The 72,089-nt window shown below is 38.3% G+C and overlaps 1 protein-coding gene across 1 annotated transcript; it reads left to right on the forward strand.

Moving 5' to 3' along the window:
- The first annotated feature begins 7,766 nt into the window (after positions 1-7,766).
- Positions 7,767-18,839, forward strand: LOC128855261 (protein fork head). Its single transcript, XM_054090001.1, is given in 2 exon segments — positions 7,767-13,665; positions 13,726-18,839. A coding segment is annotated over 1 exon segment (2,178 nt). The 5' UTR covers positions 7,767-9,226; the 3' UTR covers positions 11,405-13,665; positions 13,726-18,839.
- Positions 18,840-72,089: the final 53,250 nt, after the last annotated feature.

The raw sequence follows: 72,089 nt of genomic DNA on the forward strand, positions 1-72,089 counted from the left end.
CCTTTAGAACAACCTCAACTTTCCCGATAATATTTCGCATTTATCTTGACGCCAGGCTCAATAAAATGGTTGGAGAGCGCTCATCTACGTTTACAGTGGCCCAAACCATTACCTGTGGCAGGTGCTGCCTCCTGGTGCCAATCGATGACTCAAATTCTCGTATGAACGATTGGTCAAATAAACTCTATTTACTTTAAAGTGCTCGAGCTCACGAACAATCGCTCATTGTGAAGGCAGGAATGCCAAATAAAATGCAATCTCCCTATTAAGTTTGAAACCCATTACTGATTTTCTTTGGTTACACTTCGAGTGCCGGACCCTGTACACAGATAATCTATCTAACGAAGTTTGCTTCTAGCCTAACTTAAAATAGTGGACTAACTGCTTAAGTGGACTTAGGGTTTGAAACTATTACCCTAAACTTTTGAAATAACGACTAAGTTCGACTTTGGCTATTACTCGAAACATGAGAAAGGAATTAAAACCAACTAGCTTCAAGTTTGGTACTATTCCCGATGTGAAAAATTATCAATTTGTTTATTTACTTAGTTATTTATTAATTAATTATTTTATTTATTTATTGAAGCAAAAGTTAGTCAACAAATACAAGTTGTCTTACAGACTAATAAAGATGTTTTAACAAATAATAAAATAGGAATTAAGATTACTTTTAAGATTAAGATTAAGAATACAAAACAAAACATAATAAATCAAATTATTTATTGACTGGAAGCTGTTGTTCCCTGTAGATTTGTAAATGGTATTGAACTCATTAGAGCTCTCTTGACCATTGCATTCCTTACAGACAGAGTTCATATTAAAGCCAATATGAAAAAATGTCAATAACGAAGCGCTCTAGATGGGGTATTAAGGGGGGCAGCTTTTCCAGGCATCGAGTTTTTCAATCAGTTTTTGCGAAAAACTGAGAGTATTTATTATCTTTAAATAAATCATGCATATATTAATACTCATGAACATAAAAGAATTTTTTTTAAACAAAAAAAAGAACAAAAAAAAAATAGCGGCGCTTCAGCGGCTCAACCGTGGCTCCTTTAATTTGCGCCGTGGAATGCACAGCCTCTTGTAATCAACCGAAATTACGCAGACAAAAATTTTTCATTAAAATAAGTTACTCCGCTTTGCACTTACCTATTTTTAACGAAAAGAAAGAAAAATGACAATTTGAAGTGAAAAAGAAAAAAATTACACTTTTCCTAACCTAATCAAATTGATCAAAACAATATTTTTAGTGATAATTAATATAAAATTTGAGGTAGGTACATTCAAAGACCAATCCGTTGAAAAATATCCCTGCAAAATTTTAAGTTGATATCTTGAATACTTTTTGAGTGATACTCGACGACGCGGAAAAAAACGTATTTCGCGAAAAACGCGATTAAAGTTTTTGTTCTTACTCATCTTTCATTCGACGCTGATCGCTTCATTGACTTTATAGGAACTTTTAAGGCTTTCTATTAAGTTTAAAACATTGAAAAGATATTCCTCAGATTGCAAATCAATTTTTAAAGCCAAAAAATGGAAAATTTGGAAGCGCTGGAGGAGCGGCCCCCTTAAGATAGATTTTCTCCCGAAGAGAGGGGCAATCCACAACTCCTTGAATAATATCGGAGGAGACGAAAGATAAAGACAAAATAGATCACCAAGAACGAAGAGGGTTGAAATAGATAAGCAGGCATCTAGAATTGTTTGAGGGTAAGGGATCTAAAAAACGAAGTCGACGAAGAGTAAATCCAATGAAAGGTTCTTGGATATTTGCAATTCAAGTTATGGTCCCCAGATGAAGGATGCACATTTACCAAACGAAACAATTACCAAACTCGAATTAAGCTGAAATTTCACGTCTGAATACAATCCTATTTTTAGTCTAGAAACTTTTTTGAAAAAATATTGGAACAAATTGAGGTAGTCTGTTATTCTAAGATCATAAAAACTGAACTTTGACTTGAGCTGTTAGGTTTTATAGGCAAAATATATTACTTTTTTTTTCTACAATGAAACAATCATCTCTCTCATCATGCCCGTCCTAACGTATGGCGCAGAAGTGTGGACGATGACAATATCCGATGAAGCTTGGAGTGCTTGAGAGAATGATTCTATGGAAGATTTTTGCACTTTTGCACGTTGGTCACGGCGAGTATTGCAGGCGATGGAACGATAAGCTGTATGAGCTTTACGACAACATAGACTTAGCACAGCGAATAAAGATCCAGCGGCTTCGCTGGCTGGGTCATGTCGTCCGGATGGATATAAATCCTCCGACTCTGAAAGTATTCGATGCGGTACCAGATGGTGGTAGCAGACGAAGAGAAAAGCTTCGTCTTAGAAAGATCAGGTGGAGAAGGACTAGGCTTCACTTGGCTTCACTTGGTGTGTCCAACTGGCGCCGGTTAGCACGAGAAAGAAACGACTGGCACGCTTTGTTAAACTCGGCCAAAGTCGCGTAAGCGGTTATCGCGCTAATTAAGAAGAAGAAGAAAATACAATTTTGAGTGGTGGTGCATTTCAAAGCAAGGAATACAAAGGCATGCGTAATAACAACTCAACTTAGTCCTTACTCGAACTTTGCTGTCATTCCTTGTGGGTACAGTTATTATGTTTTTCATTCAAAGTGTTTTTCTGAATCGATTTTTTGCTTCCTTTTAATTATCATACGTAGTATGTATGTACAAGGTGGCACAAAATTAAACACCCTACCGGAAGGTGTGTAATTTTTGCAAATGGCATTGTGCGCCAATCATATTTGACATTTGTGAACTAGACAGCTGCGGTATACAAACAGACAAGCGTAAAGCGTGTAAAGGTCAAAATAAAGATTTCCTTTATCACCATTATTTTCTTTTATTTAGTTAAAAAAGTTTTCCAAAAGCGAAATTGGATAATATATTTTGCGCCACTTTGTAGTACACATAAAATTCTTTAGATTGAAGACCGTTTCTGCTGTTATTCATTTATGCTAAGAAGCATAAAAAAAAAACATTAAAAGCTACCCAAGCCTACTACAAGGAAACGTAAGGGTCTATATGATGACTTTTCAGCCAGCCAGGTCAAACTAACCTAACCTACCCAATCGATTTTTACACTAAATATGACAGTCATTGTTCAGATATTCATCGAATAACAGCAGGAGTTCCGCAAGGAAGCGCTCTAGGACCACTACTATATATTTTTCTAACTGCAGACATACCACCACCTGACGAAAACAATTCATGAAATGCTACGTTTGCAGACGATACAATACTATTGACATTAGACAAAACTTAACTATCGCTACTAAAAAAACTGCAGTTAAGGAACGTTTTAATAACTGATGCCCAAGAATAAATGAGAACAAATCCGCACAGGTCATATTTAATACCAGAAAAAACTTTAGTGCAGTTGCACCTAAAATAAATGGCAAACCACTTACAATAGAACCAACCGCTAAATACCTGGGAAACCACCTGGACTAGAAACTAAATTGGAATTACCACGTCAAGCAAAAAGTGAAACAAATAAACGAAACACTTCGACAACTTCTTTGGTTAGTCTGCACAAAATCTAAACTTAATATACAGAACAAGCCTTTGTTATATATATATACATACATACATATATATAATTGGCGCGTACACCCTTTTTGGGTGTTTGGCCGAGCTCCTCCTCCTTTGTGCTGTACGTCTTGATGTTGTTCCACAAATGAAGGGACCTACAGTTTCAAGCCAACTCCGAACGGCAAATGTTTTTTATGAGGAGCTTTTTCATGGCAGAAATACACTCGGAGGTTTGCCATTGCCTGCCGAGGGGCGACCGCTGTTAGAAAAATGTTTTTCTTAATTTATATGTTTCACCGAGATTCGAACCAACGTTCTCTCTGTGAATCCCGAATGGTCATCACGCACCAACCCATTCGGCTACAGCGGCCGCTGTTATACAAAACAATAATTTAACCAATGTGGTTAAAGGAACTACAGGTGTGGGCTACAAATGCTCATATAGCAAAAATCCAACGACAACAATCTAGGATTTGAATTTGAATTTTGGCCATGTCTGACAGATACACGAGAAATGATGAGACTTTAAATATAGCAACAGTAGACGAAGAAATCAAAAAAGATAACCACAAGGCACTTTGACGAAATACACAAACACAGTAATGCAGAAATCAACAAACTTTAAAAAAATTAAAATGCATCTAAAAAGAACTCGGCCAAGCGACCTTTTAAATGCTATACAAGAATAAATATGTAAAAATAGTTAAAGGTTAGTGAAATAGTTAGGTGTGTGCGTGCTAATCATAGGGTAGGGCCTGAGTTCGTAATTCACTGTGCGCATGAAACACCGAATTATAGAAAATGGTAATAGGTATTGGCAAGCAATGATAAAACTCCGACTGTATATCTGCCATGAAAAGCTCCTGATAAAAGACTACATATCTGCCCATCGGAATAAAATAAGCAAATCACTTTCTTTAGTCAAAAATTTGTGAGAAAATTCGAAAAATAAAGTAGGAGTATTAACGTCTACAAAATACTAAAAAAATTTAAGTGACGACAGAACTTTTGTCCTGACGCAAACAGGCCGCCTCCATCATCTAAAAAGAAATAATATTGGCTCAGCGAGACTGACAATAATGTCAGTACAAAGCATAGTTTCTGGCATACGAGGACAAGACGAACTATACCGTGTAATCGCGTCTCGGCACCCACGCCAGTTATGAAATCCAACGAAGATTCTCTCTTGCCAACAAGTGTGGCTTTGGACTAAGTAGGCAATTGAGTACTAAAGTCCTCTCTCGATGATCAAAACTAACACTCTACAAGGCTCTCATCATGCCCACCATATTGAGAGCTTGGATGATGACAACATTGGATGAAGCTTGGTGCATGGCGTCGGGGCAAATGATGGAAAAATGAGCTGGAACGAGTAAAAGATCCTCCGGATTCGTCGGTTAGTTCCTAAACTCCGGATGGATAAAATCGCTCCAACTCTGAAAGTATTCCATGCAGCACTTGCTGGTTGGAAAGATCAGGTGTGAAAGGATTTGATTTCACTTGATGGGCCCAGCCCGCGCCAGTTTGCACGAGGAAGAAACGACTGACGCGCTTTCTTAAATTGAGCCAAAATCCCTTAAGCAGTTACGACGCCAATCAAAAAGAAGAAGAAGCACGTAATACAACTTTGGCAAATGCGGTATAACAAAACAACGGATCACTTAGTCGCAATTCAATTTCAAGAAGCACTGCAGTAAAATTGTTTGGTTAAGTACCGTAATGAATAAATAACTAAATAAATAATTGGCGCGTACACTTCTGTTAGGGGTTTGGCCGAGCTGCTTCTATTAATTGTGGTGTGTGTTTTGAAGTTGTTCTACAAATTAAGCGACCAAGGGTTTTACGCCGACTCCGAACGGCAAATACTTTTTATGCAGAATTTTTTCATGCCAGAAATACACTCGAAAGTTTGCCATTGACTGCCGAGGAGTGGCTATCGTTGGAAAAAAACTGTCTATCAATTGGTCTTTCGCGCTCGGTGTTTCGAACTTGTGAATGGTAATCTCGCAGCAACGCATTCGGCTACGACGGCCACCAAGTCACTTTTTATAAATAAATAAATTCATAAAAAAAGTACAAGCCTAATGTGGCTGCTCCTTTAATTACTATACGAAATTCCACACTTTGACGGGCTTGTTAAAGGCTTATCGTACCTCGTCTGCCAGTACCTTAAATCATTTGTTATACAAACTTGCACGTATACCTACACACATTCATAAATCCAAATGCAACTTTATTCGTATTGGAATAAATAGTAAACGAGACAAAACGGGATTATTATATTGAAGAATTACGAATATAAATTCCATTTGATTGCAAATCGATATACTAAAGTAAAAAACTAAACATATTTTTGTGTAGACAAAAAATCTAAATATTCTAACAGCGCACCAATTTGAAATCAGTCACTTGCCTTGCACTTTCACTGCCTGCACAATATTGTTAAGTTTCGATAATGTGGAGTTAAAGCGCGATACACCAGTCTCTGTATGCACTGTACACCTTTAATTTTGAAACGTTGCTTTCAATTTTTACTATCCTCAACTTGACCAAATTTCCTGATCAAGCGTCAGAGGAGCATCAAATTACACAAGACAACCCACAATACAACATAGAACACAAACAAGCAAAAACAAGTAATGTCCAGCCAGCAGCAGCAGCAATCAGCAATCAGTAATCGAAGACAATTAGCTTATAAGTCATTCTGCAACGGCAATTGGCGATACGATTTGCAATTGAGAAGCGAACGCGTTCGAACTATTTTGGCGAGTTTTTATGTACCAAACGACAGACATTAGTCGTAAGACGAGATGCGACGAACCGCGCCGCGTGTGTGTTGCTGCGTTATACGCGCCTCGACGTTTGTTCTTATGGCATCGACTGTGACATTGGGATAGCCACCTTAACCTCAAAAAGTGCTACATTCCAGTTCGAAAATTTGAACACAAGGCGATTGTATTAAAAATTCAATAATAAAAAACCAAGCAACGCAAGAAGAGAAAAAACATACAGCTACAACAGCTGCTGTAATAACTGCGTTAAATTCAATGGCAGCAGCAAAAATGTCTCATACAATTTTCAAAATCAAATGCGTCAATTTTATTTGTTGTTATTGCTCCTGCTGCTGCTGCTGTGAGTGCTGTTGTTGCTTGCTGCTGCGCTGTGATAGCATTATTGTTTGATAGCTGCTGAAAGTTGCTTGTCAAAAATTATTAGCCTGGCGCTGAAGCATTCCGCCCCTCCAATTTGTTCTTACCTTTTGAGACGTGCATAGCTGCTTGTTGTTGCGACGCGGTTCTCTCTGCACTGTACAAATAATGGCGCGGCTGCAGTGTTACGCCAGCTTTGCTGTTGTTATCAACACGCCGACAGACCCAGTGCTAATGGAACGTTGGCTTCTGCAGCGAAATTGTGGTGACGATCGAAATCAAAGTAGCCATTCGAAAATCGAAAGGTGAAAAGCGACTAGAATTCAGGGTGTGTAATGGAAAGGTGCGTACGGCGCTTGGGAGAGCAAAAATATTGATTACTGAAAAACGAAGACCGCGGTAGCTGCGGCGGCACCCTCAAAAAAGTCCAATAAAATGGAGAAACCGGCAGCGGCGATGTATCGAAATATGTCTACAAACATTTGACTGTAGCAGCGCATTGCACGCAGAGAAACCAACACAGCGTAGGCCAGGAAAGTGTACGCGTTGGAGAAGTGTTCATGTAAGTTAATATTGAAGGGGTGGATTGGCGCCCAGTATCCCCTTCATACGCCCTGCGCGAAAGGCATCATAATGGAAAACGTCAAATTGCCAGAGAGAGCGTAATTGGACTTGAAGTGCGTGTGTGTGAGCGGCAATGTTGCGTAAGTGTGAGTGCTGCATGCAGTTAGTATAGTGCGCTACTCCTGTGGGCGTGCCAGCCAGCATAGCTCCACCCACGTCGTCTTGGCAACCGAAAAGGCACAGATACTAATTTCATTTCAGGCTGTCGTGCTACAACAACAATGTATGCAAGAATCCACCAGCTGGTTGGACACTGTATGATGTATAACAACAACTACCAGCCAATACGCGTGCGCTGTGTGCAGATAAAATTACGATGAACAGAACGTTCAGCGCCACCTACACACGGGAAAAATATAGCGTGCGTTAGTGTTAGTAAACGCGCGCACGAACCTGTGTGTTTGCGTCTGCAAAGCGCCGTGTGTACGTAAGAGAGCCACTTCAAGTGGCGAACTATGGTTGATTCGCTTGCACGTACGCACTTCTCCTCTGACTTTTCTATGTTAGCAGGCTGGTGTAGGAAAGGGTGGCGCGCAAAGGCAGCCAGCTTGCAAGCGCTACCGACGGAAGCATTCAACGGCAAGCGCCTGCATGAAAATAACACACACATGCTCACACGCCAAACGAATACAGAGCGCCTTTGCTACCACTAAAGCACAGATGGTTCACCAATTTGTACCAATACTTACGGAGAGTATGGCCAATTGGTATACTCTCCGTAGTTACGGTGGTGGTGCTGCTCCAACTTGTATTGGTGAGGACGGTATGGTATGGCTCTGGTGCTGTTTTAGCTGTTGCCTCTGCTGCAGCCACTGTGCGTCGCCGCTTTATATTTTTGTTAGTAAGCCAAATAGTAAGCAGGCATTCCCCTCTGCAAACAGTCACATTCAAGAGCTCAAGCCAAAGAGTACTCGAGCGCGCACAGCTGCCGAAAAAGTAGAAACGGACAACCGATAACCGAAACGCACAGTGAAACGCCTGAGCCAAGTTATAACCGTTTGCTTTGGCTTAGTTATTTTCCCTACCGATTTTTGCAGTCGTTATTTGCTAGATGCATTGTTCAATTGTAGTGTACGGCTATCGGGACTGACGGTTTGACCCGTCCCTACGCACAAACCGAAAACAATTCGAGCAACCGACCATCGAAGTCTTAGCATTAACATTAGTGTCCGTCACGAATCGTATTTGTGACCGCGTGCATCGCAACACAATAGCAAGAATTATATTTTACGTTCGAATTGACATACCGCAAAATTGCAAAAACAAATAAGTTCTTCATAGAAATAATAATAGAAACGAAACAAAAAACAAAGCGAAAAAAAACCGAAAAGTGGTAGCAGTGGTAAAGCAAACACCAAAGCCAACAAGAAGTGTAAAGTGTATTGAAGTGATGTCGAAGAAGATGAGTGAATGAAGGAGTGCGCGCAATTGATTTCCAAGTCTTGAATTAAACTTACAAATTGACAAAATTGCTACCTGGCTGAATTAAAGTTGAAAATACCAGCTACTATCCAGGTGCATGCGCTCTGCCGACATACCAACTGCTCACTTCCCAACGAGTGTAACTTTTTACGCGCAAGCAGGCACACCAAGTTAGCGCGAATAAAAATGTGAATTTCTGTATTTATGTAAAAATAATTACCTGTAATAAAAAACAAAAAAATTCAAGCAGAAAACTGATTTTTTAGTAAAGACTCCAACCGAAAGTTCATCCTTTCACGCACTTGCAGTAAGGTGCCGACTTCAGTCCGCCGCGAAGTCAGTGTTCGCGACGTCTAATTCCGTCGGAAATTTGAAATTGTATTATTTCATCCGCGCGACCAGTGAACAGCCGCCAACATAACGGCGCAATTGTTAAACAGTTTCCTGAAGGGATCGCCCCACCAGACGACGATCGACATCATGCAAAAACTCTACGCGGAGGCGCCGAGCAACGGGCCTCCGGTAAGCATGAGCAGTAGCGTCGGTGCTGGTAGTGGTGGTGGCTCAAGTAGCGTCGGTGGTGGCACAAATGCGGGCGGTGGCGGAGGCGGCGGTGGGAGTGGCGGCGGAAATCCCTCGAACCCTCACCCAAACAACCCGACCAGCAATGGTGGCACAATGAGTCCGCTCGCACGCAGCGCTTATACCGCAATGAATTCCATGGCAATGCCCGTCGGTGGTATGTCTTCAGTTTCGCCACAAACCGCCGCATTTGGTGCATTGGAGTCTGCAGCAGCGGTGGCAAGCATGAGCGGTAGCATGGGCGCCGCAGCTGCTATGAATTCAATGGCAGGTAATTGCATGACGCCGAGTTCGATGAGTTATGCCTCCATGGGCTCACCGTTGGCCAACATGGGCAACTGCATGGGTGGTGGCATGTCGACGATGGCTGCAATGGGTGGTTACTCCTCCATGGCAGCTGCGGCCAGTGCACGTGAGCTGGACACAGGGTCGCCGAACTCGCTGAACCGAGCACGCATCGATAAACCGACTACCTATCGCCGGAGCTACACACACGCCAAACCGCCCTACTCTTACATCTCGTTGATCACAATGGCGATTCAAAATAACCCGTCACGTATGCTCACACTGTCTGAAATCTACCAGTTTATTATGGATCTATTTCCATTTTATCGCCAGAATCAACAACGTTGGCAAAACTCTATACGTCACTCTTTATCGTTCAACGATTGTTTCGTGAAGATACCACGTACACCAGACAAGCCGGGCAAAGGTTCCTTCTGGACGTTACACCCAGATTCGGGCAACATGTTTGAAAACGGTTGTTATTTGCGGCGCCAGAAGCGTTTCAAGGACGAAAAGAAGGAGGCGCTGCGTCAGCTGCACAAGAGTCCGTCGCACAGCAGCCTCGAGGCGACAAGTCCTGGCAAAAAGGACCACGAAGATTCGCACCACTTACATCACCATCATAGCCGCCTGGATAATCACCAGCAGCATCATCACAGTAAAGACGTGACGGGCGCAGCAGTGGGAGGGCCAGGCAGTGTGCTCAGTAGCGCCGTTAGCCGAGATCAACTGGCGATGATGCAAGCAAACGCAGAGCTTTGTTTGGGCCAACAGGCTGCACAACATGTGCCCAGCCATCACCATCAACAACATCATCAACTGCAGCACGAAGAGCTGTCGGTAATGGTGAATAGGTGCCATCCATCACTGATCAGCGACTACCACCCTTCCATGCATCATCTGAAGCAGGAGCCATCCGGTTATACGCCATCCAGTCATCCCTTCTCCATTAACCGGCTCTTACCCGAGTCCAAGGCAGACATCAAAATGTACGACATGAGCCAGTATCCCGGCTACAATGCGCTCAGCCCATTGACGAACTCACACGCGGCCTTAGGACAAGATTCATACTACCAGAGTCTCGGTTATCATGCGCCAGCCGGCACGACCAGTTTGTGACATCACCAGTACCCATTGGCTTAAGGGCGAGCTGACCAGATGCTGCGAAACGTGAATGTTAACGCCGCCAGTGGTAGCAGCAGCAGCATCTTTGGTAGTGCCGCCGCAGCTGCAGCGGCGGCTGCTGGTCTAAATACGCTGCACAACACCAACATTGGCGGCAATATTGGAAGCAGTAGCGGCAGTGGCAGCGGCACCGGCAACGGCAATGGGAATACACATGAAACACACTTGGATCAACATCACCATCATCATCATCACACCGCCGCCCACCAACTCCATCACCAACAGTTGACGCATCCACATGCGGCACATCAGCTGATGCAGCAACAGCAACGCAAGGCGTATATTAAGTCAATGCAACAACACTACCAACAACAGCAACAACAGCACAGCGCCAGCAGCACTGGCAGCTCGAGTGCGCACAAGCTAAGCGCACATCAGCAACAATTGCTGCAGAGCCAATTGACGCCACCAGAGCTGCAGGATGATGCGTCGAACATTACAACCGATTTGAATGAGGAACAGCAGTTGCAGCTACAGCAGGCGGCACAACAACAACATCAGCAACTTTACAATAATTACCAACAATATGCGGCGGCTGCCTCCTACCGAAACTGGAACCACGGGCTGGCGCTGAACGGTGCCGCGGCGCTACAAAACCTGCTCTAGTGCTGGGAACACTGAGAGCCGTATGCGAGTATTGACAAAAAGTGGCTTTGTTGTCTGGCTGTACGCTTCTAAAACGCGCGGAGAAGAGCGGTTGATATATTACAAACGCGCGATAAACGAAGCAATTAGCGGATAGTTGCTGGCGCGCGTGCAAAACCAGCAAACACAGGCGTGCCGGTGGAGTTTGCAAGTGCGCCCAAGAAAGGCGGGCATTAGGTGAAGACGCCTCACATGTCTTCTTTGGCGAATTCAAGCTCGCAAAGGGTGATCCGCAGTGTTGAAGGTCAGCGTGCGAGCGTTTGATGATTTCCGATGGCTGCCAGCGCCTGCGCAGAGAAGCTGGCCGCATCTTTGAGATCTCCGCGCAAAATAGCAACGAAGCAGACATAGATGTATAAATTTAAGGTTTGTTGTTGCAGTTATACACATTTTTTTTTTAAATTAAAGTAGGCCGAACGCGTTACTAATGTACATATGAATGAATGTAGTGTAGTTATATATTTTGTTTTAATTTGTACATCCTCTTAAACACTTTCAGTTCTACATTTTTGCTTTGCGACTGGCGTTCAAAGCTCTGCTTTTGTGACTTGTAAAAATACTATAGATCGATTTAAGTTTATATCTCCGATTAGATTTGCATTGTTTGGGCTCATATCCTTGTGATCTGACTCATTTGAGCATATTTGCTTGCCTGCAGATACATATATATGCACGTATGCTGCACTTATATGCGGAGCAGGAGTTTTTCTTTATGTAAACAGCAATCAAAAGTGATGTAGTTGTAAGAGAAAATGTTTTCCAATTAACAAAAAAAAAAAACAAAAAAAAAAAATATACAAAAATCGAACTCAAACGCAAACACGAATATGAAAAATGATAAACATTCTTATTCACAGTCCGATATTTGTTACATTGAAAATCGAAAAGATTCGCTGTAACTATCATATATTCACATACGTACGTCTGCTTTGGTTGTACGTATGTATGTGCGCACACCATACGAGCATTTTCAAAAATTCATTGATGGAGCCCTGGCAGGTTCTCGGTTTGACACAAATTTCGTGCCATTTATAAAAAAAAAACTAATCTATGTATGTATATGTAAAGGAGGAAAGCGCGAGCGCGAAAGTAGAAAAAAAAGCATAAAACAAAAACAAGTTTTAATTGAAATAAACAACAGTTTTTTTTTAAAAAAATATTATATAATTTGTAAGCAGTGTATATTTCACTTAACTTTCTTTTTTATTCATACAATACAATAGTTTCTAAGCAAAATGTTTCTAATTAATATTTACTTACTTATACTAGTGTAGAAATGTTATACTCCTAACACTATGCTATGTCCGCTGTAAAACACAGTGCAAGTGCAATTGATGTAATTTTACAAAAACACAAATATTTTATGTTAAGTTAACAGCCAAAGGGCTGTCAATGGGAAATTTGCGTGATCGCTTGTCGATCGACGCTAGAGACCAAATTCGAATGGAAATGATCAAAAACCAAAAAATGAATCTTCAGCAAAATTTCTACAATTAAAATAATTTTACTATTATTATAATAAGTTAATATTATGCATACTAGGGGTGTCCCTATTTGCATGCATATTTTGTTTTTCATTTTAATTTTTCTAGTTTGAATCATTTTTTTTTTAATTTTATCTGCAATAAGTTAATAAAATGAACACTAGGGGTGTCCTTATTTGTAAGCATACTTTGTTTCTAATTTTCATGAATGTAGGGCGAGCTAACATTTTGCCAGTTTTGCAGCTATTCATGTAAATACAGCCTTAACAATTTCATTTGAAGCACTAAATACATATTTATCTTGCCACAAAACGAGCTTTACTGGGTTTTGCGGTTAGAAATTATGTTGGATGAAGAAAGCATAAAATGGCCCTTATTATGAGCAACATTCGATCTTCGACTATAGTCGAAAGTGCTGATCGAACGAATTTTCATTTGGTATTATGGTGCTCATTCGTTGAAGAATAGGACTATTGTGAATTTCGATCGCTCGATGCATTTACAATAGATAATTTTTCTCAGCTGATACAGCAAATCAAAATAAAAGAAAAACCGATTGTGTTGAAATTCTTTGCTAACAACAATTTTAAAAGTTAAAAACAAGTATTTTTTGTGAAAATGGAGTACAACGGAGTTGTGGTTCGACGATTCAACGCTCGATGAAAGATTAGTGGAACTAGCTAGATGTAGAAAACAGCTGAGGGGCGCATCCAACCCCCTTGAAATGGCTTCCACTGAGTAAGGTTAGTATTTTCAAAATGTGTTGACGTACACAATATTACAGAAATTTCCTTACAGTTTTTTAAAGAACTTTAGATTATCTAAAGAGCCGTTTATGAACCTACTGTCCAGTACAAAAAACCATTTGCAGCAGTGCACCCGAGCCAAGAGCTCTTCACTATTCTCCAAAAAAAGCAACACAAATTATTAATGTGTGTGCAGCTTTGCACAACATTTGCTTGTTTTATAATGTTCAACTTCCGGATGAAGAGTTATCCGATGAGACCCTCAACGATGATGCTGAAGATATTGAAGTGGAGTCAAATAACGGAGAAGCAGAAAACATAAGAAATGAAATTCTTAGAATATTATAGAAAAATCTAAAAAGTTTTAAATAGAAACCTTTACGCCACAGTTTCTGTTTTATTTTTGTTATAAATTTTCTTTATTCAATTATTCGTCATTCGAAAAAAATATGTATTTCAGTTCCTCTACGTATTTCAGCCCATACCTGCCAAGGGAAAATAATAAAAAAATAAAAATGTATTTCTATAAACATCACAAAAAAAAACTTTATTAACCTTAATCCATTTTGCTGCCGTTCTAACTGGTGGTCCCAAGCAATTCAGGTCCGTTGTAAATTCCTCGCAAAATATTAACATATATTAACATATTCCTGCATAATATTAACAAAATTAGTATATATTTATTATTTGGTTACTATAAAACAATAAATAATCGCAAACAACTTACATTTTAACAAGTTTTCCCACAATACGCTACACAATCGAAAGCAAAATTGCATTCGACTCTAAATTCGGTATACAACGAAAATTTCGACAGCGTTGCACCGCTCATAATACCAAATTGACATTCGATTTTCGATCTTCGACAACCAACGAATATCGAAGATCGAATGCAACTCATAATAGGGGCCAATAAAACAAAGCGATAGCAATTGAGAAGCTTTGTTAGTAACTGCATTTTTTGTTTGCGAACGAGAAAGTTTAAAACGCCCATTGCATCATCAAAGCTGCCGACGGAGCAATGGTATTTCCGGAGACTAAAAAACTCCTCCGGCTGCCGTAGTCGAATGGGTTGGTGTGTGACTAACATTTGGGAGTGCGTGGTTCGAATCTTTGTGCATGAACATCAAACAGTTTTTTCTTATTAGCAGTCGCCCAGGTAATGGCAGACCTCCGAGTGTATTTCCGCCATGAAAAAGCACCATAAAAGCCATTTGCCTGTAGGTCCTCTATTTGTGGAACAAAAACAAGACGCAGGCCACAAGTAAGAGGAGGAGCTCGGTCAAACACCTAACAGAAGTGTACGCGCCAATTATTTACTTTATTTTATTTTGCATTACTTCGGAGTGGCGTTTAATCTTCCTCATTGCAAGGTCTATGCCTGTGTCCAGGTCCCGCTTTTTCATGCGGAGAATTTTTTCCGCATAACCACTGATGATCTCCCACGTTTCCCTTTGCTTAGCTTCTTGTCGCTTGCATTTTCTGTGGTTTTGTGATCGACTGCAATCTCCAACGTTCGACGCTCTTGTTCGCAACACATGCATTCAAAATAGGTCGGTGCATTGGTTCCGAGGTTCCTGGTGTACCATGCAGTAACGGCTTTTATTAGCCTTATTTTTTTAGAATTTGTCTAAATTTGCTAAAAACCACAAAAGCCAAATGCTGGGATAAAAATGTTATTTCTCCGTATTAAAATATCCGCTAAATAAAGAATGTGGGCGTCAGCTATTTATAAAGGGGTATATTCAGAAACGCATTATAAATGCACAGTAATTGCAGCGCTGGCAGCACTGCCAATGTGACAAGTGATGCAATTGATAGATTTGTTAACGATTTGCAAAAAGATTTGTTGCATTTATGAACGCGTTTTACACTAAAATGGAAGTATTATTGAGTTTAGTTGTTGACGATATATTTGAAGTAAAAAGTGATAGTTTTTTGCTAAATTTAAAAAAAAGACGTGTAAAGCTAAAAAGAAGATCACATATAGTAAGATGTTCATTAAAACGAAAAATTCCCAAAAATAAATCTTGTTTGCTAGTCGCTAATGCTTTTTAATTTATTGCGGTTGTAATTCATTACTTTTCCAATTTAAAAAAAAAAAAAAAAAATCTTTTTTGAAACAATTAGAAAATTTTCGCCACGCGATTTGCCCGTCTATTTTCAAATCTTTATTCACTTTTTTTATTTCTTCCGCCACCTTATTCCACAAAACACTCTTTTTCCTCCTCCCTGAAGCAAATTCACTTTCCATGCTCAGTCAGACTCTGAGAAGCAACTTTACTTCCGATGTACTTAGATAATCGCTAAAATCAAGAAAAATGTAATAAAATATTGTTTTAATAACGTATATTTAATATATCTTTGCATTAAAAGCTAAAAAAAATTAGTTTTATACTCAGTTTTCATCAGACATCATATTAGCGTAATCAGCGGCAGTATTAAAATTTTTCCTGCAAATAATGCGTGACGTTTGATACAAAAATGGCGGTTTGGAACGCGATGCATTTGCAGTACTGCCATATTTGCATTTCTGAACGCATTGCTAACACTGCAAAAGTACGTTGCGCATTATAATGCGTTTCTGAATATACCCAAGTATACGGAATCGCCACAACCCGTAATCCAAGAGACCGCCAAAATTATATAATACGAGCATTGCGATTTTCGGTTAGCAGAATTACGAGTTATAGGTACAAGAATCAAAAAGATTTCAGTTGTTGAGGTTTTTAGTTTTTCTATAAATTTTGTTCACCATTTCGCACAGCTTTTATAATTTCTTGTTTTGTTTTTGTGTAAATGCGCAGATAAAAGAAAAACAATTGTACGAGTAACTGTGAAAAAATGGCCAAAAAGCCGTTTGTGCTTTTTATTTCTATTTCATTCATTACGACTCATTTTACTCATAGAACTCAATCAGCTGAGATTTCGAGCTATAAAGCGTTTTTACACAACCAAAAGCAAAAATAAGGGTTTAGAGAAATTTGCGATTTTTTTACTATTATATTTCATCAATTATGAGTTATGTAGCAATAGGAGAAATTAATATAGAGTCCGCCATATAACTTTACGGAACTAAAAATGCTATAAAAAAGAAACTACTCAATATTTTTCCAAACTGTTTTTCTTATTTTGAAGAACAATCCTTCCGGCTAATGATGGAACACAACTTCATTCATATAGCTGCCTCGGCTAGCCATGCACCATTCCATACGATCGGACCAATTTTTCAACACATTTTCGATTGTATGCGGCTGTATTTCAGCTATGACATCGCGTATGTTGGTCTTCAGTGCATCAATTGTTGCTGGTTTGTTGGCATAACACTGGTCTTTGACGGCACCCCAAAGATAATAATCCAACGGCGTCACGCGTTGGTTTGTCAATAAGCAACCCAGTTTCTCTTACTTTTTTCGCAAAGTAACGCACATACGCTTCATTCGGGGCTTTTCTTCTTCCCATTGCCGTACGTAATTTTCGTACACATTGTGCAACATTACCATGATTTTCAAAGTAATGTCGCAATATTTCCCAGCGTTTTTTGAGCGTATACACAACCATTTTCGTTCAGCGGAAGAATAAAACTAATTTTCTGTCAAATCAGATTACAGCTAAGTGTTACCATTCTTCAAATAATACCTAGCTCAAATCCGTAACGATAGATGGCGGGCCCTGTATAAGTCATAAAGCATTTTTTGGCAGACGCAACGATAAGAAAAAGTTAACTAACTCGAAGGAGAAGGAACAATTTTCGAGAGCACCAAATTACATAAAAATAAAATAAATAATTGGAGCGCACACTTCTGTTAAATGTTTGGCTAAGCTGCATGGCGCGGAGTTCTGACTGCAGCAATCGTCTCCAGGTAACCAGCCCCGTTTTCTCTTTTGGATCTCTAATAGTATTGGCTTTCGCTGGGTCCATAAGTCAGTATTCGCGATAGTATTTGGAGAATTTTTCGGAGGCATCTGTTTACAAAGCTTGAGCATGGCCGAGCGGCTTACATTTTTTAGCCACTTCCCACTTCCCAACGGCAAATGGTCTTTACAAGTAGCAGTGGGCTTGTTCGAGCTTCAATCACACCCGCAGTGTTTGCAAGATTTGTGAAATTATCACGTTTGATGTAAAATTTTAGCAACATTATCAAAAGCATCACGTTCGAAGTGTCGAAAATTCGGCAAATGTTGCGCGTGAATATAAATAAATCGGCATAAAAAATTGTTTGTTTGCCGAACATCAGAAAAGTATCAGTTGAGCAATTGCAACAGTGTTGCAAATTGTCATCAGTGCAGCAGTAGTGCCGCTTTTATTACGTGCCTCGAACAAGCCCATTAGCATGACAGTATAGCAACACAAAGGCTACGTCTGCCGAGGCACGTTGGCTATAAGAAACAAACTTTCTCTAACTGCTCATGCTTATCGCCTTCATCGCTCCTAGAAATAACCGAATGGTAGTCATGGAATAAACCATTCGCCTTAGTCGGCGCTTACCGCAAATAATAAGGACACTCCTAATACATATGTACTTAAATATGTCGATGCAAACATTTCTAATGAAGTTTATTAAACATGTTTTTTCACCTCCAGCATTAACTTTGAAAATCATAGAACTGAAGCTGCAGTGTAACGTCGTTTCCATTAGACGCCTCCATTAAACGAACACTTCCCTTGGGCGAACATTTTCCCTAAGCAATGTCTTAGGTATTGGAACAAATTAGTCGCTTTTGAGCGGATGCCTGTTTTGAGCGTACAAAAGTTGCTTGACGCTGAGGGTCCGCATAAGCGAGATTTCAGTGTATTTTAAATTACATATTTTGTAAATCATTTTTTTTTTCATTACAAAGACCGGATCATAGTTTTTTGAATATTTGGTAATTACTTTCATTTAAGACAATTGTAAATAAAAATATACCCCAAAAACACATTAAAAAATTCCATAAATGCCTAACCTAATGTAAATTAATGCAAACATCGTAAAAGATGTCATTTACTAAAAATACAAAATACCGAAAGGACGAATTGATAGGAAAAGTGAAATATGAAATGTACGTAAAATGCAACAAAGTTGAAAGTATGCGAGAAAAAAGTAAAATTCAAATTACAAAACACAAAATCAGAAAATTACAAAAAAAAAAAACGAAAAAAACACCATGGGAAAACAATCGGAAGTACATGGATGTATGTATATACAGTACACACATAAAAAAAATAAAAACAAAAACTAAAATTATGCTTATAAATTAAACATTTTTCACAAAGGCTTAGCTAAATGCAAAAACCAGAATTAACGTTGATCCGTTAGGTTACCTAAATAATATTACATACAATTAATGACATAAAACATAAGCACACACACACACATCCCTTAAAATGTAAGCAAGAAATGGTTAAATCAAAACTGTGAATAAGAAACAAATCTATATATATATATACATAAAAAATTAATCAGAAAGCAAATTCGCGTTGTTGATACTGTGTGCAGTAGTTTTGAGCTGAAAAGTCGTTAGGTGGTACGCCTAGAAGCGATGTGATTGTCGTATTTTTCTTTTGTATGTATAAAAAACAAAATGTACCACATGCAAGACATGTGATTAGTTAAGTAAGGGAAGAATATTATAAATATACCTACATATAAATAGTATATGTCCGATATGCCTAATAATAATTGACATTCAAATAATAGCAGATGAGAGAAACAAACAGAAAAAGGAAAAAAAAAATCTACGATATAAGTAATGATAGTGATTAACTCTAAAACTAGTTAAAATTTAATAAAAATTCTTATTTTAATGTTTGAAATATAAAAAAAATAGTTATTTTATTTATTTCCATTTATTGTCCCTTAGTAGGCCCATTTCTAACTTTCGGCTAAATAGCGAAAAACTGCGGATCTAAATACGGATTTGAATGCGGAATTTTACTTACTTACTGCCGTCCTGATCTCCTCGTGGAGGATATGCGGGGTAGATGGCTGGAAAATAGCTAATAACCATACATAAGAACGAAGGATTTAATTGCAAGTTAAACTTATTGACAAGTTTCATCGAAAATATGTACAATCAGAGCACAAAGTGGGAAATCGCATTGGAAGGAAAGTGAACAAAAGAAGTGGGTGGTCAGGCTCTTCAAGAGGGCACTAATCCTAAGGCTGACAACCTTACACTAGTATTCATTGTCACGCGTCCACAACAGTGGAAAAAATGGGCTGCACAAGACCGAATCGCTAATGGTGATGATGGGTAGCAAAGTGGAGTTGAGTCAATAAGTAGATTATGTTGGCAGCAGGACTGCTTTTGAAAAGGCAGTTCGGAAGACTTAAAATACATTGTATTGCCCAAGATTGAAGAATTTACCTACTATACCAATAAGCCGCTTAAATATTTCAGTAAATAATTCGAAACGGCGGTACCAAACCTGTATAGGGGGTCCTCGAAAAAGTGAACCCACAGAAATCTGTAGAGCGTTCTCCAAACTGCTGAATGACTTTGCTGATTAGGGCCATTTCCCCGCTCTGCAGCTCTTAGGTAGCAGACAGAGAGAAAGCGAAGTAGAAGGCGAAGATAAAGATGACGCCGAAGTCCTTGCGTTGCGGGCAAGCAGGAGAATTTTCATAGTAGAAGACGAACGAGATATAACGCATAGGCTGAAAAGTCCCGGGCATAACTAAGAAAACACGTGGTTGGCTTTATTCATCAACGCAATTTCCATTAAAAACAACACAATCATTCCAGCATCATTCTAATACTACTTTTGTAGAATAATTTATCTTTTGCCTCAAAATAGGCCTCAGTTTCAGCGATAACATCTTCATTAGAGCAAAATTTCTTACCGGCGAGTATTTTTTTAGGTCTGCGAACAGTCAATAGCCGTTGGGAGCCAAATCTGGCGATGTGTGAGCAATCTGGTGGATGTGGGAGCAATTCGAAGTCCAATTCATGTAGTTTTGCCATTATTTTGATTGAAATGTGACTGACTTGTTTTTGGTCTATAGTGAGCAATCGCGCCACCCACTTTGAACAGAGCTTTCTAATAGTCAAATGCTCATGCAATATAAAGCAGCTATCACATTCTTTGTCGATCATTCAAAACGTTTTTGTTGACTTTTTGATATTTTCTGGTGTTACCGCCTGACTTGGACTTCCATTGCGCTGTACATCATCGGTGTCTCTACGACCACCGACTACGTTTGAAGTCATCAAATCATCGTTTTATTGTTGTTTCTGATGGAGCGAAGTCCCCCACACTTTTCAAGCCATTGATTCGCTTGAACGCTATTTTTTTTGAATTAAGAAGCAAGTAAAATTAAAATACGAAACTCTTTTTGATCCATTGTTTTGAAAATTTCGGTCCTTATTATGAGCAACATTCGATCTTCGACTGTAGTCGAAAGTGCTGATCGAACGAATTTTCATTTGGTATTATGGTGCTCATTCGTTGAAGAATAGGACTATTGTGAATTACGATCGCTCGACGCATTTTCAATAGATAATTTTTCTCAGCTGATACAGCAAATCGAAATAAAAGAAAAACCGATTGTGTTGAAGTTCTTTGCTAACAACATTTTTAAAAGTTAAAAAAAGTATTTTTTATGAAAATGAGTACAACGGAGTTGTGGTTCGACGATTCAAGATTAGTGAACTAGCTAGAAGTAGAAAACAGTTGAGGGGCGCATCCAGCTCCCTAGAAATGGCTTCCACTGAGTAAGTTTAGAATTTTCAAAATGTGTTGACGTACTTAATATTACAGAAATTTCCTTATAGATTTTTATAGAACTTTAGATTATCTAAAGAGGCGTTTATGAACCTACTGTCCAGTACAGAAAACCAGTTGCACCAGTGCACCCGAGCCAAATCCATTCCAAATATGTTAAAGCTAGCCACAGTTCTGCGATTTTGTGCTCAGGGATCGTACCAATTGAGTATTGGTAATGAAGGTATGTTAGGACTTGCTCAACCCACTGTGTACGATGATGCTGAAGATATTGAAGTGGAGTCAAATAACGGAGAAGTAGAAAACATAAGAAATTTAATTTTGAGAATATTATAGGTAAATCTAAAAAGTATTAAATAGAAACCGTTACGCCACAGTTTCTGTTTTATTTTTGTTATAAATTTTCTTTATTCAATTATTCGTCATTCGAAAAAATATGTATTTCAGTTCCTCTACGTATTTCAGCCCATACCTACCAAGGGAAAATAAAAATGTATTTCAATAAACATCACAAATAAAAACCATTATTAAGCTTAATCCATTTTGCTGCCGTTCTCACTGGTGGTCCCAAGCAATTCAGCTCCGTTGTAAATTCCTCCCATTTTTTTGCTGCTTGAACTTTGGTGCAAATCCCTTTTGTTAATTGTGGATTCGCCTTTCTAATTGTTGTTTGGTACTCACGACTTTCGACCTGCATAAAATTAACAAAATTAGTATATATTTATTATTTTGTTACTATAAAACCATAAATAATCGCAAACAACTTACACTTTAACAAGTTATCCCACAATACGCTACACGATCGAAAGCAAAGTTGCATTCGACTCTAAATTCGGTAAACAACGAAAATTTCGATAGGGTTGCACCGCTCATAATACCAAATTGACATTCGATTTTCGATCTTCGACAACCGGCGAATATCGAAGATCGAATGTAACTCATAATAGGGGCCTTCAAAACGTCACTCTTAGCACAATAACTCACGAACCAATGAATAGAATAGTACTAACTGAACAAGAGGTGAATTCAATACAACTAGTTTCATCTATGTGATCGGTTCGGGACTTTTCAACACTCTTTGTTAATAACAGTCAGAATTGATTCGTCTCGTCTTCAGATAAGCAATTAATTATAAATGAAAACCTTTTTTAATGGTAAAACTAAAAGCAAAAAATCAATTCACGTATTAAATTTGTCTAAGAAAACTTTTGGAGAATTGCATCATTTGTATGAAGAGTTATCGCTAGACGAGCAGACATTTTTCGAGTGTTAAAAAATGTCAATTAATATGTTTGATTACATTTTGCCAAAAATTGTAGCATTTATTGAAAACGGTGGGCAAATTAAAATAAAACTCCGATCATGGCCGCTGAAAGATTGTTCGTGACTTTAAGGTAGAAATCCAAATGGAAAATGTTCACTTAGATGGCCACTGCTTTTGTAATATTTGGGGTAGGGGGAAGAGGTGTAACACTTTATACCACATAAAAGCACAATTCAAACATTAGAAAAAGTAACCCCTATGCAATCCCTGGACACCCATTTGAAAATACAAAAACTCATTCGCAGTATTTTGTTAATCCAAGATAATTTAGTTTAATGAATTAAATTATCATTAATACATTTTTCAAAAGTATTTCGCGTTTATTTCACAGTTGCAATGAAATATAAACAAATCACTACAGCAAACGATTCGTCTTTGAAAACAGTACCACACGGTTTTACCTGACCTCATGCGCAACGTCTTCATCTTCGTCTTCGCTTCCACTCTGTCAGCAAACTATGTAAGCTATTCAAATATTTCAGTAAATAATTCAACAAGGCGCTACCAAACCTGTATAGGGGGTCCTCGAAAAAGTGAACCCACAGAAATCTGTAGACCGGTGTTCGAATTGCTGAATGACTTTGCTGATTACGGCGTGTTCCCAGCGCTGCGGCTTTTATAGAAAATTTTAATTAATAATCTAGTCTTTTTAGCAGCATGAGAAATATCGATATCGATAACTAAATTGTGGAGATTTACTTTGAAAAAAAAAAGAACTGTTCGCGAAGCTCATAGAGTGAAGTGTTGAAGAAGACGGCGAAGTATCGATTCGCCCCCGTTTTCAACTTGTTGGCCTTTGTTCTTCAACTACTTGGAAAATTAGGTAAGGACGTAAGGACCTTGGCTTACGTGCCCATAAAATACAGCTCCTGAGGGAGTTGAAGGCAAATGACCATCGATTGGCTGATTGGCCTCATTTAGATTTAGTATTTAGATTTATTCAAAAAGTAGTCAAAAATTGAACTCTGCGAAAGGATCATGTAAATCGTAGCTGCAGTAAACAAATGTCGGATGTCATATTAAAAAATAAATGCCATATAATTATTTACCAGATTATAATAAAAACAGCGCATTCCAACAATATTTTGTTTTGTAGTAAAATTTTAAGTTCTCAAGCTCTTAAAAAAACAGCCGATATAATATACTATATAAATTGATAATGCATATGTATATATAATTGACACTTTCACACTTTATTGGGTGTCTCACCGCGCTACTCTTTTTCCACAAATGCAGGACCCACAGTTTTATGCCGCTTCCGAGCGGCATAGTAGAAATAGAATTGAAGGTTTTCCGAGGAGCGACAGCTTTTAGAAAAAACTTTTTCATCATTAGGTGTTTCATGCACGGAAATTCGAGTCAGGCCACTACCGAATATTGGTCACGCACCATTTCATTCGGCTACGGCTACTGTAATCGTGTGAAGATTTTGATTTAAATTTTGAAATTATTGTGCTTTAATATTATATTTAGAAGTGACCTAACAAGTTCTGTCTCAGACCCTATGCTTGACGCAGACAACAACTCTAAAAGTGTTCGAAATGCTAATGAAAGGATTTGTTTTCTTAGTGTTTCTAATAAGCGTCAGCTAACACCAGAAAGTAGTAATGACTGGTGATTAAGAAGAAAGCGAATTTCATTTACTTGTATTCTACAGTTTCCGGCAAACTTGGAGCCATTTGGATAACTGATAAAAAATAATTTGTGTACATTTGTACAAATTATTTTATTTGGAAGTAGGTATAGGGAATTTAACATATAAATTATCAAGTTTTTTTTCAATCGATTGATTACAAAAGGAAATCTCATGGACTACTCCCTAATTTGAAGTATAACAGCGTGGATTTCTGCGATTTGTTCGGGAAATTCTTTAGTACTTAGTTGCAATCCTCATTCAAAAACTAAAGCACAGCTAGGTACATTCGTCAACTTGATGTTGGAGATGTTCGTATGGGCTAGACAAATAAACAAAACTAATGGATCGGATTAAAAATCTTCACAGGGCACGGTCGTGTCATCGTTTGGTGAGGAGAAAGTAAAGTCTATGAAACAAACCCAGCGACCAGCACAGCACTAAAAGGAAAGTTCGTTCGCGAGGTTAATGGCATCCTGAAATCACTTCTCCAGCGAGAAGCATGGAGTACGCAGCCCAGATTCCAAAAATGTGTCCGAGGTAACAGTCACTATTTAGAGGAAATAATTTCTAAACACAAAAGTCCTCTTTGTATTAGTTGCCGAAACAATAATAATCGTAGTAATAGTTTTGAAATTTAGCTTTGAATTCCTAATTCTATCACCGGACGCCCTGTACATTCAAATAACTCTTCAAGAGAAAATGGGAATAGTAAAATATCAGATCACTTACCTAGACCTACTCTATTTACACACATATGTATATATGTGTAACACGCACGTAAGTTGAGACTAAGTTAACTTATTTAAAATATAGTAAAAAGTGCAGACTTTCCTTCAATTATTTCCTCAGGCTTTTATACAAATAAATATTTTCAATGTAAAAAACTTTAAAATTATCTTAATCCATTGGGGTCAATTAATGATTTGAAGCGTATAAAGGCTTCCGTTTATTGGATATGATGATGTTTATATGTATATGTGCACATACACAAATATAAATCGAGGAAAACAAACAGATAATAAAGTGGAAAACAACTGACCTCTAACAATTGATTTTACGTTACTTGTTTTCACTTGAAAACGTATTAGAAGAGAAGAAGAAAATAAATAAATAATAATTATGAATTTGATGATATCTTATCGAATTTGATCGATTGATGATAACTACAACGAGGTAATAAATTTCAATCATTGAGTGCAGCCGGTAAGAAGTGAATGCAATCGCTGCAATTGCTGAAGGCCTGAGCAGAGGTGGCGTTCAAGTGGAATGTGAAGGGAGTGTGGAAGAAAATAAATTATACTATACAAAATAGACTGCCATTTCTTATGCATTTGGCTGAGACCGGTGTTTCAAAAAGAAGTTAAAATAAGAAGCATTAACAAAGAAGCTACGATAACAGTAAAACCCAGTTATTTTTGCACAAATCTATTCTTTTATTTCAGCACGAGCTGTTACTCGGCGCTGCCGCAGAAAAACTAATTTTATTTTATTTAGTTGTATTGTATTTAGTTATAACATATTATGCATTAGTATTAACTGGTCATTGTTTAAAAGGCAGCCACTCTAGAAGGTTAGGACTCCCGTTCTTCAATTTCTGTAACACAGAAGAAGAGGAAACAATCAGACACCTTTTATATGAGTGTGTAAGCTTAGCTAAACGGAAATAGTGCATCTAAAACTAACGAAATTTTTTTTACTAAAGCTACCGGATGGTTTGAAAAGGAACCCATAGGGTAAGGATAGGTTCCAGTTGAATCACAATGGATCTAAGAAAGGTCTAAGTGTGTCTTTGCGACAGCCTCCCTACCTACCTACCTACCTAACATAAAATGAATATACAGTCTGTGTCAGATGAAAATAATCGGGTTTTTCCTGCTCCTGCAAGATATATTTTGTTCTGCTTTTTGCTGCGTAATAATCCTACTCAAGGGCTACGACTTAGATTAGTGTCGTTCGAAACGTCCCCGTAAACGCAACCAAACAAAAATGAATGAGAAGTACGCGAAGCGTTTCGAGGGGTATTTCCATGGAAACAAGAAAATAGTGTCACAGTAATGAACTGGCCATCCAAGTCCCCAGACGCCAACCCCATTGAAAATGTGTGGGGAGTTATGAAAAGGCATCTTGCCGGAAAACATGCCCACGATTTAAAGCAACTCGTGCGTCAAGTTTCCAAATCTAGTCCTCTTTGTCGACGAGCTACGCAGAAAAGCTGGCTTAAAGCATGCCGAAAAAATGACAGACTGTACTCGACAACGATGGTGACTACCCGGCTTATTGAGTAATTGCGAATCGTAGTTTTGTACAATACATACTTTCATGTAAAAAAATTTAAAATACTTATATATCTTTTATACTTCTTGAATAATCGTGTCTCCTTTTTTTTGATACAGACTGTGCTTGTCGAACTTTGATGATTCATTAAGATTTTTTTCATTAAGGGGGTAGTATGGTATTTTTTTTTTTTTTCATTTTTTTTTTTTTTTTTTTTTTAAATTATTCTAATATATAACATTTTAAGATTATTGTGTGAAAGTTTGAAGTGCATTAGAGTAAAATTGACAAAGACACAAAGGATTAAGTATCTACCTCTCCAACCGGATTTCACGCTGCCGAAAATCTTTAAACGCGTTTTTCTCACACTTGCCTTTTTTACGGTCGGTGTCCACTGTAGATTCATATCTACTGCACCGATTCTTTTCAAATTTGGTTTTTTTGTTTCTTTACTTTTTCACGAGGTAATGACGTCGAGTTTTTTTTTTTTTAAATTTTGTCATATTTTAAAACAACAAAGTTTTCAAGTTTTTTTTATGAAAAATCGGTGTTTTGACTTCAAAGCGCTTTAAAAAATTAAAAAAAACAAAAAAAAAAAAAAAATTTCACACAATATTCTTTAAATATGACTTTATAATGAAGAAATTTTAAAATTATGAATAAATCAACTGTGTCGACAAAAAAAATTTCGAAAAATATGCTTGTTTTACACCGAATTAACCATACTACCCCCTTAAGAGATTTTATTCAAGTGCTTCAGGATATACCAAATTTTTGTTTTTACGTCTCGAGCATACGAATACATTTTTTGGCTGTCCGCCAACTATATCAACCAAAAATTGTGTTGGATTATATTCTTTCAGTGCTTACATTCAGTTTGTTATGCTCTTTTTATCAATTCCCTATCACTTTTTGCCAATATCAAGTCATTGATGTTAAATGGTTTCGAATTCATACAATATTCAAAAATTTATTTGTACGGGAGGTGCCATGCCCTATTTATCTATATCGTCTACTTTTTGGCAATATTAGGTCATAGATATTTTATACGTCGCTGCGAAATCATAATACTCTACCGTGAATGGTCTAGAAACTACTTATGTATTTACAATAACAAGGAATTGGACTGCCACGCCTCCTTTATCAATGCCGTTCACTTTACTGAATTGTTGAGGTATTCATATTTTATCCAAATTTCAGTATTCAGGCACGAATGGATCCAAGAATATGTAATATTAAAAAATTAGTTTGCATGGTAGGTGCCACCCACCTTATTTAGATTAATTGTACTGCCTATATCTCTTCGGCAATCGCAAGCAATAAGTTGATGAAGTTTCATTGCAATCCGTTGATTAGTTCGTCAGCTATTAAAATACATATGCACATCTCCTCAAAGAAATAGAGTTTCACGCTGCCTGTACTCCCTACCGTAGTTCATTGGCATTTTCAATTTTTTTTTTTTACCCAACTTAACCTTAATATCACTCCACAGATTTTCAATGGGGTTAAGGTCGGGTGCATCGACCACGCATTAAGAAAGGATGCAAACAACATTGCACATTTAGCTTTGGAATAGAACTCGATCGGTACCGGAAGCCGAGGGCGACCAAAAACTACGTGGATGCGTACAGTTGTTAATGAAAGAACCAAAACGTTGAACGATTTACGATACTTGGCTCGTAATAGAGATGCTTTGCAGACAGGCTAAGTTTCTAATTTTATAATGTAAATTATTTGTAATTATAACCGCCAATAATAAAAGTAAGGTCGGGGCATTATGCGACTTTGTCCACTTTTGCTATGCGCTTGGGGTCGTTATCATGAATGAAAACCTAATTTAGTTGCTTGTACTGGAAGAAATATGACTTTGTCGCATTTTTGAGAATATAAAGATAAGCAACTTTATCCATACTGCTATTTATTCACACTATTGGTCCAACTCCATTCCAAGAAAATGGTGCCCAAACTTTCAAGCATGTTTGCTATATCGAGGCTATATTCCCAGCGTTAGCACTTGAGAGGACTTAAAAGGGTTACGCTTACTTTCCTTAATTATGGCCTTGTCGTGCTGAATTGTAATCTTTCATGTAGTGCTATAAATAAATTTGATAATTTTTATTTAGCTGCTCAAATTAATCAAAAGCTCGAAAATTTCGAACAAGCATTTTCGCAGTTGAGCAATGAAAGAGTTTCGAGCGATTATCAAGATAGTCGCACTGCTCTATACACGGGCATTTAGAGCTGTAGTACACACTCATGGTCCTATAATTATCTGAAATATATAATATATATATTTTTTTTTTTTCAATACACGAAAAGACTTAATAAAACATTTTATTGGAAAGGCAAAGATGCGGAAATAAAGAAATAAATATTATTGAAGTATCATTGCACAAGGCTATAATGGTTTAAAAAAATTATGGGTCGAATATAATTCGGAAACAAGTAATTCAGTTTAAGTATCAGTGAAGTACATTTCGTGAGTGCATATACTTGTCCTGTATACCAAATGCCACGTAAGTGCTCTGAGAATTACACTTAATGAAATCTGTGATCTGATGACATAAGTCGGCTTAAGTCGAATCGAAAGTTTGTTTAATTTTTATGACAAATTCTTTCTTCCAGTAAAAAATCGTATTATTATTTTTTCTTTATATTTAAATAAATGAAAAGGAAAAACGATAATAAATAGAAGTAGAATCGTAAAGTAGAGTGACAGCTAGTCCTTTTTGTTTGTATTTAGATATAAGCATTTTTGATATACTTGTAAAGGGTGTTTTTTTTAGAGGTTAGGTTTTCAAGTTGGCACTACTTTTTTCGTAGATGGTCTTTTTGACAGCTGTCACTTGATTTATGCTCAGTTTGGTTTGCCATTTCATAATGAATAGACTTACACCTGAACAACGTTTGCAAATCGTGCAAATTTGGGCCCAAAACGAGATGGCCACCGATCCCGATTTTCACAAGAAAATTTTGTTCAGCGATGAAGCTCACTTTTGGTTGAATGGGTATGTCAATAAGCAAAATTGTCGCATTTGGAGTGAACATAATCCACAAGCCATTGCTGAGACGCCGTTATATCCTCAAAAAGTCACTGTTTGGTGTGCTCTATGGGCAGAGGGAATCACTGGTCCATATTTCTTTAAAAATTAAGCCGGCCATAATGTTACAGTCAATGGAGAGCGCTATAGAGCCATGATTAATGACTTTTTCGTGCCTGAATTGGACGATGTTGATGTGGACGACCTTTGGTTCCAACAAGACGGCGCTACATGCCATACAGCCAACGCAACAATCGATTTATTGAAGGAAACTTTTGGTGAGCGCATTATCTCGCGCCGTGGACCTGTGGCGTGGCCTCCAAGATCGTGCGATATAACACCGCTGGACTATTTCTTGTGGGGCTATGTGAAGTCGCTTGTCTACGCAGATAAGCCCGAGACGATTGACGTCTTGGAAGAGAATATTCGGCGCGTTATTGCTGACATACGGCCCCAATTGCTGCAAAAAGTGGTCGAAAATTGGGCCTCTGGGCTGGAATTTATTCGAGCCAGCCGCGGCGGCCACTTCCCCGAAATCATTTTTAAAACATAATGGCAAACCCTTATCTTTATAATAAAGCTAAATTCTTGGCCATAACATTGAATTATATACGTTTTATTTCATCTTGAAAACCTAACCTCTAAAAAAACACCCTTTATTAGCGACCACCGTAGCCGAATGGGTTGGTGCGTGACTACCATTGAGAGGTGCACGGGTTTCAAATCCCGTACACGAAGCACCAAATGATAAAAGAAGTTGTTTCTAGTAGCAGTCGCTCCTTGGCAGGCAATGGCAAACCCCCGAGTGTATTTCGGCCTTGAAAAAGCTCCTCATAAAATCTCTATGCGGAGACGGCTTAAAACTGTAAGTTCCTCCATTTATGGAAAATAATCAAGGCGCACACCACAATTAGGAGGAGGAGCTCGGCTAAACATCAAAAAAAGGCTCTAAGCGCCAGTTATATGTATATATCTATATAATATTATATATTTAACAAAAGCAAAAATTATAAAATTATGCCTAAGGTTTAATATTTAGAACGCTATTAAGAAAACGATTTCATTTTTGCCTGAGGCTACTTTAGTTACTATGGTAAATGACCACAGAAATTCCAAGACATGAAATTACACAATTAGCATGTAATGATGCCAGTGCTCGAAAGACCTACAGTGCCGCGTAGTACCCCGTCAAGCTCACAGTATCTTGTTTGTAATCCGGCTCAAGTTTTTAAAAGATGTAGGGAATTAAAAATATATGTACGAGTATACATAAATTTTTCAAATTCTAGTATAATTACTATAATTCTGGGCAATCTTTATTATTATTTTATCCGCTTATTTGTCCGAAATGGCTCAGACGCACATGAAGCCATTCTCCGGAGCTGATTAAGAGACCAGGAATGTAAAAGCATTTCTTTTTTACTTAAAATTGTAAAGCATTGAGTGAATGTTATCAATATTCTAATATTGAATATTCTTTCATAGCATCTAAACAACATTTTGGCCAATGTGATACAACTTTTCTGGGCGTATGGTAGGACTCAAGGACGGCAGCAGCTAATTAATACTCGTACAATGGCGTTCATTGTAGGTGGCTGTGGTGCTATTGAGTGACATAATGGCAAAGGGCGCTTGGTTCAAGCACTTATTTGAATATTTGGATATGAGTTTTATTGAATTTATCACGTTTGCCAACAGTTTGAAGGCGTCCATATTTTAGGCTGGAAGTACCACAAAACTGATTACAAATTAAAAGAAAACTACAAGTTGAGGTAACTAGAAATAGAAGCAAAGGGCCTAATGCATTCAGCTTCATAAATAAATGGCATTGGGATCTAATGAAACATTGGATAGAATCCAATTACCTGCAAGTAATGGATGTTTCTTAGCTATACGAGAACTGATATCGATAACTATGGTTGAAAGCTGAAAACGGCAAACTGACATTTCACTTGACATTTCTGTTCAGTAAGGCTTAGCAAGTCATCATGGATCGTTTAATGCCAGGACAAAGCTTCCAAATTGTAAAAATTTGGTTAAAAAAAAAAAAGACATATGTTTGCGAAATTCATAGAGCACTGGCGGCATCGTCGGCCCTTATTTTTTTCAAAATGAGGTAGTAGCTGATATTACTGTGAATAGCGAGCGCCATTGAGCCATGCTTACTGATATTTTGTTTCCACAAATTAACCAGCTAAACATCGGGCACATTTGGTTCCAACAAGACGGCGAAACTTGCCACACAGGGCGCTTCACAATCGATTTATTGCGATATTCAAAGCACCACTGTTGCCACATCGCCAGATTTATTGGGGAAAATTGGACTGATCTAATGGATCGTGTACCTCGTAGCCGCGGCGGACTTATACCGGATCTCATATTCATAAAATAAATGCCATGACATCCAGATTATAATAAAAGAATCATTCCAAAAATATTTCCTTCTTGTATTATTATTTAAAATTCTAGAGCACTAAAAAATACACCCGATAGAATGAAAAATTAAATTGCACAAGTGCCAATGAGAAAAAACTGGAAGAAGTATGCAAAACTATATTGGTTCACTAAAAAGAAAATGTCTAACAAAATTTCGCTTTTTTCTTAATTTTTTCTTAATTTAGCGAAATTCATCACCTCATCGAAAAATTTATAATTTTTGCAAATGGTGTCATACGTCAATCATATATGAGACTTGTGCACTAGACAGCTGTAGTATACGAACAGACAAGTGATGGAATGCGTAAAGTTAAAAAAGATTCCATCACTCAAAATCATTATTTTTATTTCGTAAAAAAGTGATGCACAAACAAAATTGGATACTTATATTTGGGCCACCTTGTAGAATGCCTTAACACATTACCTACCGTGTGTACATATTTGAGATTTTTGTTGAGCTTCACGTGCTTACACTTAAAGTGCCGATAACTGTTAATTTTAATTTCGAAACAAATAAAATTAGATTTATTTATTTCTGCTAAAACTTTACAGGATTGCATTTTTCAGTTCTTCCTTTGTCACGTTTAATCGTTCTTTGTCTAGAGTCTCTTACGGCATCGCTCGAGGATTATCACATATTTCAATATTTGTTTTCGCTTTGAGTATATTAGGTCAGAAATAAATAAATATACATATGTATGTAGTTTCATTAAGTTTTTCGGAAGTCGGGAGTTGACGCAACATTTGTTGGAAATCCTAGATTGTTATCTATCATTAGAAATAAATATAGCCTTTGCAGAATCTACACCAAGAAAGATATAGGGTGTTAGGAAAAAAGTACCTAAAATTACAAAATCCCTCCTACCTCCGAAATCAAGCATTTCACCCTGAATTTTTGTTCCTATCGCCATCCCCTATCTTCCCATGTGCACGTCCCCACGTAAAGCGGTACATCCTCTTTTTCATTCTTTTGAATTTTATCCGGCACCAGGGAAACTTTTTCTTTGCAAACATTAGCGGTAGGTAATGTGTTAAGATATTACAAATCTACTAAATCAAATATGACTCGCAAGCATATCGACCACTTACCACTTAGATTATGGCTAGAATGACGCTTGACGAGAATTTCCAAGCAAATTAAATTTTCTGAAGTTCAGAGAAATATAGAAACATAAACATTGCAAATACATTTATTATGCGTACAACATTTGAATCAGTTCATGGCTGATTCACAGACCTCCGCGTATCCCTCTCACAGTTTTTTTTTTTTTGAACCGAAAGGGATCTGCAGCAAAGCCTTTAGCTAACCATCACCACCAAGGTGTACACAGACAGGAGAATACTTTTGAAAAGACGCCAAATGTTGGGGCTTTTGCGGTGATCGACTGTTAGATTGATGTATTGACAACTAATAGACAAACTACAAACTACAAACATACATACATATGAGAATTCACAAGTAGTGACACTTCTGCACTTATCTTGCTTGGACAACTCATACGACAGAAATAAACAAAATCGAAAAATTGGACAATGTGTGAAAATTCATAGGAAAAATACAGCCTATCAAGCGGGTGAGTGCATGCAGAATAGTAGGTATGTATGTACATATGTATATGTATTCGTTGAATTAATAATAGATATACGTATGTATGTATGTATGCGGTCGCCACAGTCGAATAGGTTGGTGCGTGACTATCATTCGGAGTTCACAGAGAGAACGCAGGTTCGAATCTTTCTACGAGTAATAGCGGTCGCCCCTCGGCAGGCAAGGGCGAACCTCTGATTGTATTTCTGCTATGAAAAAGCTCCTGATCAAAATATCTGCCGTTCGGCTTGAATTTGTAGGTCCCTCCATTTACGGAGCAAAGTCAAGACGCACACCACAAATAGGAGGAAGAGCTCGGCCAAATACCCAAAAACGGGTGTACGCGCCATTTATATATTTATATATGTATATGTATATATAAGTATGTATGAAGAAAAAACTGCATGCGTTCGATTGCTACCATTCACATGCATTGAAAATGAAAACGCTGACTGATAAGACAGCTCACCAGTGGAGTAGTACTCATTGGAACATTTTTATTATTAAAGATACATTTTTATGAGTAGATTTCGACGGCGTGCGCACGTATGGAGGGAGAGTCGCATCGAACTACATACATACATACATATGTACATACATACATACGTACTCGCACAACAACTCCACCGATAATGCCAGCTGCGGACCCTAATGCTACAACGATGGCCGATAAGTAATACTAATAATTTTATTTAATAAGCTGTTGTACTTTTAATTAATAATAACAACCACAAACCTCTTGAGGTAAGCACACAAATACACGCAAATGCACACATTCGCAATAGCAGGGCGCCTCGTAGAGGCTGCACGGTGGCGCGTAGTGTGCTTTTAGCAATACTGAAGGCACTGACAGCTTGGAATGCTATGGCATGGCAATTGAGTGGCGTCTGAGTGTGATGTGCGGCGGCATGAGGCGGATCGATGAGTCAGTTATTGATTTTTGAGCAAGAGAAATTCGATAGTAAATTTTCAGCGCGACCAAGTTTAAATCTCAAATGCGAGGCCTGGAAAATATCTACAATACATACATACATATGTATGCAGGAACAGTTATACATATGTATTTAGGTACAGTTATATATACATACATATGTACATATTGTTGTACGAATTGTTGCTCCGAATAAAAGTAATAAATTTATCATTGACATTTAAATGACGATTTTGATGCGTACCTTAAGATTTTGCAGGCATAAAATTAATGTCTCAGTTACAAATATTTGCATTTTTCACAAAAAACTTGACACGTTAACAGAGGGAAATCCAACAAACAAAAACAAAAATACAAAAAATAACAAAAAATACAAAAAACAAGGCAAAGGAATGCCAATGTTGCCTGAGGTGGAAGCAACAGAGTCAGCCAGCAGTGCGGCAGTTTAGATTCTTCGGGCCAATATTTGCGTATATGATGTACTACAAACATAGTATGCACACACATACATTTACATGCACTTGTATGTATGTACATACAATGTGTACACAACAAATACAGACAAGTCGCACAGCAGACATCCCCACATTCATACATCCAGCCATACATACATACATACTCACATGCTCGTCGTACATACATTAGTACATCTCTGTCAATACTGCTCTGCAATGTCTCCGAATGCTTGCCAGCCTATGTGTGTGCGTGTAGTGGCAGTGTCAGTCGAATTTATCGAATAACCAACGGCAATAGCAAAAAGGACTATTAAAAAAATTAAAATGGTGGTAAACAGAACGCGCCAGCCTTCCCAGCGCCCCTCCTTCGAGTTGGTTGGATTTCTTTTGCAAGGCACGGCAGGACATACACACATTCATACATACTTACATACTAACATGCATACATAGAACGCAGGGCAATTTTATCAGTATACTGCATAAATGCAATATTCGGTTTGTTTTCAATGCCACATGGCACAAGAACAGGCTAAATACTTGCCTCATGTATGTATGTATGTATGTAGATATGCCGCTCAGGGTAACGCTTTCAGAAAAGGCATTTTACATTAATTTCAGATTTCTTTTACTCGCACTAGGAATGTTTGTATGTGGGTACACAGATAGTATCTACGGCGTAAGCGTCTAGTCATACCTCACGTCTAGCGTCTAGTCATATAGCGCATAACTCTCTAGTTACGGGAGTCTGCGAGTTTTATAACTAATTACTCCTCTCATGCAAAGGAAAACATGAAATTGAAATTTGAATAGGTCGAGCCAAGGAGCATCCAGAGATTTGGTGACTCCTAAAACATTCTGGCTAAAAAGCCCATTGTATTTAGAGCTCTGGAAAGAGGGTAGATAGTCAAGGAGGAAAGGAGAAAAGTATCAGAGAAAGAGGTAGGAAAGAATAGAGATAGACCCAAAGGTAAATAGTCCAGTGAGAATTTTCCAGATTCTTTGGCAAATCTGTAAATATTCTCCAGTGTTAGAGAACGAGTATTACTCATTCTCACGACATCGGAACCCAAAATTTGTGACCTTGCTCTAGCAAAGGCAGGACACTCACAGAGAAAGTGCTCAGCAAGACAGGCACATCGGGTCCTCATGCAAAGGATTATCAACGAACTCCTTCTATACGGATATCCAGTTTTCCCAATGTTCATGATACAGATATCTAATTGTTGGCTGCGAAAACACTGGCAGCTGATGCCGAAGGGGCTGAAAGGAATACGCTCTTCATACTTTCACGTCCGGTGACACCAACGTGGTGCCATTGGCAAGCCACCCGTTATTTGCCGGTGGCACCAACGTGGTACCATTAGAAAGCCATTAGCAATCCCTTTAAAGCCTTGTAAAAATATTCCCTGATAATGGATTACGAAGGAGATAATACTTTAGAAGATAATTAAGCTCTCTGATGTTCCAGACGACTTCGACGATTGTAATTTAGAAGATTCAAGTGAAAATGAAGCAGAATCTGATTCAGATACTATTACTGGAGTGCAAAGCAGACAATGGATGTAACTTCTCCAACTAATAAACGTAAAAGAAGAAGATGGCACGTATGATATTTACATCAAGTGAGAAAATCCACAAATTTGGTGTGTCAAAGTTGCAAAGTTGCATTACATTTGGGAAACTGGTTTGCCGCCTACCATGAAGAACAAAAATATTAAATAAATGCAGAATTTTTTTTAAGCTGATATAAATATTTTATTTTCAGAAAAAGCTTAATAAAAAAAAATATATTATAATTGAACTGCAATATAATTTAACGATTTTTTTAATAGTCTCGATAAAAATCTCAAAAGCATTGTTGCTAACTCTGCTAGCGTTCTCGGTAGTGCAAATTCAAAATATGCGAGCTCCTTGCTCTCTCCTCTTTCTGTTCGTTGTCCGCCTAATGACCATGAAAACAATGCGCTGAACTCTGCTGCTACGTCTAAGCCTGCGTCGCAAACATCTGCTTTGCATGGTTCTGCCGTCGCTAAGGAAAAGAAAGCTAAGACTACATCTAAGACGGCTGCTGCTACTATTACTGCACCTGCAAAAGTTACCTTTGCTTCTGTTGCTGCTTCATCTCAGGTCTCTGCGACTTCTGTTTTAAATGCTGCTACTGAATCTGTGCCCGCAATACGACAGACATCCCAGTGGGAAATGGTAACAAAAAGTAGTAGACGGAAATTTAATAAGCCTATTGTGATTGGTTCCAATAACAATAATGAGCTACAAGTGGTCCCAATATTTAAATGGCTACACTTGTCGTCATTCTCGCCCAATGTCAATGAAACTGATATTTTGACTTATGTGTCGAAGCATGCTGAAATTGAAACTAAGTCTTTGGTATGCTACAAACTTGTTAAAAAAGATACGGAATTAAATACACTTAGAAAAATTAATTTTAAATTGGGAGTATCAGAATGCTCTTTTGAAAAGGTGCTCAATGCGGACATATGGCCAGAGAGTGTAAAAATCCGACCTTTTCATTTTTTTCAAAAAAACGATTCACCAATGCATCAGCAATAAAAAATTGTGCTCTCAATAATGGCCAAAAAAATTTAAAAATGTACTTTCAAAATGTTTCTGGATTGAGAACTAAATCTAATCAACTTTTAGCGTTTAGTTCGCACATGGACTATGATATTTTTGTTCTCATCGAGACATGGTTAAATGAGAACTTTTTCGATAATGAGTTTTTTGATCCAAATTTATACCATGTCTATCGTAAAGACCGTGATGTCGAGAAAACTGGTCTCTGCAGAGGTGGAGGGGTTTTAATAGCTGTTCAACGGAAGTATAGCTCATCACTAGTATCTCTGAAAAACAATGATACACTCCTGGATCAGCTGTGTGTCTCTGTGCATGGTGCTTCAAATATATTGATTTGTGCGTCATATATTCCTCCGTCAAGTATTGATACACTGTATAAAGCACATGTGGATAATGTTTTAGCTCTAACCTCAAATAATGGCAACTTTTGTGTTCTTGGGGACTTCAATTTGAGTAATATTGAATGGTCTAGTTTAGATGATAGTACTGCATTATGTCCTAACAATGTTAGTAGTATATCTGAAATTTATTTGATTGATAATTTTTTAAGTTTTGGACTGGTTCAGATAAATAATTTCTCAAATAGTCTTTCTCGAATTCTCGATCTCATTTTCATTACTGACAATATAAATTTTTCCTTATTAGAATGTGTAGACCCTCTGTCTACTCCTGGTCTGCATCATGTACCACTTGTCCTTCATATAGAATTCTATGAGTTTAATGATTTTTATTTTGAGAATGTGACTTCCAATTTTTGTTTTAAAAACTTTGATTTTAATATAATTAATTCAGCAGTTGATATTATAGACTGGGATTCTTTATTTACTGGGGTTGAAGTTGCCAATTGTTATGATATTTTCAAGCATAATATAAATGATATCTGTAAAAATAATATACCGGTGATAAAAAGGACTAGTTATAGAGTACCGTGGCATACCAAGGAACTGAGAAAACTAAAAAATTTGAGAAATAAATATTTCAAAAAGTTTAAGTTTTCTCATTCCTTCACAGATAAAGATAAATATCTACAGTTCTCTAGAGAACTTAAATCTTTGGATATGGACTTAAAGCGAAATTATATTCTCAAGTTCGAATCGGACATTAAATCAAATCCTAGTTCCTTCTGGCGTTATGTTAGATCTAGGAAATCATGCTCAAGTATTCCTTCGGTTGTCTTCTATAACGAAACTCAAGCACATACTTCTACAGATGCAGCCAATCTTTTCGCAGATTTTTTTTGTTCAAATTTTCAAGTAGACTCTGATTTAATTGATGAGTGTCATTCGAGCATGAATTCCTCAATCAATATTGGCTCGTTAACTTTTACGCTTTCTGATATCGAAGATGGAATTCGGCAACTCAAAACATCAACAAAAACTGATGTAGATGGGCTATCTTCGTATCTTCTTAAAAACTGCTCTGCAATTGCCTATCCACTTTGGTTAATGTTTAACAAATCCCTTGATCGAGGAGAATTCATAGATGCTTGGAAAGTAACAACCATTAATCCAGTATTCAAAAGTGGAAATAAAAACAATATTACTAATTATAGACCAATTGCCAAATTATCCACGGTATCAAAATTATTTGAATTAATAGTGAAAGATAAAATCTATTTCGTAGTTAGTCGTTATATTTCAGTAGACCAACATGGCTTCATGAAAGGTAGATCTACTGTTTCAAATCTTGCTGTGTTCTCTGAATATTGTATATCATCGTTTAAAAAAAAAACTCAAGTTGATGCTGTGTACACAGACTTTTCAAAAGCATTTGATAAGGTTAATCACAGGGTTTTAATTTCCAAATTGAGTGCTATAGGATTCCATTCCACTCTTTTAAAATGGATTAAATCCTATCTCTCCTCTCGGAAATGTGTTGTTAATGTTGATGGTGTGTCATCTATTTCATTCATTGCGTCCTCTGGTGTACCTCAGGGAAGTATACTGGGCCCCTTACTTTTTATACTTTTTATTAATGACATTTCTAGTTGTTTTAATAACGCAAATTTTCTCTTGTATGCCGATGATTTAAAGATATACTCGAGGATTGCAAGTACAGTGGACTCTTTAAACCTTCAATCTGATCTAGATAACGTTGATTCTTGGTGTAAAAGAAATAAGTTAGATTTAAATATAAGCAAGTGTTTTTATATTTCTTATTCTAAATCTTGTTCTCTTATACCCACTTCCTACCACATTTGTGGTTCTAGCTTATCTCATCGAAGTGAAATTACTGATCTTGGTGTGGTATTTGATTCTAAATTCTCTTTTCAAAAACATTTAAATCACACTATTTCAAAGTCTTATTCAGTACTTGCGTTTATTCGACGTTTTAGTTCAGACTTTGTTGATCCATATACTCTAAAGTTGTTGTATACGTCTCTGGTGCGTTCCAAGTTAGAATATGCCGTCTTTTGTGCGTTATGCATTGCGTTCTTTAAATTTCACTGATCCAATTCCATCCTATAAAAGTCGGTGCTTGCTTATAAATCTAAAATCACTAGATATTAGAAGGACTATTCTCTCCATTACTTTCCTCTTCGATTTGATAAATGGGGTTATTGACTCCCCATCGCTACTCGAGAAAATCAATTTCAATATTCCTCAGCGAAGTTTACGGAATCATGATTTTTTCCGGTTAGGGATGACACGAGCTAATTATGCTTCCAATGCTCCGATTTCTAGAACTCTGGGTGATTTTAATTCGCTTTCAAATCATACTGGCCTGGATTTCTGTTCCACAAAGAATCACTTCAAATTGGTTCTAAATGAATTGTTGAACTAAATTCTTAGTATTAATCTAATCTTCTTCTGTAAATTATAAAAAATGTATTCTTTTTCTTTCACTCACTACAATTGAAACTAGTTAATTATAAGTTTAATTTTACTTTAATTAATTTATTCAGCATTAATCTGTTTTCATAGTCTGTAAGAAATATTGTATTTTTAGACTATTAATTAATTAAATAAATAAATAAATAAATAAATAAATAAATAAATAACATTTATTTACACGTATCATTTAATAAGTTTAAAAATTTTATTATATTGAAATGAATTTTATTTTTTATATTTGACCATTTTAATGAACAACAAAGAGTTCTGAGGATAGAAAAGACAATTTTTGTACACCGTGCGAACGTGAAATGTTATTATAGCGCTATGCACTGTTCCCAATTAAGTTAGCGCATCGATCTACATACATATCTCAACATAAGTGAGCTCATGGTGAAAAGAATGCAGAAAGTGTGGCCAATATCAGACTCTTAAACGATTTTTAGCGAATTTTAAAGAATCAGCTGATTGACTGACACAACCAGGGTCATAACGTGAATTCGTGGTAGCCGCAGTTACTCTTACATTATTGTCTCACCAGAGCTGAGCTAAACCTGGTAATCTATAATCCTTGGTTTCCCAACACAAATAGGAGCATGAAAATATTTTTAATCAACATACCATAACACTTATACATACATTTTTAACTATCTAGGGCCGTGTACCATAGTAGTTTAGGTCGATGAAAGATAAAAATGAAATTATTTTCTTAATGACATTCTAAATACTAAACCGATCGCACACTTTTCATTTCTCTTTTATTTATTACGAGTTTTGCCTTTTATATTTTGTGCCTTGTGCAGCTGATACAGGTTCTTTGATCCATCTTTTTGAATAGGTAAAAATCGAAGACGAGCGAACACGGGCAAGTAAAGCAGCTGTCAACAATTAACTGAACATTCAGAATGGCCGAACTCGTCGGCATGAGTGAGAGACATGAGTACGAACATATCGCCACAAAAAAATAGAAATTCGAATATGCATAACCTGTGAAAATTTAAAATTCGCGATATTTTTTGAACACACCTCGTACAGTAAAATAATAATGAAAATGGCTGTGTTGTTTTTCAAAATATTCTCCATGCAAGTCAATACAATTTTGCATGCGCTAAAACCAATTTGCAAAGCACTTTTACCACTTAGAAGTGGATACCTCCAAAACAAGCTGTTCAAAGGCTTCAAAAGCTTTTTATTCAGCATTTTATTTTTAATGTTCGGAAACAAAAAGAATTCATTAGGTGTTAAAGGTGTGAGGTGGATGACCCATTAATTCAATTTTTTGAGTGCACAAAAACTCTCTTGCGCGAGCCGATATGTAAGAGCTCGCATTGCCTTGGTGAAGAATAATACGTCTTAGGCGGTTGATTTTCCTTAATGCTCCCACAACTTCTGACAAACAAACGGTTATGTAGCACTCGAAAGTTACTGTTTTCAGTATATAGTGGTACAGTTGCGACATGACAGGATTTTCTGAAAAAAACAGGTGGCCATTTGATTTGAGGTGCTTCCTACGCGAACAAATTTTGTTGGTTTAAGCTCGTCCTGGTACACACATGCTGCTGTTTTATTTCTAGCTCATATGCGTAGATCTGATATTCATCACCTGTTATGACGTTATAGACGTGCTTTGAATCATCGCATTTCTTTCACCAATCCACAAATTATGCGGTATCCGGCGACAACAAATCTTCTTGACGACCAATTGTTCATGAAATATTGAATTTACCCCGGTCTCACTAATGCCCAAGGAAGCCTTTATTATCTCGGTAAATGTCACATGGCTATCTTACGTTATCAGTTGGCGTACAGCAGCGATCGTTGCTGTCACAATCACCGTTTTTTGGTTGCCGACTACACGAAATTCATCCTACAAAGATCGACAGACACATGGATACTCGTTATACCAGCGCTTCACAGTGGCTAAGTGCGATGTTTCAACGCTAAAAGTCACAGTAAGTTGATCAGTGCGCTCCTGCGTCGATAATCTATGTCTAAAATCGTATTATAGGAGATCAATGCACCAAAAAAATGTGCCTAGTTAATTCCATATTTTAGGCGAAGATGAATTTTTCAACTCACTGAAATAAGAAAAAATAAATCTTGTAAGTGAAAATGTTATATGTGATTTTTTGATAACAAATACAAATTTTACGATAACAAAATATCGAATTACAGCTCATCACTTGTAGTGTCGCAAAATAAAAAAGGGAACCCTCGTACTAGCGTATCCAGCTTGCATTGTTGCGCCAATATAATTTCTATCTTATATAAAAATAAATAAATTTTTCGGGTCTTTCACTCGGAAACAAGCCACATACAATTAGTCGTGGAGGTGGTCGCGGAGATTTAATATACAAACTTTTATTGACTGTCTCTGTTGAACTGCGTTGAGCTGCAAACGTTTGAAATAAAATGGCATATAATTTGAGATAACAGGGATTCTTGGTATCAGAACATCTTATCCTCTTGATTGACTTACATTACGCTAAACCTGGTTTAATGCACACTCTTGGTTGATAAATGTTCCTTTAAAGAATTACAGGCATACGAATTTTGAGTGGTAAAATGTACGGTGGCATCACCGGGAGTAGCACAAACTGAGAAGCTCAATCCGCTGATTAACAATCTTATCTTTATTCAGGGTACCGTCAACCGATTTGTGGGTCGTACACTCTCCTACAACTTGTCCTTGAATCAGAACCATTAAATAACAACTTCGACGCGAAAACCTGCACAAACCGAAAAGTATTTAATTTTGGTAATAATTCCAAATTAGTTATTGATTTGATTGAACATTTTTTAATGAAAAGTAAGTAAATTTCAAGGTGACTTGGTTCAATAGGGTAATACTGCAATAAAAATAATATAACCGCCTATTCAAATTGTCACATAACAGCTCCGAGTAGGTTGCGGGTGATTATATGTATTTATATATATAATTGGGTGTTTGGCCGAGGTTCTCCACCCTTTTTTGGGTGTTTGGCCGAGCTCCTCCCCCTATTTGTGGTGTGCGTCGTGATGATGTTCCACAAATGAAGGAACCTACTGTTTCGAGCCGACTCCGAACGGCAGATTTTTGTTTTTTTATGAGGAGCTTTTTCATAGCAGAAATACACTCGAAGATTTGCCATTGCCTGCCGCGGGCGACCGGTATTAAAAATCTTGTTTTCTTCATTTTGGTAGTGACGCACCAACTCATTCGGCGGGGTGATTACTTCATTGTAAATTATTTTTGTATATTTGTTCAATTGAGTCCAATTCTGCAAGTTTGGCAAAAATCTGCATAGCAGCACACTTCTTCTGACCAAAGTTTTTTTAGTGCTCGAATCCTTAGGCATCATTTTGCTGGATTGGCGATCTATTCCAATGGGAATGAAACTATTTGCATCCAAATCTTATTGAAGCTTTTTAAAAATTGTTCTAGCCGTTTGAAGCAGCTTACTCGACAAATTCGTAAAACTTTAAGATGTTTCGCCATAGAATATGCCGAATATCTTTTGCCGAGCATATCCAGAAGACCTCAGGGCTTACTCTATTGAGATTAAATGAAAATTTCGCTATCAATAAAAAAAAAAATATACATATCGAAATTGCTTTTATTTCTTCATATAAAATATAATTATATGGCGGTCCCCGTAGCTGAATCGGTTGGTGTGTGACTATCAGTCGGAAGTGTCTAGCTGTGAAATCCCACCCACAATTGATAGAAAATACTTTTTTCTAATAGCGTTCGCCCTTTGACAGACAATGGCAAACCGTGGCGTGTATTTCTGTCATGAAAAATCTCCTAATAAAAAACCATCTGCCTATCGCAGGTGTTGTAAAACTGTCATCAAAACGCACGCCACAAAGAGGAGAGGAGCTCAATCAAACACGCAAAACGGGTGTAAGCGCCAAATATTATATTACACAATTAATGCAGACTACCAACAAAGACTATCGACCTGGTCTAAATATACCAGTTAGTGCGCTCTTGTATGGCAGACTGCATATCTCTAGCAGGTGCAAAAGTCGTGCTTGTCTTGCAAATTGTGGAATGTGTTTGAAATCTATTACACAAATACAGGAAAGTCACACAGTGAAATAGTAGGTATTGTGAGAAATTTCTTCAATTTAGAAAAGTAATACGTAACTTTGAAGACGGCTATGGATTGTTGACCTCAATAGGAAAAGCGTTTTCCACAGGTCCTACTGCCGGAACAAGAACAACCTAACGCAGTGGCCCTCTATACAATATAAAACCCCACATGTATTTAAAAACGTGCCGATATATGTATGCATATATGTATGTTCATGTGTATGTATGCACTTATATGCATGCACCATCCAGTTTGAGTAGACGCCGCCATACAAGTTCAATTTTTATTTGCCATGCAACATTGAAAATATTAAAGCGCATATGTACGTACATTTGTATGCATGTATGTATGTATGTATGTATGTACATGGTATCCACTACACTTCAATGTAAACTCGATAGCAAAGTGAAAAAACCGATTGCGTTGAAATTCTTTGAACTTGTCTGTATTTTGTGGTATTTTCAGCGTCGTCGTTGCTGCCAACCAGCCAGCCATTGTGAATTTCTTTGTCGACTTGTGGGCTTATTCAGCAGCGACAGCAACAGCAGCTAAAGTAGTGATAGCAGCAACTAAGAAGCAAATTGGGGGGTATAAGCATTTAATGGGGGTTGGTGGTGTATCTGCAAACATACACATACATATGTACATAGGTTAGTAAGTGCTTAAGGTAGTATTTGTAAGCAGCAATTGCAGGCATGCGCTCTGTCATCTGTACGCCATATCCTTTTATTTTTATTCGAAAAGCTGAATGTGTGCACGTCGAACACGAAGATGTGTTTATGTACACAAATGCTGACACATACACACGTATCAATTTATATACATACACACATTTATCGTACGAGTAAATATGCGCCTGTCGGTAAATAAATAAATAATTACTAGATACTTAATAGATAGTCGAGAGCAAGAGCGGCTCTTTGCCTACTGCTGCCGAATATTTGAGCGTATGCATATATGTACATATGTAGGTATGTATGCGTCCACATTCAAGTAGCAATGTACGTTAAAAACTTAAAGCTGAATTGATTATTGCTCTCTGCGGCTTAATTAAATTCCATCATCACCAAATTCCAAATAATCGTGCTGACTATCATTTTTTTACAAACCGCTTCCGTAATGGATTGTAAACAAAATTCGAAAACAGAGTTATCTCACTCCTTTGCTACTTTACCAGTAATGTTTCCACATAGAAATGTGTTTGTGCACCTCAAATGCATAAATTGTCCTTGTCTTTCTTGATTAAATGACCCATATTTTCACGCCACCTTTATTAGCTGTGTGGCAATGTGGTCCGCGCACAGGAATTTTCCAAATTCTTTGGGTGGCTATAAGTGATAAGTATCGCCATACTCGACTTCTGGCAATTAGTGATGATGTTATCAGTAGTAAATCCATATTTGAAATGACCAAAAGACATGCGAATGCTAATGATGGCTCAGCACTAATTTGTGTAATTATTTACATATACATTATACATATGTACATATGTATGCATATGCCACATTTCGATGTTAAATCATTTAAAACAAAGTGTGTGTAAATACACTTGTATGTATGCACGTACATATGTTTGTACGCATTTGGGGCATTTACAAAACGAATAAGTACGCTGATTTACGTCAAACCCCGCCGTGGCCAAATGGGTTGGTACGTGACTACCATTCGGAATTCAGAGAGAGAACGTCGGTTCGAATCTCGGCGAAAGATCAAAAAATTAAGAAAAAGTTTTTTCTAAGAGCGGTCGCCCCTCGGCAGGCAATGGCAAACCTCCGAGTGTATTTCTGCCATGAAAAGGCTCTTCATAAAAAATATCTGCCGTTCGAAGTCAGCTTGAAGTTGTAGTCCCTCCGTTTGTGGAACAACATCAAGACGCACACCACAAATAGGAAGAGGAGCTCGGCCAAACACCCAAAAAGGGTGTAGGTAGGTAGGTAAAATGACAAGAGTGCCACAGGCACACTTCAAGTAGCACTTACGTGCCGTTTTGATAACATAATGTGCAAAGAAAAATTATGGGAAGAGAAAACCTTCTACAGCCATCCAGTGCTGTTATGTAGTGGAGGAGAGAAAAGGGATCTAGGCTGGAGAATTTCTTCAAGTCATCCCCAAAGGGCACTCTAAAGAATCTCAAGCGCCTAGCCGCAAGAGCCGCACATTTGCAGAGAAAATGTTCAACAGTCTCTTTCTCTGTAGGATCCCCACAGCTTCTGCAACAGGGGTTGTACGGAATTCCAAGCTTCTCCGCATAAGTACCGATCACCCAGTGACCAGCGAACACCGCAATGAGTTTGGAAATTGAATGTCCCCCCCATCACCTAGTGTTTTCTTAGAAAGAAATTGTGTAGTTTCCCTTTAACAATGGACAAAGGGACACCGATGTCTGCTAGGGCGACAGCTGAAACCGGTTGTGTCGACCACTTCCTGGCAAGCTCGTCAGCAATTTCATTTCCCTCTATATTCCTGTGCCCAGGAACCCATATAAGGGAGATGTTTCCTGCTCGATCGAGATGTTTGAGTTCCTCCTTACAGGAGTTCACCAGAGGAGAGATGCAATACGGCGACGACAGTGCCGTGATCGCACCTTGGCTATCGGAAAAAATATAAATGTCTACCTCCCAGCAGCGATCTTGAAGTATTTTGCATGCCTGGAGGATCACGAAGACCTCTGCTTGAAAAACGCTGCTCGTTTCCGGCAGTTTAAAGGAGACCGAAATGCTGGCTGATTTAGAGAAAACCCCCGCTCCCACTCCAGATTCCATTTTGGATCCGTCAGTGAAAGCAGAGGTACCTATATCCTCAAAACACAATTTGCGGATGGAGAGATCAGTGCGAAGAACAGAGAAGGAAGGGGAGATCTGCGTCAAGATGCTACTATATACTACAGGAAATTGTCTCCAGAAGCCAGGCTCCTTCAAAAAGGGTGTACGCGCCAACTATATACATATATATATATATATATATGTACATATGTATAAGTAGTATAACGAAAACCTTCAGTAAAGAATTTTCTATATATATTACCTACATATATAAAAATTTGTCTATATGGAATATGCCGTCTTTACTTGGAGACCATAAGGGGGCGTCCATAAATTACGTGAGGTGTTTTTTTTAATTTTCTATACCTCCCTCCCCCCCTGGTGAGATGTCGTGAGATTTTATTCAACCCCCTCCCCCATCCCCCAATCTCACGTGAGATTTTTCAAAATGTGGGTTTCTTATGTAAACGCGTTGGATTGTTAATGTAAAAAGAGAAAAAAAAAATTTGCTTCGTGCTTTTATTTACAATTACTTAAGACTCGTAATCAATATTGCTGAGAGTTATAAGTGTAATAAAAATTTAAAAATACTCGCAGAAGACTTAAATCGTAACTACTGCGATTAAAAGAAGAATATCTACTCTAATTCAGTCCATGGAGAATCATGCGCGGTTTCAAGAGGGACTATTGGGACCAACATGTCCATATGATTTTCAGTAAAATCATCTGCTCCTTCAACTTCGTTCTGATCTAGCCACTCTAAGCCGTTGACGCTTGCGCACAGTAACTCATTAGCTCGTCTTGTGACAATCCGTGAGGGTCGCACTTTGCGAAACATACGCGCTTGCTTAGCTGGTGCAATGTGAGCTGCTCGCCTGTGCTCTGCAGCTCTTCTGATAGATGCGTGCTGATGAAGGCATTCAGTGGTTGAATCGGTAGGCGTATTCGAAATGGAGCGAATGACTTTCCGTCATGTTTTTTAAAGTCCGAAATTGTCAAACGTCCATCAACCTGAGTGATAGGGTATGGAGGTGGCAGAAAACGGTCGTGAATAATCATATGCATATCACTACGGCGCGCGCTGCAGCACTTAGGTCAAGCTCCATATGCAGCTTAGCAATCTGTTTCTTCATAGTATCTTGTACTGGAGTGAGACGTACGTTAAATGGTGTAGGCTTCGACATAGCTTCATCAACATCATCGCTGATCACAAGAAGCTGATTTTGAATTATGTGAAAACAGTGGAGGAAATGACCGCGCTAATATGTTGTAGTTATGATTTTAGCATATTTTATCAAGAATTTCACTGTTTCAGTTTTTTTTGTGATGTTAATTGTAACAATAAACTTTATATAAAAAAAAGTATTTTCGTTTCGAATGATCGAAAAGATAAGTCATTCTATAAAAGTGGTATTGAAATATTAGAGTGGCGCTGGAATGATTGCATTGTTCTTGAAAAAGATAATTTTGAACAAAAAAAAACGTATTTTATTTGTTAAGTCCGGGACTTTTCAGCCCATGTGTTAATAGTAGGCTGGATCGTGTACAGAAAGCTTTGTGCTTTCACTGATCCAATTCCAATCTTTAAAAGTCGTTGCTTGCCCATTCATTTAAAGTTTTTAGACATTATAAGGGCTATTCTTTCTCTTACTTTCATTTTCCATTTGATAAGTGGGCGATTGACTCTTCATCGTTACTCGAGAAAATCAATTTGTATATTCCTCAGCGAAGCTTATAAATCATGATATTTTCTGGTTAGGCATGGTTAGAACTAGTCATGTTTCCAACGCTCCGATTTCTAGAACTATGAGATAATCTAATTCGCTTTCAAACCAAATACAAAAGCGCGGAGTTCTCGGACACATGCACATTAAAATTGCTTTAAGCCTCTTTCATACGTTCTCACCTTGAGTAGTCGTATGCCATTATTATTTGGTGATATTATCATCAATTCTGAATCAATAGGATTGAGAAAATTCAAAAGATTTTTTTAAAGTATGCTTTGCTGTCTTTTCGATTTACTGAACCTCTTCCATCATATAATGCTCGATTATTTATTTTAAATCCAAACCTTTAGAAAGAAGAAGACCTGCTCTCTCCTTAATTTGTGTATATGGCGTTATAAAGGAAGACTTTGACTGTGCTGCCTTTCTGGAAAAATAAACTTTAATGTGCCAAGATTCGATATTCCTACCCTTTTTATGGAAGTAATATCAAGCAAATTATGCCCAAAACGCGTCATTAGCCCGCACTGTTAATAAATTCAAGCTTATGGAACTTGATTTTTCTTTGCCTAATGTTGTTTTCATTAACCTTCTGAAATTTTTTTATGTAATCTTATTTCATTTGTGTTAGTAGTCAGTAAGAATTTCTTAATTAATTAAAAAAAATATTAAAAAATTGGCCCACAATTGGTTGCTTCAGCGAGTAAGTTATTTATAATTAATTAATTTATAATTGATTGAATTATTAGCATTAATCTATTTTTCTTAGTCTGTAAGAAATACTGTATTTTTAGATTATTAAATAAATAAAGAAATGAAAAAAAATTGTTTGTAAGAAACAGCTACATACCACCTTGATTAAGAAATTCTCGGGAAACCCGCCAGATGACGCTGAAAGTCAACTGCAGTGAGTTCTGTTTTTTCTTTTCTTGCTGTTCGATTGCCACAACTGTGATTAACATTCATACTAATTCGCCAATATCGCCATTGTGTAAAAGTTACGTCGTCTTGAGAAAATCTACCTCTGCGTGTGTTTTCGGGTTTTTAACGTTTTAAAAATGGATTTGAATTTGCAACAACGAGTTTGTATTACATTTAAGAATGGATTCAATGGTGCAAAAACTTGAGAAATGTTGGGAAACTACTTCGGTAATGACACTCTAAAAAAAACAGCCGACAGCTGTTTACGAGTGGTATGGGCGCTTCAGATGAGATCGTGAGTCCAGGTGTAAACATGAATAAAGTGAAAGAAAAGTTGATGAAATTAATAATGAGAGAGCTGGCAGAAGACCTGAACATTGGCTATGGATCCGTTCAGGGCATTGTAGTTAATGATTTGTGTTTGCGCCGTGTTGCTGCAGGGTTAGCTCCAAAAGGCCTGAATTTAATGCAAATAAGGGCCCGCGTTGATATCGCCCAAGACATGATTTCCAAGGCTGAACCCGACTCAACGTTCATCAAACGCATCATTACTGTACATGAGACGTGGATTTATGAATACGACACGCAGTCCAGATATCAAGCGAGTGCGTGAAGAACTCTGAATAAACCAAGAGCAAATGAACTACCGGAGAACAAATGGCGTCGTATGTCAATCATATTTGACACTTGCGAACCAGTAACCTTATTTAGTAAAAAATTTATTCAAAAACTGGAGGATTAATTTTGCGCCACCATGCAAAACTCATAATCGTCATACTAGTTTTTAAAATAAGACTAAGCATATGAGAATCCCCCGGGCACGAAGGAATTACCGGTAATAAATACGCTGATGCCGTAGCCGCAAGCAATGCCTTCTCGCCCCCACTAGTGTATGATTCTTTATCTAAGCGAGCCGTTTGTGTTGAGGTAACAAAACAAAGACGAACTTCATTAACCATGGACTAGGCAACGAACACCCACCAGATCAATATTATTATCGTATTATTTTTGCTGAATCTTTAATTTATTGCACAAATAAATTACAAAAAAAAACAAGAAAAATGCAGAACAGTTTCCATACAAAAAAATGTTTTTTAATGATGTGTGGCAGGACACTTCGTCTTCTTCTTCTTGATTGGCGCGATAACCACTTACGCGATTTCGGCCGAGTACAATAAAACGCCAGTCGCTTCTTTCTTGTTCTAACCGGCGCCAGTTGGACACACCAAGTGAAGCCAATACCTTTTCCACTAGATATTTTCAAAGCATTTTCCTCTGTTAAAGTCAACAAATACCGCATCGAATACTTCTAGAGCTGGAGCTTTTGCATACATTCGGACGATAAGACCCAGCCAACGTAGCCGCTGGATCTTTATTCGGTGCAGCTTTATCTTATTCATAGAGTTCAATGTTCCATCGTTTGCAATTTTCGTCATCGTCAACGTGCAAAGATCCAAAAATATTCCGCAGAATGTTTTTCTCGAACACTGCAATGGGGACTTCATCGGCTATTGTCATCGTTGAAGTGTCTACCGTCTTCTTATTTCAAATGTGTACTACAGAGAAACTTAAAGGTCTGGCTCCATCTGGTACCACTGAGGACCAATAGGTTTATGTGATGGCTTTTAGCCAGACAGGTCAACTTAACCTAACCTAACCTTATTGTTATTTATTTTATTTTATATTTTTTAATTCTTTTTATACTATGCGTACGTAGTCTCATTAATTCACCAAGTAATAATTTATATTCAAAACTTGAGTGACTATCTTAAGAAAACTTTAACAGAATACTAAATTTTTCTATGTATAGTAAATCAAAATTTATGCACTTTCAAGAAAAACTTATTAAAATGACATAAATTCTTACGACGAATTAAAACTATATTTGCTGTTAAATAAATTTCTAAATGCATAGAATTCAAGATATCTCAACTCTTTCGTTATGTAAAAATGTAGTTGGAAGGACTCCAAGGCTGTTGACGAGCGTTTTAAGTGAGTACTATCTGGCAACTTACTCGTTACATTGTTGACAGAAACGAAGAGGGAAATTAAATTTTCAACAATCAAATCAACGCATTTCTAACGTTTTTATGTCAGTGAAGCGCATCTCAAAGCAGTGGCGTGAGATCAAGGGAGGAGAAAACAGAGGAGTTCAAATGGGTAGAAGCGTAAATTTTTAAACTGACTTTTCATTATATTCAAATGGAAACGGTGAAACAGACAAAAAAGACGGCGCAGAGGCTTAATATAGCCTCCACGTTACAATTATTACGAGTAGACATAGAGAGTTAGGTACGTTTGTAGGTATGTATATGTATACGCGATGATTTTTTAAGTTTCCCATATTTATTGTTGCTGCTCTAGTCACAAAAAGAGCCAATTACTGCCACGCAAATGCAGCTATACGGAGCCAGCATAGTTAGCGCCAACTATGGAAACCTTGCCGGAATACATATGTACATACATATATACGTATGTATGCAAATGGCATGCATACATAGCCAAGCGAAGCCGGACTGAGCTGAGCTAAACATAGCCGGGGCACAATCTTGTAGTAATTTTCTAATGGAATATTTAATTTTAACCCGAGCACTGACAATGCATAAACGTGAACACATCGTCGGCCGCATAGTATACACAAATTTACGCTTAACGAAACACAGTGAACATTAGTACTTATAAAGTTGTTTTATTCATGTAAGGTAGACGATAATATGAAGAACATATGAACGGAAGATGCGATCTATTTAGTAAAAAATTGAAATTATTTGGGAATCTAAGAAGATCGTTTTAGTATCCTCGATATTTTTTTGATAGATATAAAGGACTACTTTTAGTGGAGTACTATCATCGAGGTGATAGCTTTGGTCCTTTTGTAATCACTAACTGATTTCCAAATAGGGTTTCGAGTTAGATTTTTACAGCCTTTTTGTGGAGAAATATGGGGTGGCAGTATAGTATCTACTCAACGGTTGCCAGGCTCACAGCTCTCAAATATTAGTTAAGGGAAAAAGAAACCCATTACAACCATATTAAATGGTGTCAAACTGTTTTATGGTCGATCTTTAGCTCCTGGGCTATGCTACGACTACTAACATGCTGGTCAACTTGGATTTATTATTGCAACTTTATCGACATTTTCGACGATAGTATCGGCACCATAAACACCGTTCACAATTTCAGCGGCCTGGCTTGCATTTTCGCCTTTATCAAAGAAAAACTTTAAAATGAACGGAATTTTCTCTTTTTTGACTTCCATTGTAAACACCCTGTAATTCACAAGTGAATGGAACAAACAAAAAACAGCAGACGAATTTTTTTGTGTGAAATTTCACCTTGACAACGAGCACAAACTTTAAATTGTTTGATCGATGCTTTACGAGATATCGATCACTACAGCCATCTACCGAGAAAATAAACCAGTAAACGTAGTCACTATCTACGGAGAAACGAAACCAGTATAAGTAGACACTATCCACTAGTTGATAGGACATCTTATATATAATTATATATACTACTGCGACCAAATTGGAAGGTGGTTTTCCAATTGAAATATCGCGGATTTTTTTTTTCATTTGTCGCGTTTATACTATTTCGTCAAGGTAGTGTGCCATTACTGCTACCTATGGCTATTAGTGGTTGACGGGATACTAAAGAAATTTGATGGTAAAGCCTCAAGCTCATAGCATAAGCGGATGACATTGCCATAGTAGTAACGGCGAAATGCTTTGGCACCATCTGTACCATCATGATAAGCACTCTCAGATCGGATAAAGAATGTGCAAATCAGGCAGAGCTGGGCCTGAATGCAGACAAAACGGAAACGACGCCCTCAATCTAAACGGCACTGCACTTACTCTCAAACAACATACAAAGTACATTGGGGGAGTAGATTGTAGATTTGTGGAGGGTTGGAAAAATCCAAGCACTCAGTCAGGAACACCATTGGACTACACTTGGATGAGCTACAGTGGACGGAATAGAGAGGCAGGCAGGATAGATACAGTATAGAGTAGGATGAAGTCACTTTCCCGCGAATCTTTTGGATTCATTGATGAATCTTAAGGGAGCAAGAAGAGGAAGAGTATGAAATTTATCCATACTCAGTACATTGCCACTCAACAGCTTAAGTCTGATTCTAGAAAATGGCGAAAAGCTATAGAGAAAATGTTCTGCATTGTCGTCATTCTCACGACATGATAGGCATACATGGTCATCAATGATTCTCATGGAAACCATATGATTGTGCCTTGAGAGTACTCCGACCAGTACTCTCAGGTTCCTTATATTAAGTTTTAAGGGAAAGGTCGCTAATTTTCTGTTTTATTCTTTCACAAAGTACTTGGTTACTCCGCAGAAGCCCAACTCTGATCAACATCTTCTTTGGGTAGACCTAATGAAGTCGTCAATTCATGGTTAAATCGATGCAGAATTTACACCTAAAAAGGGTTCAGGGCCTAGTGATTTGGTTGCAAAGCTTTCATTAGCCAGTTTATCAACAAACTCGTTCCTTTTAATACCACAATGTCCAGGCACACAAATAAGACAAACTCTGTTGTGTTTTGTAACGCTATTTGCCTTACAATCACCAATTTACTTGAAGTAGTAGAAGGCAGTAAGCTGTGGAATCGAAATGTTGAGGGAAGGGTAAAAAGAGCCAATTACGCCCTCTACGAACTTAAAAAGATGCTTGGCGCAGCCTAGAGTTTATCCTCCTCTCAGATGCATTGGGGTTACACAGCAGTGGTCAGACCAATACTTCTCAATGGTGCTTTGGTGTAGTGGACCGCGACAAGAAAATCGTCAAACCAAAAAACCTTGCAGCGAAATTTGCAGAAAGTCTAAAAGCCTAAACGACATAACTCAATAAACCAGACAAATATAGCCAATATGGAAGCAGTAGAGCATCTCCTTTGCGAATGTCCTGCGTTATTCAAATTAATTGATAAAAATAAGTAAAGATTGTAACTGATAGACTGTATTAGCAAATTTAGTTTTCAATTTCATTACAGTAGAAAATGCATAGATTAGATCTTTGACCCAACTTCTTGTTCAGTTTGTAGTGTGAAAAAAATTTAACGTCTAAATACATTCCACGATTAAGTAGTTAATGTATTGCGATAAGTTGTTGTCCTCTAAATCACTCTCAAATATTGGGTATATTTTGCTGTGAAGCATTGAGAAGTAGTAGTAGCTTAACTCATTATATCGGGTGTGGTTTTTAGAGCTTGAGAACTTATAACTTAACAAAATTTTTTCGAAACTATTTTTGACTCCTAATTTATTTGAATGGCAAAAAAGCAAAACAAACAATGGAAGTGAGAGCGTGAGATTAAATGGTTTGTAAAACGTCAAAAATTCTAACAGTGCCTATCACCGGTTCTTCATTACTATTTTTACATCATCCATTCGATTTACCGTTAATACTAATACCACCACGACCACGCTTAGAGGACAATATCCTTTTCATGAAATTTTCCATAACCGAATTGCAAATTGGCTGCCCTATGTGCTCGATAGCCTCACGAATTCCATCTTTGAGATCTTGAATCGATGCTGGGCTGTAGGCGTAGATCTTCTCTTTCCCGTGGACCCAAAGAAAAAAGTCACAAGGGGTTAAATGACAAGATCTCGGTGGCCAATAGTGCCACCTCTTCGAGAGATAACACAGTCTGGAAACTTTTCCCGTAAAAGATCAATGGTTTCGTTGCTTGGGTGGCACGTAGCGCCGTCTCGTTAATCATCTCTCGATAGCGCAATCCATTCACCTGTAACACCTGTCATAGAAAAACCCCTTATTTGGAAGCTTTGTTCTTCCGTTAAACTATTCAGGAAAACTTGGCAAACCTTACTGAAGAGAAATGCCAACACAATTTGCCATTCAGAGCTGTCCAACCATAGTTATCGACATCGGTAGTTCCCATACACCTAAAAACACATTCGGTACTTGTAATCTCAGAATGTCTTATTAGCTCTTCTGGCAGCAACATAAATTATTGACTGTACACTTCATGAACAACTATTCAATGGTTCTTTCTGAAGCCACGGATTTGCTAGCAACTACAAAGTCAAAGGAAAATGCTTACTGGGTAAGTTTTAAAGCTGATTTTATATAACAGCGCAACAACAGGAAATCCACGACCAACACAAAACGTAGTATTTTTCGGTACTAGAGGAATGAGTGCGCCAACTACAAGAGAAGCATGAATCAGAAAGGTAGGCATAGCCAAAGACAGACCTTTATCGTTAAATATGTCCCGTTCGTATGGCTCATACGAGGGACAATGTTACTTCAGTATACCCAATGGCACAGCCATGTTGTTGTTATTGTTATTTTGTATAAGTTTTAGCTGCAAAGTGAAAAGGTTGCTCTGAGCGCTGGTTGGTGGTTCGCTGTTTGGTGCGCTGGTTAATGGCGACGCTGCCAGACAGTCAGGTTGGTAGGCAGCGAGCAGACTGGGGTCTGATGGGGTAGCATTCAGAGCATTTCATTATAATAATAATACTTTGTAATTAGGTTTTCGAAAGTTAATTAAAATTCGGTTATGAAAGCGGAAACTTGCTCATGAGAGCTTCCGGGTAAAGGAAAGCGGAAAGTGCTAAACGTTAGTGAAGCTGGAGCAGCGGATGAAACAAATAACCAAACAGTTGAAGCTGGGAAAAGGATTTGCATACAAATGTGCACATACGCATGCATTCTAGCTACCAAGCAATTACAAACACATACACATACATACAAACATACAAACAGACAGCGACGAAATGGATATAAACATCAGTGCGCAAGATGAATCCTTTTGGTGTATGTAGGTGTGTATGTATGTAGTAAGTTCCTTTAGTATGACTGCGCGGTACTGAAGTGCTACAGGGTGGCGAAAAGCAGAGGCAAAGAAGCTACTTTGCGTCAAGGAAAAATTTTTGTGTAAACATTTCAGTTAAATTAAAAAATACATATTATATTTTAATGAGGAAAAGTGGGAACCTTGTGCGTCTGCCTGCTGCTGCGGTTTGCCCCGCTTCTAAGTATCGCAGTATGCTGCTGATACTCTGTGGCTGCATATATACATCTGTACATATATTTCTATGTACTCCGTTCTGCGGTGGGACGCAGCAGATTCAAGATACATTCACCGACATCAAATGAATAAATGCGCGAATGATGGGAAAAGAGAACGGTGCTCAGCGCTTGGCTTTTGGTAGTCGTCGGTAGGTGGAATGGCAACGACCGACCGAAACAACGAATGGGATAATTAAAATGATGACTTGGATATAAATTCTCGTTATCTCTGACCAACAGCCAGCGCCGCACCATTACCAACAACACGCCGTTGCAGTCGCCATGATGGCTGTCATTCTGCATTGACGTCAACGTTGGTGCTGTTGTTGTTGCCGTCAATGACACGTTGACAGTGATACTCACTCGTCGCTATGCTTTGATGGCTGGAGCGTGATGTCGCAACTGTTGTTGGATCCACCAAGCGAATGAAGTCAAATGCGCACCGCCTATCCGCACGGCTCCAGAAGCAAGGCGGGAGGGAATGAATATGCGTCACACTAATGATTCGAGCACTTGCGAAATGACAGTTTATAGCTTGCAGCTCGCACTCCGCACTCTGCACTCCGCACGCGCAACGAACAGACAAGCTTGTGATCGTTCCATTTTATTGGCGCTGACACGCGTAATAGGTCCATTGGCCTCCATCAGTGTTAGTGCTGTTGTTGTAGCGCTAGCTTGTGGGAGCAGTCATAAAATTATTGATGATTCTATGCTTGTGTGCGTACTTGCATGTTGTGCCGTGCCGGTACATGTGTGTACATGCTTTTGAAGGACGCATGAGATGTGCTCTATCAACACGTAGCCAAACCAAACGTCGCAATGTCACTGCTGCGGCGCTATGCTCTAAGCACTGCTGTCCTGCTATGCGTGACTGTTGGTGGCAGTTTCGGATTAAAATCGAACAACACGCCGACCAACCCGACCTTGCAGGATCTAACAGCCAAGCTCTAGCGGGTGAACGGACTCGTGCCAACGGTCGAAGCGACAAAAGCACATTCACGGCTGTAAATGTGTGTGTATTATTGCTGCTGATAATAGATTTTATTTTTGTTGCTTTTGTAGTTGGATTTAAATGTATCTCAAATTCGAGTCAAACGCTTCGTTAAGCCACCCAAACGGAAATTCGAATAGGTGCTATTGGGATCCGTAGACAAAATTAGTACGAAAATCTTCTTAGTCTACTCTTTATAGGATTTCTTATGAGTGAATTTGGTGGCAAAAAAACACTTCAAAATTAAATTAAATTTAATTTAATTAAATGCAATTAAAAGTAAATAAAGTAAATAAAAAAAAATAAAAATTGAAATAAATAAAGTAATATATTAAATAAATTAAAATAAAATAAATTAAGTCAGATTGAATACACAAAAAAAAAAAAAAAATAGAAAATAAAGGTTTTTTCAAAAATGAGCCCTAGATATTATACTATTAGTGAATAATTCCTAGACGGTACCCTTTTTTAACTCAAGCCAGTTGCCGTGCTATGGATATACAATATAGTAGTTTTGCCAATTTTAACGTATGAATGCCTAGCTTGGTGGGGAGCTCTTCGGACGGGCTATAATATCACTAACTGGGGAGAGTGCAAAGGACTGCATGCATTGGCATCACCGGAGCATGTAAAACTTGCCTCAGTGCTGCCTTAAATGTCGTTTTGTCGTTTGACTTTTACGTTATTCCCATCGCTTGCTCAAACTGCGATCAGGTTAAAAGTCTTTGCGATACTGCAGGCATGCAAACTGCTTAGGGAACATGGGAGTGAGGGATATATCAATATTTTTTCTGGTATTCAGCTGCGATCAAAGCTCTGACGGCGCCAAGGTGAAGATCCAAAATAGTCAACTTCTGTAAGTAGAAGATCAAATCTTTCCGGTGCGCAAGTAATATCTCTCTGATCTGGGTTTCAGGAAATAGGAACATAGAGAGAAATGGCAGATAAGCTTGCCAAGAAGGGTACTGATTTGGTATCAGAGATTACCTACCCATTCTTCAGCATCTCCCTGACTGTTGTTAAAGAGGGATTGCATAATTTATTTCTCAGGAAAGCACACGCTCGGTGCACACGCAGAAACACCAGGTTTACCATTTAACCCATATTGCTGAAGCTGTGGGGATCTTTCACAGAGGGAGACTGTTGAGTACTTTCTCTGTAAATGTCTGGGTTTGGCAGCTAGACGATTAAGATTACTGGGTACTCATTTCTTCGACAGTTTGGGGCAGGGCACCAACTTAAATCCTATCAATTTTCTCCATTACATAAACAGCCCTGACTAGTTGTAGATATCTGCTTGTTGAAAGTCTCTTAATGGTATGAAAACGTGCTACTTGGGGTGTGCCAGAGTGGTTCTTCAACTATTTTACCTACCTATCCTTTTCTACACATTTTTTAAAATAGAACAACGCATTAAAATTATTGAAATGTATTATGAAAATACTTGTAGTCGATCTTTAAGACCAACAAATCACAAAATGTGTGATTTTCTTGATGATTTTGTGATTTTCTTTCGTCCGAATGAGTCGGCAATTCAAAAGTTGGAGAAAAAATTTCCAGAAACTGGTTCTGTCGAAGATGGAAATCGGACTGGCAGACTAAAGAACAAAAACTAGACCTTCTATTGAGATTATTGCTACTATGGCGCAGTGTTGCTAAACAACATTCAACACCGATTCTCAACCACTAGGCATTCATTAGTCGAATGTGTGATGGATTTTACATGTAGACGTGGTCACGGAAGATATTTAAATGATGCCATTTATCACATAGTAGGTTGCTCAATAAATTTTGCGTATTATTCAGGACAGCTTCCCTGAATATCAGTCTTCCTACACTTGTTCCAACGAGAAAGTTTATGAACTCCATCCCTGAAGTGAGAATATGAAAGGGCTACAAAATACGCTTATACAGCTGTTATCACCTCATCATTTGATGAAAAACGCTTTCCATGCATGAATTTGTTTACTTCTGGAAACTGATGGAAGTCATTAGGGGCCAAATCTGGTGAATATGGTGGATGTTGCAACAATTTGAAATTTAATTTATGGATTTTAGAAATTGTTAAAATGCTCTTGTGACACACTGCATTTTGTACTGAGGCAAAATTATTTTTTTCTTTTGCAAACTGGGTCTTGAAAGACCTTTTACATGCATGCCAATACAATGTCCTAATGGGTGCACTGATGGCTTAAGGAAAGTACCAAACAATTTTTTTTAATCTGAATATTTCACTCACCTTAAGCGTTGGCCATTTTCCGGCAATGGCATTGTTGCGGTGGTGGCAATAAGCTTTGGAGCCAGTTGCAAGTAATTAGATTGAAATCCCTGTTTATTATTCCTTCTACAGCCAAAGGCTGTCTCAGAAGTGGATGTTAAATCAGAACATTACGGTTGTTTGTGTTAGACTGCAGACACGTGACCATCGCATGTAATGCGCCTTTGTATACAGGATCAGCGCTGTTGAGGGGGCGATTACTGCAAGTGCACAAATCAAAACACTACAAATTGCAACTGAGCAATCTGCGAAAGCGGGGATTTCACTAAAATTATCTGAAAGCGGCCAACAAAAGGCACACACGCGGTTCTAACCCCGTACCCGAAATTCCTGTTACCATTTAAGCAGCGAAAGTTGTTGTTGCGCACCACTTCGATGCTCTTATTTTGATGGGTGCAATAGCTGCTCATATCTCAAAGATACGCAACGTTTATTGTTTGCTTTTGTCTAATGTGAAAAGTACAAAATGAAAAGAATTTGAAAATGTCAGCGTTAAATAAATTTAATTTAATCATATTTTCTCAACTTTCATCATACCCCCGTTCCGCTAAACAGTGTGAACTAGCGTGGTTGTTGCTGCTGTCGCTTGCGGCATGTCATCATCAACGTATCGCCGCAATGCCATACTCGCAGATACTTTGACAAACGCATTAATCACGTTCGGCGTTCCAGCAATGCGAGTCTCTGCGAAGAAGGACAGCGAAGGGACCGGGGCCGTTGTAAATTGTGCTCTTGTGGTACATTGCTGGTATGCATCGGTGGCCTGCATGGCGAAGCCTCGTGAGTGGCCCGTAATGAAGCGTGGCGGCGGTCGGGTGGGAGATTGGCAAATTGAAAGGGTGTGACAATGACTGATGTGCCTGATGATGGCTTGTGCCGCCTTATCGATTGGTGAACACCGAGTACATATACAAACACATGGCGAATTCCAACAGATGAGCACAAACAAACACGCCTTTATCGTACTCTAACATTCGATTGGATGTAATTCCATATGTGTAACGTGTAGCCCTCTTAATATCCGAATTATATATTATTTGGAAAAACTTTGTTGGTCGCTAAAAATAAATATGTATATGTCTACTCTAAGTGTAGGTGGGTAGAGGTGTCAATTTGAAAATTACTTTTTGGTAAAAAGGCGCTAATTTTTGTTGCCAATTTTATCCATATGACGGCGTGTGAAGCTTGGCCGACTATCTCCCAGCCTGATAGATATTTTGAAACAAGAAACTTCGTTTTGAAGGTAGAGTGTATTCAATAGAAATAAGGCAATGCAAAATGTTTTAATATCCATGAATATGATTGAATTTGAGCTCAAGAATGAAGTTGTCACGACTGACACATACATATCGCAGACTGCAGGTTCACTTTTTACACACATTCCATAATACAGGGGGGGCTCAATAAGTACCCGTGTTAGTAATGAAGACACCATTTTTTTAAATTGAAAAATCTTATTTTTCAACATAGAAAAAACACTTCTCCCAACGTTCCGGCTATTTTTTGACCCCTCCAAAAAAGTTGGATTTGTCGAACTCTCTAAAATACGCTCCTGTACCCGCGAGACATTTCTTCATGCTAGGGAATAAGAAAAAGTCGCTGACAGTCAGATCGGGTGAATACGAAGGGCGGAAGCAATTCATAAGGCAGTTCATGCAGTTCGGCAGCGGCAATTCCTGATGAATGCTGCCGTATCTCTTCCAATTTTTCGTGAAAACGTGTTTTTATTGGGGGATTTTTACGTGGTGGGTCTCAAACCCAGCGCACAACCAGCAATCCTGGGATGCTTCGCCTTCTCTCGTTGGCTTGCTCCCGAACGGGTGTTCGGAGGGTACCCAGAGGATACTTGGGCTAATCCCGGAAATAGTGAGCCAATTGAACCATATGCAGAAGAATCGTCCTGGCCACTCCCAAGTGAATTTCGATCAGTAACTTTGCGTGAACTTCTACATATGGAACCGTCCTCCTGAGTTGTATGAGCTTTACGCAACATAGATATAGCGCAGCGAATAAAGATCCAGCAGCTAGGTTGGCTGGGTCATGTCGCCTGAATGGGTACGAAAGATCCGGCTCTGAAAGTATTCGATGCGGTACCATCTGGTAGTAGCAAAGGAAGAGGAAGGCCTCCTCTGCGTTGGAAAGATCAGGTGGAGAAGGACTTGGCTTCACTTGGTGTGTCCAATCAGCGCGTGTTAGCACGAGAAAGAAACGACTGGGCGATTTGTTAAGAAAAAGGTCCAATAACTCACTGTAGCATTGTCCAGTGACCATTCTTCCTTTTTCTTAAAAGTCTCATGAGAGTGATCCTATTTGCATCCCAAAAACTTGTCGCCCTGACCTTTTCAGCCACTGCCTTCAGACTGTCTTCGTCTTTTTTGGAACCGAATCCCCGAAAGAAATCCACTGATTTGATTGTTGCTTAGTTTCGGGTGTGTTATGATGAATCCAGGTTTAATCAACGGTGACAACTCAACGCAAAAATTTGAATTGCTCCAAGCACTGCTCAGGCCGATAATTTTTTCATCGCCAACTTATCATGTAAAATATTAATTGCCATTCCGATCGACACACCTGTAGTTTCTGTTACTTCGTCCACATTCGTTCATCGGTCAGCGAGAATCATGACGAGGACATTTGAATGGTTTTCTCGGTAACCACGTTTCAATTCTGGTTCAACGAATATCTAACTATGGTCATAAGTCGCGAAGCGTCCTCATAGACTTCATCAAACTTTGATTTGATCTCCTCGGGTTTTTTCATATTTAAAAATAAAAAGCGAATTACCGAACGATATTGCTCTTTTTCCATCTTAGCAAAAATCACGAAGCACTTCTTATTCGAATAGCTGCCAAATCCAACACTGTGGAACACTTGCAAGATGCATCGATATTAGACTATCTGGTTCCCAAGATAGATCTGAACAGAGACTATAAAAATGACTACTCTGAGTGTGCAAGGAAAGCTTGACCTTCAGCGAGTGGTAAAGGAAATAAGCATTCCTTTAAGCGAACTGCACTGCGATTGACTTGAGCGTAATCGCGGAAACCAATAGAAGGTGAATCTTAAAAGAACAAAATGTCTGTTTGGATTCAACAGATCAATTACCAGCGTCCTCACAGGTTTTATAACAGGTCACTGCACTATTGGCACACTAGCCAGTAGAATGGGTGTACCTCACAAAAACTTTTGCTGCAGTTGTGGGCATGAAGAAGAAATTGAGTCGGTTCAACACCTCCTCTGGCAATCACGACTTCAAAGAAGCCGTGCCAAATATCTTCGCGATTATTTCTTTGAAGACTTGGGAAATTTGCAAAATGTCGCACTCGAGGTACAAGTAACCTTTTTAAAAAGATCCAAGTGTTTAAGCAACCTAGTTAGGCAATGAAAATCAAATGGATGTATCACAATGGGCCATAGGGTACCTTGCCTTAAAGAAGCAACCCGGCTAATTAAGCCCAACCTAACTGTCTGTCCGTTGTGATCGCTAAAAGCTGTGAACACCATTTTCCCTTTTGACAGAAAACGACGTGTTTTATTTTTTAGTCTTAGTTCATTCAGAGCTCTCCACTCACTTGTCTGATGTTTGTGTTGAGTTTCGCATCAAAATCCACCTCTGTCAACAAGATGAATGTAGTGTTGGGTTCAGACTTGGAAATCGTCTCTTTGGCGACATTAAAGCGGTCCCTTTTTACATGAAATTCAGGACCTTTGGAACCAACTTAGCAGCAACACAAAATCATTAACTGGAATGTCCTGAACGAATCCATAAGCAATGTTCAAGTCCTCTACCAGTTCACTGATGGTTAATTTGCGGTTATTGATCAAATTAGCTTTCACTTTATTGATGTTTTCTTAAGTTTTCCATGTCAGCGGTCTGCCATTAAGTTCGTTGTCTCCGATGAACTCACCATCTCTTCTGAAGCGTTTATGCTATTACTTTACACTCGTAAACGAGTTATTTAGAGTATAATTACCGCAACAGTTTCCCAACATTCTCAAGATTTTCGCCCCATTGAATCCATTATTAACGCAAAATTTAATATGAGCTCGTTATTCCAGATTGAACTCCATTTTTAAAACTGTTAAAAATTTAAAGCACGTGCAGAGGTAGATTTACTCAAGTCTCAAAATTTGAAAACACATCAACCAGTTGGATAACTGCGCGATTTGAATTAAACTTCAACATTTCCACAACTTATAAGGGGGAGCTACAGTGACGCAAGTTGACACGTCCTTCATAAAGGAAAAATGTCGGACCATTTGCACGTGCTAAGTGCTGTACGACAAGGCTGCATCCTGTCACCAATTCGCTGTCTTTTAGCAGTTCGAGACCGTTGAAAAATTCTGCTCCCTTGGCTACATGTTCACAGCGGATGGCGGTTCTAAGTTAGATGTCGAATATACTTCAAAATTAGCAATCCTAAATCATCTTTCGCCATCCTCGCTTCATTGTGGCAAAACAACAGTAGCAGCCTTCACACCAAGTGGCACATCTTCAGATCGAACGTGAAATCCGTTCTATTAATTGGTCGCACAATCTGAAAACTAACTACGAAGATGACGAAATGCTTGCAAAAGTTCACAAATCGCTGCCTTGGTCGGATTTTGCGAATTTTTTGGCCCCGGACAATAAACATCGCATCGAGTTATTGACGCAAGCTAACCAGGTCGACGTTGTATCAGAAATCAAAAAAAGTAAATGGCAATGGATTGGCCGCACGCTAAGTAAAAATGATGGCAATGTCCCTAAACAAGCGCAGCGTTGGAATCTACTAGTATTAAAAAAAAAAACTGGTGGAGGAAATGGCAGACCACTTACCGCCTGGCGGCACTCAGCAGAATCTGAAGTGAAGTCTCCTGGATTACCGTGGAATGCACTAAGATCCCTAGCACAAAACCGTGTCCTTTGGCGAAGAGGAATGATTGACGCCTTAGGCTCCAAATAGAAGTTAACGTATATACGTATATACAATATATTCAACAATTCCTGCATATGCCGATTACTTTTTATGCCTTTTTCACATTTGCAATAAGTAAAAGTGTGTGTAAATCTAAATATTTAAATTTAGTATACAATAGGTGTAAAATCAGCGAAATGCAACTCGCAATAAATGTTCATGCTAATGGATTTATTTTTTGTTTAAAACACGTCGTCTAAATTAAAATAAAAAGCCCTATTATTAAGCTAACAAAAGGTATTAAAATAACACCGTCAACAAAGTGCGCATACATACAAGAACTTTCTCGCACCTAAGTGCCGCTGCAACACAACCGAAATCAAACAAAATGGTGACAAAATGTAGTTTTAAAAGCGTTAGAGCAAGGAAAAAACATTAAAAACCAATTAAGCGCGCAATTCAGGCAAAATAATGAAAATATCATATGTGAAATGCTTTTTGTGTTTTAATGTTTTTAGGCACTTGGTGCTTTAAAGAAATTCATTTAATTCAATTTGATGGCGAAATAGCTAAACATATTTGCACAATAGACCGAAATTAATACATCAACAGATCAGCTAACCGAGCAAACCGACCATCCAGTCAAACAACCCATCAAAACCGACCAACCAACCAACCAAACAGAGTAGCCATTTAAATAATCAACAAAAAAGTTTAGAAGGAGCGCAGGCAGCGAAGGGAGCGCGGGTGAGTGTTAATATGGCATTAGAGTAAAGTTGTAATGAAAACGAATTGGAAATTTAAATACGATTATATGTATGTATGCATGTATGTGTGTATACAATAAACAAAACCAATGTACTTTATTCATGTATGGATCTGTGCACTTGTATGTATATTTGTGCGCTAAAGTGTATAAGTGTATGTGTGTGTATGTGTATGTGCTCTGCAGCGCACGAGTGGCATTTTAATGTTTTAACATTTTATCCTAATTCACTATTAATGTGTAAATCCGTTGCGATTAGCAACAACAATAATACCAACGCTTTTGTATGTTTCCTAGTTGTTGTTTTTCACTGATTCTAAATACATACATACATACATGTATACATCTGTATGTGTGCCACTTACGAAAAGTTTTGGATGTGGTCATGGTCGAGGTCGTAACTAAATTACAAAAAAAGTAGGGATGAAATATTTTTGTAGCTCGCACGGAAATGAGTTAAGAGTTTCGTTCGAAAATATTTGCATGATAATTAATTGAATAATGTCAATACAATTTCCACTGGCATAGGTAGATACAGGTATAACTATTTATATACATGAGAGCAACATCTAAAATTTCTAACACAAATATGTAGCTGGCTGTTGGTAAGTGTCATTTTATAATGTGCTAAAATACGAAAACAAACGTAGAAATACACCTACGTGGCAAATAAATACCCAGCATAGCATTCGCAAGCCACTTTTCAGATGTGGCAATTGAAGAGTGATCCACAAGGCAAGTTTTTCAAGGCTTGCTATACTTTGTTTCAGCTTTGCGTAAAGTACCTTGGGAGATGCTCAGGCTATAAGATAGACTTAAGCACTCTAGTACAGGGTTGCCCATATTCGACGGACCCGACCGATTTCGATGACTCTTTGGGCCCATTCCAATCGACGAGGCTTGTCCGCAGGCAACAATTTTTGCGTCAATTGAATCTTATGCGGGAATAAATGCAAATCAATGCGAATAATTCGTTGTAAAGTGGTCCGAGCAATGCCCAACTGCTGAGAGTGGCGATTTGTGGATGTCCTTGGTGACGCCTTGGTCGGTTTTAATTTGGCCTCTTTGGATTAGAAAGAGCATCACCAGTCGAAAACCTTTCGTACAAACGTTTAATGGTGTTTTTATAAGGCGCACTTTTCACATTATTTAATTTTTTATACGCACGTTGAGTTTTCACAATTGACTTCTTTTGTTGAATGTAAATTTCAACAATTTGGGAGCGCTCGCGTGGCGTGTACTGTTCCATGATAAAGATCTGCTTGGACTAACGCTTCCAACCCGGTGTGTCATTAAGTTATCTGACGACTCTGTCAAAATATACAGGGTTGCCAGATGGGTCCGTTGAATATTGGCAACCCTGTACTCTTAAAAACTTTGAGTTCATACCCATGGTGCTGGATTATTGTGCAACCTCGCTAGGTACGAGCGGAACTTTTTCCATTCATAATCCCTGCAATGGTGGAGTGGACGTTTTGCAACATTTGGAGGCAGGGTACAGCAAACATGTTTACGGATGGCTCGAGAATGAGTTGGTGGGGGGGGGGGTATTCTGCGAGGAACTCCTCATCAAGCTCAAATTTAGGCTACCAGACCACTGTAGTGTTTCCCAAGCGGAAGTAGCCGCAATTAAGGAAGCAGTGGATTGGTTGCTTACTTCTGTAATTAATGTCAAGGATTTAAATATCCACTGCGATAGCCAAGCGGTAATTAGGACCTTGAGCTCGTCGTTTGTGCGTTCGAAATTAGTCGGCGAAGGCCTAACTTCTCTCTCGATTGCATCCGAATACTTCGATATTAGGCTCATTTAGGTTCCTGGTCACAGCGGCATAAAGGAAAACTTCTGGGCTGATGAGTTGGCTAGAGAGGGGACCCAGGAGATGATTTCACCGCAAAATGAGTGGATTAAATTTCCCTTGAGAATCTGTGGTCTGCTCCTGGAAAGATGAGCCTCGCGTCAACTCAGCGAGTGCTGGGCTAGTGCGAAAGCATGCAAAGTCACGAGATCCTTCTGGCCACGGGTGGATCAGAGGCGCCCGAGAAAACTTCTAAGCTTAACAAAGCCCCAGCTCGCGAATTTTATAGGTATCTTACTGGAAATTATACTTTATGTGTCCACACAGTGAGGTTTGGGATTGCTTCAAGTTCTTTCTGCAGAAGCTCTCTGAGTTGGAATCATATCAGCACCTTCTTCTCAGCTGTCCTGCTCTGTTCGGGCAAAGATTTAGTCATCTGCACTCTCACTTTTTCGCTACACCCATCGGATATTGCGGGTTTAATTATCACTTATCTGGTTAAATTCTTCAGTAGGTGGAAGCGGTTAATACCAACGTAAATCACCACCGTTGGTTGTCATCCTCTCATCCAAATCCCCTTCTTTCTTTGCTTCCACCTTTCTGCTTCCTTGTCTTATTCTTTCTCCTCCCCTTCCGCTGTATGTTATCACAACGGACACATTTTGAATATTTGACCAAGTAGACCTCTCGCAAGGGCTGCTATTTATCCTAACCTTGTGAGATGCGGCGATAACCCACTCATAACTAGGAATTTGTCAACCGAAGTTATCTTGGTGAAATTATAATAAGATGATGCACGATTATGTACGGTAACCCAAGTACTGACTGTCTAATAGAAGCGTAGCCTTGATGATGATGGTTATACCTCATACTCCATAAAGCTCTCTCTCTCTCTCTTTGCCTTGATCCTATTTTGGGTCGGCCTTCCTTATCCTCATGCATCCCTTCTTTGTCACATCATCAGGGTGTTGCTCTTTTATGCCCATTTGGTAGTATTTAGCCAGGTCGCGTGTAATATTTAGTTCTTGTTGGCTCAGTTATGTTCATGGAGAGTTTGACGATGTGGTCTTCGACTTTACGCATTACGTGACCGTACCATCTTAACCTGCCATCTCTCATTTGCGCCGAGATTGGAGCAATTTTTATATCTTCTCGTGCCATGATGGTTCGCACTTCGTCCACGTCCACACTGTTATTTGCCCAGCGAAGGAATTTCATTTCTGCCACATGTACCTTTTGGTTTTGTACCCCATTCCCTTAATCGTTCCCCATTTTCGCTCCGGTTCGATCCAAGGTATTTGAAGCTTGTTGTCACTATTTTGGGTTGCCCATTAATACAGGGGGACTCTCATTGGTCCGTTTCCTCTTCGCCAAACAGTAGGTGCAGGTATTCGGTTTTCTTCGCATTTATGCACATTCCGTTGTTTGCCAATATTTCATTCAATGTGTTCAGTTTTCCCTCTAGCCAAGCGAGGTTCTCGTTAATTAAAACTAATACCGCGTAAAATATATACTATGCCGGTTTGTCTTTAGCAATGTTAAAAATGAACGTGCTGAGTACTGAACATTGGTGCACACCGATCAACACTGGGAGTTTTTGCGTTAGTCCGTCAGATGTACTTACTTGCGTGATAGTTTCGAGGTACATTTTTTGAATTAGGCTGATGCAAAAAAAAGAACCCGAAGTAATGCCGAGTCTCACAGCATGCATTCCTCGCGGACAATGTCTTGTAAGGAACTCAAGAATTTCAAGAGCTGAGATTTTGTTAATCTCGAAATATCGCATGGGCACCTCTGACCCGCATGGGGTCAGAAAGATTTCGCAACCTTAGAAATTTAGGTGCATACAAAGCGTTCGCTGAGTTGAAGTAAAACCTACCCTTCCAGGAGCAGACCAGAGACAGTCAATGGAGTCCCAATCCACCCATTTCGCGAGAAACCACCTCACAGGTCCTCTATCTAGCCAGCTCATCTGACTCACAGTTTCCTGCAATGTCGCTATGTAAACCTTATAACAAAGGATTCAGATGCGATCGAGAGGGATTTCCAACTATTCAAGTGAACCCCAACTAGTTTTAAGTGAACCATCATCGAGCTCGAGGCTCTGATTGCCGCTTGACTATCGGAGTATGTATTTACTTCCGTAGCAGTTATTACACAAGTTAACAGCCAATCAGCAATCAATTCGATTGAAATTACAGCACCTCCACATTACCATTCATCTATTTTTTAATTTAATTTTTTAGAGTCAATTTTATAATAAAGATTATATTGATCAAAATTTTCAACTTTGAACAAGATTTGTAAAAAATTCGACAATTTTCCTCCAGATTTTAAAATTTTTAGTCCTAATCGGGCACGCTGCTTCTCAGCCCATTAAATTTTAGTACAATAAAAAGTGACTACAATAATTTTTTCCCTAGGTGGAAATGAGCATTTTCTTCATATTAACAAAAAAAAAATTTTTTTCGGAATTTACAGAGAGAACGTTGGTGCGAATCCCGGTGAAACCAAAATTAATAAAAACATTTTTATAATAGCGGTCGCTCCTCGGCAGGCAATGCCAAACCTCAAGTGTATTTCTGCCATGAAAAAGCTCCTCATAAAAATATCTGCCGTTCGGAGTTGGCTTAAACCGGGACCTACAACATCAAGGCGCACACCACAAATAAGAGGAGGAGCTCGGCCAAACACCCAAACAGGGTGTACGCGTCAAAAAAAAAAAAAAAAATGTGGTGCATTGCTATATGAAATTTAAAGATATATTTTAAGATTTATAGAGATTTTGAAGGCGTTTTCGAAGCATATTTTAGAATTGAATGTCACATTTTAAGCGCTTAAAATAGGTTTCTAAGAGCTATTTGCTATAATGGCTGCATATCTTTGAGCCATCCCAATCAGCCGAGTTTACCTTGAAATCTCTTTGATCATATTCGTATTCATATTAGTTTTCCTTCGAGTTTTTTGATAACTATTGGCCAACAATTTTCAATATTTCAATCCCATTTTGCTGTTTCACTCTACACACTTGCGGCTTCAATGTTTGGGATCTTTGTCTTCTTGTAAAATCCAAGGTTGGCTAGTTCTACAAAACATCTTCGCAGCTGACGGTAATAATGCTTTTTGGTAAATTTTGTTCAGCAAAACTGCATTCAAATTGGCGGTAAGCAGAAACAGATGGTCAAATACTTTTTTTCTAGAAGCAGTCTCAAACATGAACCTTAATTGGATCCTCAACAGTTCGTTGAAATTGTCGATTATCAGCAGAACACCGGGACTGACACATGCAACTATTCGCCCAATAGAAAGATTCGCCCGTGACTTTTACATTTCACATTTCCGTTTTGAATTCCAAAGTCCATGCAAGTTGTTTTTCAATGTGTGATAATGAAGGCATCGGTTTTTTCAATGTGCTCCAAAATTTGAGGCCTTCTCCAGGCCCTCGGGATATTTACGAATCTATACCATGATTACAGGTAGAGCAGCTATATCCCGCAGTTATAATGAGGCACTCAAACTAAACTCCACTAGTCGTCGCATAATGTACTTTGAGACAGTGTCCCTTTTACTGACAAGACATGCATATTTTAATCTTTCAACGCACCATTATGTAAGGTAATATGTTATAAGTTGGCTTTATCGGTACTCAATTTGCGCTTCTGTTAGGTTTTGTTTTATTGGACGTCCATCAAATCTGTGAAACGATATCAGTAAGCCAATAATTGATATGGTAGTGTCTTTTTAATATATATATATTCAGAAGACTCCCATATAAATCAGGTTCAGCTATTTTATGTGGAACTTAAATTTCGCTTGACTCATGAACTGAAGTGCAATTATGTTACCGCACGACATGAATCGACTTTTTTGTTATCCGGCAATACTTTCATAGACAGGTGAGACTATAGATTTTATGTAGTAATGCTGCATACTCAGTTTTTCATTTTCTCATCATCGCATAAAGCAATTTTGGCCAAGTCGTTTCTTTCTCGTGCTAACCGGTGCCTCTTGAACACACCAAGCGAAGCTAAGCTTTTCTTCACCTGATCTTTCCCACTTAAAGGAGGCCTTTCTCTACTTCCGCCAGTTGGTACCGTATCGAGTACTTACTTTCAACGCCAGAGCGGTTGAGTACATTCGGACGACATGACCCAGCCAAGGCAGCCGCTGGATCTTTATTCGCTACCCTATGTCTATGTCGGCGTAAAGCTCATACAGCTTATTGTTCCATCGCCTGCGATATTCGCCGTTGCCAACGTGCAAAGGTCCAGAAATCTTGCGCAGAATCTTTCTCTCGAACACTCCAAGCGTCGCTTCATCGGATG

The sequence above is a fragment of the Anastrepha ludens genome, chromosome 2 (genome assembly GCF_028408465.1).
Source record: "Anastrepha ludens isolate Willacy chromosome 2, idAnaLude1.1, whole genome shotgun sequence".
In the NCBI taxonomy this organism is placed as follows: Eukaryota; Metazoa; Arthropoda; class Insecta; order Diptera; family Tephritidae; genus Anastrepha; species Anastrepha ludens.